Source organism: Petromyzon marinus, chromosome 63 (assembly GCF_048934315.1).
Source record: "Petromyzon marinus isolate PM22_M1 ecotype Great Lakes invasive population chromosome 63, UKy_Petmar_22M1.pri1.0, whole genome shotgun sequence".
Taxonomy (NCBI): domain Eukaryota; kingdom Metazoa; phylum Chordata; class Hyperoartia; order Petromyzontiformes; family Petromyzontidae; genus Petromyzon; species Petromyzon marinus.
The window spans coordinates 1,517,666-1,589,754 of NC_133729.1; the positions used below are offsets into that span (position 1 = coordinate 1,517,666).

The 72,089-nt window shown below is 52.5% G+C and overlaps 1 long non-coding RNA gene across 1 annotated transcript; it reads left to right on the plus strand.

Annotated features, from left to right (window-relative positions):
- The first annotated feature begins 11,635 nt into the window (after positions 1-11,635).
- Positions 11,636-46,094, plus strand: LOC142906299 (uncharacterized). The gene is made up of 2 exons (XR_012930138.1): positions 11,636-11,968; positions 45,072-46,094. It is a non-coding gene; the product is annotated as an uncharacterized LOC142906299 (long non-coding RNA).
- Positions 46,095-72,089: the final 25,995 nt, after the last annotated feature.

Below are 72,089 nucleotides of genomic sequence, written 5' to 3' on the forward strand. Positions count from 1 at the left end.
TGACCTAGCCCGTACCCCATATCACGTGTCCTGACCTAGCCCGTACCCTACACCACGTGTCCTGACCTAGCCCGTACCGTATACCACGTGTCCTGACCTAGCCCGTACCCTACACCACCACGTGTCCTGACCTAGCCCGTACCCTACACCACGTGTCCTGACCTAGCCCGTACCCTACACCACGTGTCCTGACCTAGCCCGTACCCTACACCACGTGTCCTGACCTAGCCCGTACCCTACACCACGTGTCCTGACCTAGCCCGTACCCTACACCACGTGTCCTGACCTAGCCCGTACCCTAGACCACGTGTCCTGACCTAGCACGTACCCTACACCACCACGTGTCCTGACCTAGCCCGTACCCTACACCACGTGTCCTGACCTAGCCCGTACCCTACACCACGTGTCCTGACCTAGCCCGTACCCTACACCACGTGTCCTGACCTAGCCCTTACCCTACACCACGTGTCCTGACCTAGCCCGTACCCTACACCACGTGTCCTGACCTACAGCCTGTACCCTACACCGTGTCCTGACCTAGCCCGTACCCTACACCACCACGTGTCCTGACCTAGCCTGTACCCTACACCACGTGTCCTGACCTACAGCCCGTACCCTACACCACGTGTCCTGACCTAGCCCGTACGCTACACCACGTGTCCTGACCTACAGCCCGTATCCTACACCACGTGTCCTGACCTACAGCCCGTACCCTACACCATGTGTCCTGACCTACAGCCCGTACCCTACACCACGTGTCCTGACCTAGCCCGTACCCTACACCACGTGTCCTGACCTAGCCCGTACCCTACACCACGTGTCCTGACCTAGCCCGTACCCTACACCACGTGTCCTGACCTAGCTCTTACCCTACACCACGTGTCCTGACCTCGCCCGTACCCTACACCACGTGTCCTGACCTAGCCCGTACCCTACACCACGTGTCCTGACCTAGCCCGTACACTACACCACGTGTCCTGACCTAGCCCTTACCCTACACCACGTGTCCTGACCTAGCCCGCACCCTACACCACGTGTCCTGACCTACAGCCTGTACCCTACACCGTGTCCTGACCTAGCCCGTACCCTACACCACCACGTGTCCTGACCGAGCCTGTACCCTACACCACGTGTCCTGACCTACAGCCCGTACCCTACACCACGTGTCCTGACCTAGCCCGTACGCTACACCACGTGTCCTGACCTAGCCCGTACCCTACACCACGTGTCCTGACCTAGCCCGTACCCTACACCACGTGTCCTGACCTAGCCCTTACCCTACACCACGTGTCCTGACCTAGCTCTTACCCTACACCACGTGTCCTGACCTCGCCCGTACCCTACACCACGTGTCCTGACCTAGCCCGTACCCTACACCACGTGTCCTGACCTAGCCCGTACCCTACACCACGTGTCCTGACCTAGCCCTTACCCTACACCACGTGTCCTGACCTAGCCCGTACCCTACACCACGTGTCCTGACCTACAGCCTGTACCCTACACCGTGTCCTGACCTAGCCCGTACCCTACACCACCACGTGTCCTGACCTAGCCTGTACCCTACACCACGTGTCCTGACCTACAGCCCGTACCCTACACCACGTGTCCTGAACTAGCCCGTACGCTACACCACGTGTCCTGACCTACAGCCCGTATCCTACACCACGTGTCCTGACCTACAGCCCGTACCCTACACCATGTGTCCTGACCTACAGCCTGTACCCTACACCACGTGTCCTGACCTAGCCCGTACCCTACACCACGTGTCCTGACCTAGCCCGTACCCTACACCACGTGTCCTGACCTAGCCCGTACCCTACACCACGTGTCCTGACCTAGCCCTTACCCTACACCACGTGTCCTGACCTAGCTCTTACCCTACACCACGTGTCCTGACCTAGCCCGTACCCTACACCACGTGCCCTGACCTACAGCCCGTACCCTACACCACGTGTCCTGACCTAGCCCGTACCCTACACCACGTGTCCTGACCTAGTCCGCACCCTACACCACGTGTCCTGACCTACAGCCCGTACCCTACACCACGTATCCTGACCTAGCCCGTACCCTACACGTGTCCTGACCTACAGCCCGTACCCTACTCCATGTGTCCTGACCGAGCCTTTATCACACAGCACTCTTTACCTCTTCTGGGTCAACATAGGATTCTGTCGAGTGCGGAGCGTGCCACTGAAGCCCACTGTCATTGGGATGTTATTGGTGTGTGTGTGTCAATGTCTTGGTCTTCGTATGCCATGCTGACCTTCATAGGTGCTCAATATCAGCACTTGCCCCAATAGACTGTTAAGGTTATACGGGTATTTTTTGTCTGTGTATTAGTGTTATCGCGTGTGATATGGTGTGCTATTGTGTGTGTAGCGTGTCATTGCTACAGACGCGTTCGTACGTGTCAGTATGTGTGTGCGTGTCAGTATGTGTGTGTGTCGTGTGTCTTTGTGCGTCTAGATATCATTGCATGTGATCGTGCGTTATTGCGTGTGTGAAAGTGTGCTGTCGTGTGTATTATGTGTATATCATTGTGTATGTGTTAGAGTGTTACTGTGAATGAAGTAAGTCTGTGTGTGTGTGTCATTGTGTGTGTCAGTGTGTGACTGTGTATGCTGTATGTCTGTGTGTGTGTCATTGTGTGTGTGTGTCAGTGTGTTAAAGTGTATGCTGTATATCTGTGTGTGTGTCATTGTGTGTGTGTGTGTGTCATTGTGTGTGTGTATGCTGTATGTGTGTGTGTGTCATTGTGTGTGTGTCAGTGTGTGACTGTGTATGCTGTATATGTGTATCATTGTGTGTGTGTCAGTGTGTTACTGTGTATGCTGTATATCTGTGTGTGTGTGTCATTGTGTGTGTTGGTCAGTGTGTGACTGTGTATGCTGTATGTCTGTGTGTGTGTTATTGTGTGTGTCAGTGTATTACTGTGTATGCTGTATGTCTGTGTGTGTGTCATTGTGTGTGTGTGTCAGTGTGTTACTGTGTATGCTGTACGTCTGTGTATGTGTCATTGTGTGTGTGTGGGTCAGTGTGTTACTGTGTATGCTGTGCGTGTGTCTGTGTGTGTCATTGTGCGTGTGGGTCAGTGTGTCACTGTACGTGTGTCTGTGTGTGTGTGGGTCAGGGTGTCACTGTACGTGTATCTGTGTGAGTCATTGTGTGTGTGGGTCAGTGTGTTGTTACTGTACGTGTGTCTGTGTGTGGGTAAGTGTGTGTGTGGGTCAGTGTGTCACTGTACGTCTATCTATCCGTGTGTGTCATTGTGTGTGTGGGTCAGTGTGTCACTGTACGTGTATCTGTGTGTGTGTGGGTCAGTGTGTCACTGTACGTGTGTCTGTGTGTGTGAGTCATTGTGTGTGTGGGTCAGGGTGTCACTGTACGTGTGTCTGTGTGTGTGTCATTGTGTGTGTGGGTCAGTGTGTCACTGTACGTGTGTGTGTGTCATTGTGTGTGTCAGTGTGTCACTGTACGTGTGTCATTGTGTGTGAGTCATTGTGTGTGTGGGTCAGTGTGTCACTGTACTTGTGTGTATGTCATTGTGTGTGTGGGTCAGTGTGTCACTGTACGTGTATCTGTGTGTGTGTGGGTCAGTGTGTCACTGTACGTGTGTCTGTGTGTGTGTATCATTGTGTGTGTGGGTCAGTGTGTCACTGTACATGTGTCTGTGTGTGTCATTGTGTGTGTGGGTCAGTGTGTCACTGTACGTGTGTGTATGTCATTGTGTGTGTGGATCAGTGTATCTGTGTGTGTGTCATTGTGTGTGTGGGTCAGTGTGTCACTGTACGTCTATCTGTGTGTGTCATTGTGTGTGTGGGTCAGTGTGTCACTGTACATGTGTCTGTGTGTGTGTCATTGTGTGTGTGGGTCAGTGTGTCACTGTACGTGTGTCTGTGTGTGTGTCATTGTGTGTGTGGGTCAGTGTGTCACTGTACGTGTATCTGTGTGTGTGTCATTGTGTGTGGGTCAGTGTGTCTGTGTGTGTCATTGTGTGTGTGGGTCAGTGTGTCACTGTACATGTGTCTGTGTGTGTGTCATTGTGTGTGGGTCAGTGTGTCTGTGTGTGTCATTGTGTGTGTGGGTCAGTGTGTCACTGTACATGTGTCTGTGTGTGTGTCATTGTGTGTGGGTCAGTGTGTCACTGTACGTGTGTCTGTGTGTGTGTGGGTCAGTGCGTCACTGTACATGTGTCTGTGTGTGTGTCATTGTGTGTGTGTGGGTCAGTGTGTCTGTGTGTGTGTCATTGTGTGTGTCAGTGTGTGGGTCAGTGTGTGTGTGGGTCAGTGCGTCACTGTACGTGTATCTGTGTGTGTCATTGTGCGTGTGGGTCAGTGTGTCACTGTACGTGTGTGTGTGTGTGTCATTGTGTGTGTCAGTGTGTCACTCTACGTGTGTGTGTGTGGGTCAGTGTGTCACTGTACGTGTGTCTGTGTGTGTGTCATTGTGTGTGTGGGTCAGTGGACCCCCCTAATGGAACATCTTCGCCGGTTAGAAACATTTAGGCTGGCCTGCCTACGATCCATCCTGGGTTTAACCAGACTGGATTGTGTGAGGAGCTCACAAATCCTTGAAAGATCTGGGCAAGGTCCCATCGGTGAGCTCCTCCGGCAGGCAAGGCTGCGATGGCTGGGTCATGTAGCCCGCATGCCCAGCCACCGCATGCCGAAACAGCTTTTGTTTGGCCGGATTGAGGGGGCTAAGCGGGCGCGGCACGGGCTAGAGAAGAGATGGAGTGATGTGGTACAGGAGGACGTGGAGCTGAGTGGACTTGCCGATGACTGGTACCAGCGGTGTCAAGATCGGCCTCTGTGGAGGAGGCTCGTGAAGGATGCTACTGGGCAGTTGGAGGCAGTCGCCCTCCAACAACAACGGAGGGCGGAGGAGCGACGCTCACAACAACGAGCGGAGCGCCGGGTGGCTAAAGCACAGCAGGTTGGCACAGTAGGGGGCACAGGTGGTGCATCAGCTAGTCATCTCAGTCATCTCAGTCAGTCGACCCGTGGCACTTGGGTCTGCCCCGTGACCTCCTGCCAGCGGGCGTTCGACACTCCACGTGGCCTCAGGGTGCACATAGCCTGGCACAAGCGTCGTGGTGACGTCACCGCCACTTAGTGGCGAATGGCGGTTGTTCTTGTTGTTGAGTGTGTGAGTGTGTGTGAGTACATGATCTCTCTGCATACACCATGTAGACACTGGGGGTATTCCGACCCACGTCATTGTTGTTATCGGCATCAACGATTTAAATTATCGCCGATCGCTCCCCATTAACCAACTCACTCGGCCACAACAAAGACAAAGATCCCCCGTGTAGCCTTCACAGACTCTCTGGGGCAAGTGCTGTTAGCGAGCACCACTCCCGCCCGGCCGCCTTTGTCTCCCCGGTGGCGATGCTCACTACACATCGCACCGGGTACACGTTTGAGGCTGAGTCGACCTAGGGGAGTGCACGCGACCGGTTTTAGATATTCCTCACTTGGCGGTGTTGGCCGTGAGCGGGAATCGAACTCGGGCCGCCGGGTTCGAAGCGCAGCGTAGCGCGCTAACCACTGCGCCACCGCTCCCCGCCAACACAGACACACACACAAGACAAAGATCCCCCGTGTAGCCTTCACAGACTGTTGGGGCAAGTGCTGTTAGCGAGCATCTTTGTGAAGGCCGACACTCTGGCACACGAGGGGGTGGGTGGCCAGCCAGACGACACCAACACCACCAACAACCACCCAGCCCATTCTCAATCCACTGCTGGACGTGGGTCGGGGTGGTGGGGAGAGGTAAGGTGGGGGGTGTTAGGGTGGCAGGTAGAGGGGGGTGGGCATAGACGTGGTCGCATAGAAGTACGGTACAACGGCTTTGGCGTCTGTTAAGGGGAGATGAAGAGGGGAGAATCTCAGGAACGGTTCGGATTAGGACTCTCTCGATGCTTGCCACTGATGTCATTGATGTGACCCGCAGGAGCAAACTCTGGATCGATCTACGCTATCGCCTTGGGGGGGGTAGGGGTGTTCCAAACGGAGCGCGCTAACCGCTGCGCCACCGCTCCTGTGTTTGTGTTTTTTTTAAACGTTACATTTTTTTAACGCAAATCCGCGAGGGTGATGAGTTTACGATGATAACCGCCTCTGCTGCAGTAGCAGCAGCAGCGTTTGTTATTTAGTTTCGCCCCTACACCTACACATATATACACACACACACAGACACTCTCCATAAGGCGCAATGCGATATCATTGCACGGAAAGACCTTTAGCGATGAACCAACCCTCCTCCTTCAGTCGTTACCAAAGGTCACGACGAACCTGTGCTGGACAGGTGTTGTGTGCACGTGTGTGGGTGTCTGGATGTGTCGTGTGTCGGCCTTCATAGGTGCTCGCTAACGCCACTTGCCCCAAAAGTCTGGTACAGGCTATACGGGGCATCTTTGTCTTTGTATGTGTTGTGTGTCGGCCTTCATAGGTGCTCGCTAACAGCACTTGCCCCTAAAGTCTATTACAGGCTATACGGGGGATCTTTGTCTTTGTATGTGTTGTGTGTCGGCCTTCATAGGTGCTCGCTAACAGCTCTTGCCCCTACAGTCTGTTTAGGTTGTACAAGGAAATATTTGTCTTTGTATGCGTAACAGGGATGCCACTATGTGTCTGTGTGTAATAGTGTAGAGTGTCTGTGTGTAATAGTGTAGAGTGTCTGTGTGTAATAGTGCAGTGTGTCTGTGTGTAATAGTGCAGTGTCTGTGTGTCTGTATGTAATAGTGTAGAGTGTCTGTGTGTAATAGTGCAGTGTGTCTGTGTGTAATAGTGCAGTGTGTCTGTGTGTAATAGTGTAGTTTGTCTGTATGTAATAGTGTAGAGTGTCTGTGTGTAATAGTGCAGTGTGTCTGTGTGTAATAGTGCAGTGTGTCTGTGTTTAATAGTGTAGCGTATCTGTGTGTAATAGTGCAGTGTGTCTGTGTGTAATAGTGCAGTGTGTGTGTATAAATGTGTAGTGTGTCTGTGTAATCGTGTAGTGTGCCTGTGTCTAATAGTGTAGTGTGTCTGTGTTTAATAGTGTAGCGTATCTGTGTGTAATAGTGTAGTGTGTGTAATGGTGTAGTGTGTCTGTGTGTAATAGTGTAGTGTGTCTGTGTGTAATAGTGTAGTGTGTCTGTGTTTAATAGTGTAGCGTATCTGTGTGTAATAGTGTAGTGTGTGTAATAGTGCAGTGTGTCTGTGTGTAATAGTGTAGTGTGTATGTGCGTAATAGTGTAGAGTGTCTGTGTGTAATAGTGCAGTGTGTCTGTGTGTAATAGTGTAGTGTGTCTGTATGTAATAGTGTAGTGTGTCTGTGTGTAATAGTGTAGTGTGCCTGTCTAATAGTGTAGCGTATCTGTGTGTAATAGTGTAGTGTGTGTAATAGTGCAGTGTGTCTGTGTGTAATAGTGTAGTGTGTATGTGTGTAATAGTGTAGTGTGTCTATATGTAATAGTGTAGAGTGTCTGTGTGTAGTAATAATAGTGTGTCTGTGTGTAATAGTACAGTGTGTCTGTATGTAATAGTGCAGTGTGTCTGTATGTAATAGTGTAGCGTGCTTGTGTGTAATAGTGTAGCGTGTCTGTGTGTAATAGTGCAGCGTGTCTGTGTGGAATAGTGCAGTGTGTCGGTGTGTAATAGTTCAGTGTGTCTGTGTGTAATAGTGCAGCGTGTCTGTGTGTAATAGTGTAGTGTGTATGTGTGTAATAGTGTAGTGTGTCTGTATGTTATAGTACAGTCTGTCTGTATGTAAGTGTAGAGTGTCTATATGTAATAGTGCGTTGTGTCTGTGTGTAATAGTGTAGAGTGTCTGTATGTAATAGTGCAGTGTGTCTGTGTGTTAGTGTAGTGTGTCTGTGTGTAATAGTGTAATGTGTCTGTGTGTAATAGTGTAGAGTGTCTGTGTGTAATAGTGTAGTGTGTGTAATAGTGTAGAGTGTCTGTATGTAAATGTAGAGTGTCTGTATGTAATAGTGTAGAATGTCTGTGTGTAATAGTGTAGTGTGTCTGTGTGTAATAGTGTAGCGTGTCTATATGTAATAGTGTAGAATGTCTGTGTGTAATAGTGTAGTGTGTCTCTGTGTGTTTGTGTGTATGTATGCGTGTGGTCATGTGTGCTCTTGTGTGTGTCGCTGTGTGTGTGTGCTATAACCAGGGATGCTTTTAGCAATATGCAAGTGAGTGCCTGTGTTGTGTCTGTGTGAAGGCATTCATGCTACAGTGTCAGCGATGTGTGTGTGGTGTGCTATTTGTGATATCTGTAATGTTGTATATGTGGTGTGATATATGTGCGGTGTGTGCATATGTGCGTATGTGTGAATGTGTGTGTGTGTTCTGCGCATACATGCATGCATGCGTGTGGCGTATGTGTGTGTGGTTAGTGTGATGTGTGTGTGCGTATGTCCGTGTGGTATGTGTGGTGAATGTGTGGTATGTGTGTGCGAGAGATTTATGTGTGTGCGTAATGCATGTCTTATGTGATGTATGTGTGTATGTATGTATGCGTGTGTCATTGTAGCGTGATAATTGTGTATATATGTGTGTACAGTACAGTGTGTGTGTGTGGCATCTGTATGTGTGTTGTGTATATCTGTATACATGTTGGTGATGTGTGGTTGTGTGTGTGACGTGACATGATGATGTGGTTGTCTTTGTATGTGGTCTATATTGTTGTGTTATTGGGTGTGTGTGTGTCCGTGTGTGTGATTTCTCTGTCTGTACGTGGTGTGATGTGTGTGCACGTGGTGGTTGTGTTGTGTGATGAGTGTGTATATGCACGTGTGACAATGGGTGTTCATGGTGTGAAATGTGTACGTGGTATGATGGGAGCACCTGGTGTGATGTGTGTACGTGGTGTGACAGTGTGCATGTGGTATGATGTGTGTACCTGGTGTGATGTGATGTGTGTACGTGGTGGTACAGTAGTGTGCGTGTAGTGTAATGTGTGTACGTGGTGTGATGGGAGTACCTGGTGTGATGTGTGTACGTGGTGTGACAGTGTGCATGTGGTGTGATGTGTATACCTGGTGTGATGTGATGTGTGTACGTGGTGGTACAGTAGTGTGCGTGTAGTGTAATGTGTGTACGTGGTGTAATGTAACGTGACGTGTGCACGTGGTGTGACGTTGGCCGGTGTGCACACGTGTTGTGACGTGTGCACACGTGGTGTGACGTTGGCCGGTGTGCACACGTGGTCACGTGGTGTGACGTGTGCACACCTGATGTGACGTTGCCCGGTGCGCACACCTGGTGTGACGTTAACCGGTGTGCACACGTGGTGTGTAGTGTGCACGTGGTGTGTTGTGACGTGTGCACGTGGTGTGACGTTGGTCGGTGTGTACACTTACTCGTGGGTGTGCACAGAGTGCAGCGTTGACTTCGCGTCTCATCATCGCACACCTCACTCACTGAGGGGTCATCTCCCTCGCGTGCACGCCCGCTATAGCCAACAACTACGTCCAGAAGCTGCCGGCTAACACAAAAAAAATTTGATATATACACCGATTCCTTAACTTCTTAAATAAAATAAAAAAATATATATTAAAAAAATGCACCACTCTCTTGTCGGAAGTTCAAACCTTAGCGTGCCAACAACAACAACAGTAGCAGCAGCAGCGACGACGCGCACACCGTGAGAGTCGCACACACGGGCCCACTCCACTATCTCAATATCCAAAACTATTGACCCTCAATGGGCTGAACACAATCCCCGAGAAGAGAAATTGTCGCATTGTTTTGGCCGCTCTCCCCTCCACGACTCTCCCCACTCCACTTCACTCCACACACACACACGCGCGCACATCTCCACCGTTTCGCCTCTACTGCCGCTTGTTCCCACGTGCTGCGTGTCTCCTGCGCAACTCAGGGATACTTACTTTATCTGCTAACTATAGATCCGTATTGATCGTGCGGGTGGAGTTACAGCTGTTAGCACGACACGTGCGAGCGGGGCTGCTGTGCGCCACGGAGACGACTGTCCCCTCCCCGCGCACGACGATTTCCACCACCTCGCCACAACTAACTAGCTAACCAGCTCCACGATCACTTCATTACCACCATCATCATCATTTTCGCAATGGCAGCAGCAGCTATGGCAATAAACAGCGACGGGAGGAGAGAAGCCCCGAACGTCCGACGCTAATATAATGCGCGTTACGCGTCGAGACGAGATACCTCGGTGGGCACGGACAAGCGGAAGAGGAGGAGGATGATGAGGATGATGATGAGGAGGAGGAGGAGGAGGAGGCGAAGGGGGTGCGAGACACTCGGAGCCTTCGCCCGAGTCATCGATTCACGCCGCGCGCGCTGCAAGCGCCACTGTTAGCGGGAGGACAGCGTTGGTGGTGGGGTGAGAACCGTGGTAGGTGAGAGGGGGGGGGGGGTGAATGGGGTTGGATGGGGGGGGGGGCACCGTGTGAGGATTCGAGTGTGTTAAATAGCAGGAGGAGAGAGACGGCGGTGGTCGCGGTGATGCGGTGTGGCTGTGTCAGAGAGGGTTAAACAAGGGACCCCCCCCCCCCCCCCGTGCGCCTCACACTCCCTCCATCATCCTCCACCACCACCACCACCACCTTCCCCTTCATCGCCTGTCCCCGCATCCGCAAGGGATTTCTCAAGGCCAAAAAATCCCGGCCGGCGCTACGCTCCGCGCTCCGACCGCCCCGCGGTACCCGCCTCCTCCTCCCCGAGACGCACTCAGCCACCCACCCACCCACCGCTCGCTCACTCACGCACCGCTCGCACGGAGCCGCACCGGCACTGGCGCACGGGGCTAGCGGGGCTAGGGAACGAGCGGCTCGGCTCGGCTTGGCGCGTCCACCACCCCCCCCCCCCCATCCTCGTTACGCCTCGCTACGAGCGACGCTTTAGCGGATTTGCGCGCTCGGCCTCCACCCCCCCCCCCACCACGCCCGCTCTGCCTCCCGCCCGCCCGCCCGCACCTGGGATCAAATTACGCGCAGGGAACTCAGCGGTACCTCGCGCGCCCCTGTTCTGTGCCGGTCAAAGTGTCCTCCTGTGCGCGCGTGCGTGCGTGAGTGAGTGAGCGAGAGCAAGAGAGCGGCAGTGGTCTGTGTGAGATTCTCTCTCTCTCGCTCTCTCTGACAAGAATAAGCGTTACACGCGTCTGACTGCCGTGCGTGTGTCTGTGCGCGATTGGATGCACCGCGCTGAGCGAGTCTGTGTGGAGTCTGCGCGCGCGTGAGTGTCTCTGTGCGCGTGAGTGTCTCTGTGTGCGCGTGAGTGTCTCTGTGCGCGTGAGTGTCTCTGTGCGCGTGAGTGTCTCTGTGTGCGCGTGAGTGTGTCTGCGTGAATGTGTCTCTGTGCGCGTGAGTGTCTCTGCTTGAGTGTCTCTGCGTGAATGTGGCTGTGTGCGCGTGAGCGTGTCTGTGCGCGTGAGTGTGTCTGCGTGAATGTGTTTGTGTGCGCGTGTCTGTGCGCGTGAGTGTGTCTGTGTGCGCGCGTGAGTGTGTCTGTGCGCGCGCGTGAGTGTGTCTGTGCGCGTGAGTGTGTCTGTGCGTGCGCGTGAGTGTATCTGTGCGCGTGAGTGTGTCTGTGTGTGCGCGTGAGTGTGTCTGTGCGCGTGAGTGTGTCTGTGTGTGCGCGTGAGTGTGTCTGTGCGCGTGAGTGTGTCCGTGTGTGCGCGTGAGTGTGTCCGTGTGTGCGCGTGAGTGTGTCTGTGCGTGCGCGAGTGCGCGCATCCACCGACTCGCTCCTTTGCACGCGCGGACTTGGCCGGCCGCTCTCGAAGCTCGAGACCCCGCGGACACAAATCGGAGCCTTCTACCCCGCCTCTCTCGTCTTTGCGGGCGAGCCACGGCGAGCGAGCGAACGAGCGGGGAAGTCTTCAACGGCGGAGGCTCAACCCCCCTACCCCCACGGGCTGACAGAGCGAGCCGGGGAGAGCAGAGGGGAGCGGGCCGAGAGGATGGCTTCGAAGCGTCAGAGGACGCAGCGAACAACAACGTGTACGTATTCTAAACACCCCCCTCCCCCCCTTCCTCTTCATCCTCATCATCGTCTTCATCTAGCCCCGGACGGCGGGCGCGAACGGACTGTGAACATCAACAACGTCGATTACGTAAAACGGGAGCGAGAGGTCAAGTTTAATCCCGAGCTTACGGACAATTTAAACATTTAAAAATAAAACCCCCGAATAAACCCACAAACCGACCAAACTAAAAAAAACGAATAAATCCTGCTCTTGTATCCGTACCCTCTTAATCAGACGGACAGGCGACAGAGACAGAGAGAGAGAGACGCAGAGACCGACGACGCACACACACACACAGAGAGAGAGAGAGCGAGCGAGAGATACGTAAATAGAGAGTAGCCGAATATAAAAAATAACTTACTCTCGTGTGCGCATGGATCTTCCGTCCTTCGGCGCTAGAGACGATGCCGACTCCGAGCTTTGCCCATGGTGCCCGCTCGCACGGGTCCGACGCCGGGTTACGGGGGGGGGGGGGGGGGGGAGCCCTCGGTGGTCTCTCTGCAAGACGCGTCCCAGAGCGCCACGGCCACGTGAACTGAGTGGGGGAAGATGTGAATCCTCTAACACGATTGGGCTTGATGATTTTTTTTCTTCCTCCCCTCTCTCTCTCTCTCTCTCGCTCGCTCCTGCGTGCAAAATGGCCGAGAGCAGTCAGTGCGCATGTGCTCATTACTGAGGCACGATGGGAAGGGCTAATTAGCTGAACAATCAATATTCAGCAGAAAAACCCTATAGCCTCTCCCCCCCCCCACCACCACCACCACCTCCTCCTCCTCTCTCCACTATCCCTCGCCCCAACCCATACCTCCCTTAAACCTTACCCCCACCCACACCACCCCACCCACCAGCCCTTCTCATCCTCATGCCTTAATACCAAACCTCTCTCACAATTACTACCCCCCCCCCCATTAAGTTAACTTGGCCCCCCCTTCACTCCTCCTCCGCCCCACCTCCCACCGCCGCGATCCTCTAACCCCCCCCCCCGTGTGCCCCCCCCCCACCTCTCCCCACCCCCTCGCCCAATCTCCTCCCCCCCTCCGCTCCCCATCAACGCGCCCCGCCCCTTGGAGAGAGAGAAATCTTTGATGTCGGACGAGTCTCGGAGTTCAGGGTCGTGCACGCGCTAACGCGCACGTATTTAGCGGGGGGGGGGGGGGGGGGCGCGCTGCCACGACGTTCAGGCAACGTCGTGGGGTGGTTAGCTCCACTCACTCGTGGGGTCTTACAGTGAGCGTGGGGAAAAGGTGGGGGGGGGCGGGATGTCCCGACACGAGTGTTTGTGCACAGGCACAATCACACACACACTCACATACAATCACACACACATACAATCACACACACACACTCACATACAATCACACACACTCACTCACATACAATCACACACACACATACAATCACACACACACATACAATCACACACACTCACATACAATCACACACACACACATACAATCACACACTCACATACAATCACACACACACACTCACATACAATCACACACACACATACAATCACACACTCACATACAATCACACACACACACTCACATACAATCACACACACTCACATACAATCACACACACATACAATCACACACACATACAATCACACACACACATACAATCACACACACACACATACAATCACACACACACACACATGGAATCACACACACTCACACACACACATACAATCACACACACACAATCACACACACACTCACATACAATCACACACACACACACATGGAATCACACACACACACGCATGGAATCACACACACTCACATACAATCACACACACGCATGGAATCACACACACACACGAGCATGGAATCACACACACTCACATAAAATCACACACACACGAGAATGGAATCACACACACACACGCGAGCATGGAATCACACACACTCACATACAATCACACACACGAGAATGGAATCACACACACACACGAGCATGAAATCATACACACTCACATACAATCACACACACACACACACACGAGAATGGAATCACACACACACGAGCATGGATTCACACACACTCACATACAATCACACACACGGGCATGGAATCACACACACACACGAGCATGGAATCACACACACTCACATACAATCACACACACACACGAGAATGGAATCACACACACACGAGCATGGAATCACACACACTCACATACAATCACACACACACGAGAATGGAATCACACACACGAGCATGGAATCACACACACACTCACATACAATCACACACGATAATGAAATCACACACACACTCACATACAATCACACACACACACGAGAATGGAATCACACATACACGAGCATGGAATCACACACACTCACATACAATCACACACACACGAGAATGGAATCACACACACACACGAGAATGGAATCACACACTCACACATACACACACGAGCATGGGATCACAGGCCAAAGACAATCACACGCTCGCAATCATATAATCACACACACAGACAATCACACACACGCGCGCAATGATAATACACTCCTACAATCACACTGACAATCACACAACCACGCGCATTTCGCAATCATTCACACCCACGGACGCAACTCCCCGCGACATTACGCACACCGTCACACACTCCGCACAATCGCACACCGCGACACACGATCACAAAACGACGCACGCAATCGCGCGCACACATACGCAGTTACACGATCACACGCAGTTACACGATCACACGCAGACACACACACACGCACACATTTTTTTTTGTTAACGCACAAATCGCGTTTCCGTGCCGCATAGCGCCAAGGTCGCGTTCGAGCGCAGCTTGCAACGCGGAGCGCAGCGATCGTTCCAACTCGCGACGACACTTCCTCGACAATCAGAGACACCACCGCATGTGACGGACGCGTGGTGTGTACAGGCACACACACACAAACACCACACGTGTGTGTGTGTGTGCGTTTTGTAGCGGTTGAGAGCCCTTCCGCTACGAATCTCGCCTCGCACCTCTCATCCCGGGTTCGATTTTCGCTCAGGGTCAACACCGGTGACGATTGTCTGAACCGGTCCTGGGCCTCCCCTAGGTCGACTCAGCCTCAGATGAGTACCTGGTGCGGTGTGTAAACATCGCCACTGGGGAGTCAAAGGCGACCGGGCGTGGTGCTGGCCACCCACCCCGTCGTGTGCCGTGCCGGCCTTCAAATGTGCTCGCTAACAGCACTTGCCCCTACAGTCTGTTAAGGCTATATGGGGGGGGGGGATATTTGTCTCTGTATTTGTACAGGCTTTCCACACGTGTGTGTGTGTGTGGGGTGTGTGTGCGTGTGGGGTGTGTGTGTGTGTCTGTCTGTCTGTACAAGTAACCCAGCCCCCTTATTCGGTAGACGTGCACGATATGTCGAGTGTCCATTCACAGGCAGTAATCCAGTGCAGACGCCCGTGCCTTCAACAGTTCGATTTACGTTGTGTTCACAATGTTTCCAGACGTCATACCAACGTTGCGAATCTAACGTTGCATTATTTGTTGGTAACATTTTATTGTTGGGGGCGATTACAAAATGTGGCGCACGCTGTGACGCCTTGAGATGAATACGCATTGGAATATATTCATTAGATTTCTAAATGTGTATACACATATATATATACACGCGCGCACGCGCGCGTGTATATGAATGAAAAGAGTCGGCATGAATATACATTGGCGATTTTTTTGTATTTTTTTTTTATAATAACAATCGGGTGATGCAGAGAAGTCGCTATGATAATAATTAAGAAATGAATCAAACAAAGCACGGGGATGTTCGTGAGACAAAGTTTTTTTTGTTTTCACGTCAGGATAAATAGCGTGCAGCGACATACAACACACGTGTAACAACAACGCACACACACACGTGTGTAACAACACTCAGTGTGTCTAACAACATGCAGTGTGTATAACAACACGCTGTGTGTATAACAACACGCATTGTGTATAACAATACGCAGCCTCACGTGCGAGAGGTGTGTCTGTGTGTGTCTATGTATGTGTGTGTCTGTGTTTGCGTGTGTGTCTGTGAGCGATAGTGTAGCGCTTAGCGCGCTGCGCTATGAACCTGGCGACCCGGGTTCGATTCCCGCTCACGGCCAACACCAGTGACGATTATCTGAACCGGTCCCGGGCCTCTTCTAGGTGGACTCAGCCTCAAATGAGTACCTGGTGCGGTGTGTAAACATCGCCACTAGGGAGACAAAGGCGGTCGGGCGTGGTGCTGGCCACCCACCCCCTCGTGTACCGTTCCGGCCTTCATAGGTGCTCGCTAACAGCACTTGCCCCTACAGTCTGTTAAGGCTAAATGGGGGATCTTTTATCTTTGTGTGTGTCTGTGTGTGTGTTACGTGAGCAGCACTTGGCTCCAACAGTCTGTTGAATGTCGTGGTGTCTGCGATGTACAGCTTGTATAGATGTACAGCTTGTATAGATGTACAGCTTGTATAGATGTACAGCTTGTATAGATGTACAGCTTGTATAGATGTACAGCTTGTATAGATGTACAGCTTGTATAGATGTACAGCTTGTATAGATGTACAGCTTGTATAGATGTACAGCTTGTATAGATGTACAGCTTGTATAGATGTACAGCTTGTATAGATGTACAGCTTGTATAGATGGAGAGCTTATCTAGATAGACAGATGCTGCGGTGAGCTATCTGCGGGCCCTAGCCGAGTGTGCGATTATAGTCGGCAGGGATCACTAACCTCGGGGTCGTTCGCCTTAACTCAGCAGAGACTTAACCAGGAACTTCCTATATACATTAAAAAAATATATATATTGTTGATTTGGTTGTTATTGTCTGTCTAAATCTGACTGTCGCGATACCAGAAGTGTTGGAAGTGCGAACCCGCGTGGCGTGCCAGATTATAATGGAACGGGTTTCGGCCCATGCGTGTTCGTTAATCACCACCATCATCATAATTATAATTGTCGTCGTCATTGTTGTCATCAATGTATGTAATTGAGACTAGTTAAATCACGATATAAATAGGGGCGATGTAATTGTAAGTCACATTCTGTGTCTCTCTCTCTGCGTGCCTCTGTTTATTCGTTAATTCACGTCGGACTTACAATTGGCGCCGACAATTTTCGTGCAAAGATTAGCGGGGCTGTTTGTTTTTGAACTCGAATTACTAATGACCTCAAATAATGTGGTAACTTTGTTGAGTTGATTTTTTGTATTCATATAATTTATTTTATTTATTTTTTTTTGGGGGGGGAGCTCAGATAGAGGGGAGGAATTTTTGGGGGAGCTTTTGTGGAAATGGGGGAGTTCCTTGTCTCGGCTCGTGTCGCGAACGCACGAACCCCCCCCACGGAATCCGAATTTTTATTTACGCCGGAGGAATCTTTTTTTTTCACGCACTAGTAACGATCGAATTCAATCAAGGCTCGCTCGCGCGCTCGCCTTCTAATTATCACCGCAAGTGAAAAGCAACACTTTTCTTGCGCGCACCTTGAAGTCCAGCCATATTCGTTTCTCTCTCTCTCTCTTTGTCTCTCTCGCCAAACAATACATTCTCACGATAGCGACGTCAATTAGCTCGCTGCACGCATTAGTACGTGATTATACTCGGTTGTTGTCAACCCCACACACACACCCCGTGGTCGCTCCGTGTGATCGTGATGAATACGTATAGTTTAAGCGCACGTGCGTTTTGTTAACGCGAGCATACGCGTTTTAAACTAAATACAAATAGGTGTGTGGCTACGCCCTGTGGCAGGGAGCGATGATCCTTCTGCGTTATCCGTAATCCGAGGTGTTTTTTTTTGGGGGGGGGCGCGGTGTTTGGGGGTTATATCGTGTAAATATAAATGTGTCGTGAAACCCGCCACCACCCAGCCAGCCGACACAGCCCGCTTAGTAAGGGTTTGTGTTACGTGACGAACCTTTAACAAATTGGCCGTGTGTCGCGTGGCGCTGGTGGTGTCCCGGTGTTAACGAACAACACGTTTATATTTACGCGACCTATAACCCCCCCAAAAACAACAATAAACCCACCCCCATCTATTATGGATGAATATTGGTCACGAAAGTCTTTGTGCGTCAGTTAAAGTCGCGATCGTCAGTGCCTCCAGCAACAGCAAAATACAGCAGCGGTAGCAGCGGTGGCTGTGATTTCAGCAAGTGAGGAGGAGGAGGTGGATCTTCATTTTTCCCAGGGTGAGCATCGCATCAAAGGTGCTGCTGCGTTACACTTCTCTCTGCGCGGGCAGCATACACAACACGCAATGCGGACTTATCCTCTTGAACACCGCCATCCGTCGTAGAATGTGTACCGTGGTCAATCCACTGGTACGAAGAGCTTTGCAGCTCATCGGATTCCTCCAGCGTAAACACATTTCGTGACTTACATTTTGATTTAAAGCTTTCGTGACTGCAGGGATTCATATTCTTGGTTCTTTCGGTAAAGTCGCGTAGAAGGGAAACAATAAAATAATACAAAATATAAAACAATAAAATTCTCACGACGTTTCGACTGCAACACAAGCAATCATCGTCAGGTGTGAAAACCACAGCAAAAATTTTTCTTGAAAAAAAGTCGTGAGAATTTTATTGTTTTATATTTTTTATTATTTTATTGTTTCCCTTCTATACGCGACTATACCGAAAGAACCAAGAATATACATTTCGCGATTGTCACGTTGCGAGAGCCCCCATTATGCACGCGAGGCGGCGACGGGGTGTGTTCGAACACCATTCGCGCTGCACAATACGTCGATTGTATCAATCAATGAATCCACTGCTGGACGAATGCCCCCCAAAAGCCCAGACTTTACCGCGTGCTTCGGTACGATGTCACACAGGACGCTGTAGCGACACCAAGAGAAATACCGCTCTCCTCCCTCCCTTGCCGTGTATAGTCTGTCACAGACTGTTGGGGACACTGTGCTCTGAGCGAGTAGCAAGCAGCAGCAGTAGCAGCAACCAGCACCACGCCCGCTTAAGTGGCGATGTTTCACTCGTTTCGCACGATGCCGAATCGACCTAGGGGAGATCTTGTTCGAGATAATCGCCAGCCGTGTTGGTGGCCGTGAGCGGGATTCGTTGCCGGGACCCGCAGCGCGCTCACCTGCTATGCACGACACAAAGACAGAGATTCCACCACTCCCGTATAGCCTTAACAGGCTGCTGGGACAGGTGCAGTTGTCGGTAGCGAGTAGCGGGCATCTCTGTGAAGGCCGCGCGCTGTGACCACACGAGCGGGGATGAGTTGGCTCAGCACCACGGCAGCCGCCGATGTCAACAAATTTGTTTGTGGCTGAGTTCACCCTCGATGTAGGCCCATTAACCGCAAGCGAGCGCGCCTATCTCGCGGGTGTGCGGGCCGATATCCCTCTCCCTTGTCGAGGGCCGGTCTCTCGTTGAGCCCGGGACCTCGAGAGGAGAGCAGAGGGCAGGGTAGGGGAATTCCTCCTCTCCGTCGTAGGGGGCGGGGGATGATGATGATGGTGGTGGTGGTGATGACATCGAACGGCGTTGGCCATGATGACCCCTTGACCTTGAACTTGCTCAGCACACGCACACACACACGCGCACACACGCACACACACGCGCACACACGCACACACACGCACACACACGCACACACACACACGCGCACACACGCACACACACACACGCGCACACACACACACACACGCACACACGCACACGCACACACGCACACACACACACGCGCACACACGCACACACGCCAACACACGCGCACGGTATATACAGAGAGCGTGACGCTGTCCCGTGTGTTTAAGGCAGTCGCACACGCAATAGGGCAAAACTCCGCTTTGGAGGTTAAGCTGTTACTCTTGTTACAACTCGGACGCACACTGATGCGCTCGCATGTACATGCGTAGCAGTGTGTGTGTGTGGGGGGGGGGGGGGGGGGCGATGGCGTAGTGGTTACTGCGCTGTGTGTGGCTGTGTGTTTCGTCTTTTATGTTTGCGTGGTGGAGTGAGTGGAGCGCTACGAACCCGGGCGAAGTTCAATTCCCGCACCGGGCCCTCATTTGAGGCTGAGCCGACCTAGGCAAGGTCCTGGACCGGTTCAGATAATCGCACACACACACAGACACACGCACACAGACACACACACAGACACACACACAGACACACACACAGACACACACACAGACACACACACACAGACACCACCCCCGCATATTGCCCGAGGAGGTCACGGTGCTCCTTGAATGAGTGGCGCCCCCTCGGTGCTCTTTGCGCGGGTCGAGCGCCATCATTCACCACGTGGCGGGGTGTCGCAACCCCCCACCCATCCACCCCCACCTCTACACCACACACACCACCACAACTACAACCACCACAACAACCACCACCACAACGCACCTCTAACACCCCCCCCCCTCTCAAACCCTCCTCTGTTGACTACGTTCCACTCATTCCCTATATTACTGTCCCTGTGTGCGTGTCCGTATGAGTGTCTGTCCGTTGTTGGTGTGTGTCTGTGTTTATCACTGTCCACGTGTGTGTATGTGTGTGTTCGTGTGTGTCCGTGTGTGCATATATTACTGTCCGTGTGTGTGTACGTCTGTCCGTGTGCGTCTCTCCGTGTCCCAGTGTGTACGTGTGTGTATGTTTTCCTGCCCGTGTGTGTGCGAGTCTGTCCGTGTGTGTCTCTCCGTGTCCCTGTGTATGTATCACTGACCGTGTGTGTGTGTAAGTCTGTTCGTATGTGTGTATCTGTCCGTGTATGTCCGTGTTTGTCTCCGTGCGTGCGTGTATTTGTCTGCGTATTTTTACGTGTCTGTGTCTAAGCGTGCATGGTGTGTGTGTGTGTGAACCTGTGTAAGCGTGCATGTGTATATCTGTGTGTGTGTCTGTCTGTATATGTGTGTATATGTGTGTCTGTATATAGGTGTGAGTGTATCGGTGTCTGGATATCTGCATGTGTATCTGTGTGTCTGTATATCTGTGTGTGTATCTGTGCCTGTATATCTGTGTGTGCATCTGTGTGTCTGTATATCTGTGTTTGTATCTGTGTGCCTGTGTATGTGTGTGCCTGTATATCTGTGTGTGTGTATCTGTATCTGTACATCTGTGTGTATCTGTGTGTCTGTATATCTGTGTGTATATGTGTGCCTGTATATCTGTGTGTGCATCTGTGTCTATATCTGTGTGTATCTGTGTGTCTGTGTATCTGTATATCTGTGTGTGTATCTGTGTGTCTGTGTATCTGTATATCTGTGTGTGTATCTGTCTGCCAGTGTATCTGTGTGCCTGTATATCTGTGTGTGTATCTGTGTGTCTGTGTATCTGTGTGTATCTGTGTGTCTGTATATCTGCGTGTGTATCTGTGTGTCTGTGTATCTGAGTGTCTGTATAGCTGTGTCTGTATATCTGTGTGTGTATCTGTGTCTGTATATCTGTGTTTGTATCTGTGTGTGTATCTGTGTGTCTATATATCTGTGTGTATCTGTGTGTCTGTATATCTGTGTATGTGTATCTGTGTGTCTGTATATCTGTGTGTGTATCTGTCTATCTCTATATCTGTGTTTCTGTATATCTCTCTGTGTGTCTGTATATCTGTGTGTGTGTGCATCTGTGTGTCTGTATATCTGGGTGTGTGTGTATGTGTGGGTGTATCTGTGTGTGTATATCTGCGTGTGTATATCTGTGTATGTGTATCTGTGTTTCTGTATATCTCTGTGTGTGTCTTTATATCTATATGTGTGCATCTGTGTGTCTGTAATTATATGTGCGTGTGTGTTTCTGTATATCTCTGTTGGGAGCGGTATTGTAGCGCGCTGCGCTGTGAACCTGGCGACCCGAGTTCGATTCCCGCTCACGACCAACACCAGTGACGATTATCCGAACCGGTCCTCGGCCTCCCCTAGGTCGACTCAGCCTCAAATTATTACCTGGTGTGGTAAGTAAATACTAGGGAGACAAAGGCGGCCGGGCCTGGTGCTGGCCACCCACCCCCTCGTGTGCCGTTCCGGCCTTCATAGGTGCTTGCTAACAGCACTTGCCCTAAAATTCTGTGAAGGCTACACGGGGGATCTTTGTCTTTGTGTAGCCCTGTCCGCGTGTGTCCGCCCGACATCTCGCCACGTCTGTCCGCGGTTCTTCAAATTGAGGAGGAGGAGGCACACCGAGAGTCCGGAATCACACACACACACACACGACGCGCTGTCTCTGCCGTCTTGAGCATTCAAACTAAAATCCATACACGGTTGATGTTCGGGCGAGGAGGTCGCCATCCAGCAGTGGATCGTCCATGACCGGTGACAATATTGACGACGACGACGATGTTGCAGATAACAGGAATAGCACTCGGGTGAGACTTCGCAGACGCATGCATGTATCGGAGGATACTCCTCGCGGGGTATTCGCATTGAGGTGCCAATTGTCATTTGAGCATTCGCGTATCCGTGTATCCGTGTAAGGTGTACACGCGCGTGTGTCTTTGTGTGTGTGTGTCTGTGTGTGTCGGTGCGCGTGTGTGCGTGTGTCTGTGTGCGTGTGTCAGTGTGTGTCCGTGCGCGTGTGTGCGTGTGTCTGTCTGTGTGCGTGTGTCTGTGTGTGTCGGTGCGCGTGTGTGCGTGTGTCTGTGTGCGTGTGTCTGTGTGTGTCCGTGCGCGTGTGTGCGTGTGTCTGTGTGCGTATGGGGCGGGGAGCGGTGGTGCAGCGGTTAGCGCGCTGGGCTACGAACCTGGCGACCGGAGTTCTATTCCCGCTCACCGGTGACGATTGTCTGAAACGGTACTGGGCCTCCCCTAGGTCGACTCGGCCTCAAATGAGTACCTGGTGCGGTGTGTGAACATTGCCACTGGGGAGACAAAGGCGGTCGGGCGTGGTGCTGGCCATCCAACCCCTCGTGTACCGTTCCGGCCTTCATAGATGCTAGCTAAGAGCACTTGCCCTTACAGTCTAAGGTTATACGGGGGATCTTTGTCTTTGTATATGGGGAGCGGTATTGTGGCAGTTAGCGCTACGCTACGCTACGAACCTAGCGACCCGGCTTCGATTCCCGCTGTGACGATTATCTAAACCGGTTCTGGGCCTTCCCTAGGTCGACCCAGCCTCAAATGAATACCAGAGAGATAAAGACGGCCGGGCGTGGGTGTTGGTCACCCACCCCCTCGTGTGCCACAGTGCCGGCCTTTATAGGTGCTCGCTAACAGCACTTGCCCCTACAGTCTGTTAAGGCTACACGGGGGATCTTTGTATGTGTATGTACGTCCGCGTGTAGAGAGGACGTGCAGTTATCGTGTGCAGGGATGATCACGTTCTAAGTCAGCGCTGGCGTTATATCGAGTATTCGCAGCAGTTGACAGCAGCGATGCAATCTGGTATTCTTACTCACATATGCACACACACACACACTCATATACTCACACTTGGGCGCGCGCGCACACACACACACAAAGACAATGTTCCCCCGTATAGCCTTAACAGAATGTTGGGGCAAGTGCTGTTAGCTAGCGAGCACCTGTGAAGGCACACGAGGGGGTGGGTGGCCAGCATCCACGCCCGGCCGCGTTGTATACACACACACACAGTCACGCCATGTACACACACGTGTATACACACACACAGTCACGCCATGTACACACACACACGTGTATGCACACACACAGTCACGCCATGTACACACACACACACACACGTGTATGCACACACACAGTCACGCCATGTACACACACACACGTGTATGCACACACACAGGCACGACATGTACACACACACGAGAATGCACACACGCACACGCAGTCACACACACAGCACAGGTACACACGTGTATCGTGTATGCACACACGCACACGCAGTCACACACACAGCACAGGTACACACGTGCATGCATACACGCACACACAGTCACGACATGTACACAGACGCACACGTGTATGCACGCACACACACAGTCACACACACACAGCACAGGTGTATGCACACACGCACACGCAGTCACACACACAGCACAGGTACACTTGTAGGTACGGGCCAAACACGCGAGCGAACTGAATCCTTCGAGAGAGTGAGAGAGGAATAGAAAATAGACAACAACAACCAGAGTGTAGCAGACACGCGAACTCACCAAATATCTTCACATCCGCTGCGATTCCATCGCAAGAAGTATAGGACGTTGTTGTGGTGGTGGTGGTCGCGGTGGCGGGGGGTGAACTAAATAAAAATTAACTCTACATTTATAGCAGAATCGCGATGAACTTACAGACGGTGCTCAACGCTGGGGTGTGAAGAGCTTCGCAGCGCATCGGATTCCTCCGCTATAAAAAAAAATATTCCGAAAGCAACCAACACGACAAAATGTTTTATATATATTGATATTCTGATTCCTGTTGTGTTGCAAGCGACGTGCAGACAACCCCTGCAGTCGCTAAGATTGGACCGGTCGCGTCCCGTACTCACAGGCGCAACATCTCCATCGCTTCGTCTCAGCATTACGGCTCGCACCAGCAGAGAACAATATTCAGTTCTCTGACTAGCGGGTCGATGGGGGAGGGGTGGGTGAAGCCGCTACGCCTAATGTGCAGAGAGTAAGAAATAAAAGTGCTTAGTTCAGTGGTTGGGTGGTGTTGCCGAGGAGAGAGAGAGGGGGGGGTGCTCGGTGAGATTGTGGAAGGCGTAGGAGGAGGAGGATGAGGTTAGGTGAGTGGCTGGGTGCTGCGGGATTGGGCTCGGTGTTGGTTAAGAAGGCTGTTTGAGCACAAGACTTTTCTCTTAGTCCCACCCCAACCTCAGCTCGTCGCGCCTCCCACCACGCACTCCAAAATGAAATGATGAAGGCCGCTCCTGATGGGTGCTCGGCTCCTCGAGCCGCTTTGGTCGCTGAGACGCGCGTTAAGTAGAACATCGTCTATCACCCCACCCACCCCTCCTCTCGCACCAAACTTATTTATTGTTGGGCTTTGTCCGTGTGTCCGTCTCTCTATCCGTGTGTCCGTCAGTCTATCCGTGTGTCCGTCTGTCAATCCGTGTGTCCGTCAGTCTATCCGTGTGTCCGTCTATCAATCCGTGTGTCCGTCAGTCTATCCGTGTGTCCGTCAGTCTATCCGTGTGTCCGTCTATCAATCCGTGTGTCCGTCAGTCTATCCGTGTGTCCGTCTCTCGATCCGTGTGTCCGTCTGTCAATCCGTGTGTGCGTCTGTCAATCCGTGTGTCCGTCTGTCAATCCGTGTGTCCGTCTCTCTATCCGTGTGTCCGTCAGTCTATCCGTGTGTCCGTCTCTCGATCCGTGTGTCCGTCTCTCGATCCGTGTGTCCGTCTGTCAATCCGTGTGTCCGTCTCTCTATCCGTGTGTCCGTCTATCCGCCTGTGTGACGAGAGACAAGAGTGAAGGCGGGGAGGGGTCAGACAACTCCAATTTTCTTCCCACGTTCCGCCCTTCGCCCCTTCGCCCTGCGGACGTCGGGAGGGAGACGAATCGCATTGCGTTCGCTCACGAATACAAGCGCGCTCCTTGTTTACTTATTGATCGAATGGCATTAATTTAAAAATAATATATACATATAGAAAACTACTTGTAGTTTCAAGACGCGAATCTTCACACGGAATATCTTGCGAGAGTGTTTGATCTGTAAATAGTGTACATCGCTTGCACGCGTACGCATAGACACACACGTGTCCACAACACGCGTGTGTCCTGTGTGTTGCTTGTGCATGAGCGGTGGTTAGCGCTACGCTGCGCTACGAGCCCGGCGACCCGCGTTCGATTCCCACTCACGGCCAACACCGGCGACGATTATCTGAACCGGTCCTGGGCCTCCCCCTAGGTCGACTCAGCCTTAAAACGAGTACCTGGTGCCGTAAACGTCGCCACTGGGGAGACAAAGGCGTCCGGGCGTGGTATTTTGTTGGCCACCCACCCCCTCGTGTGCCACAGTGCCGGCCTTCATAGGCGGTGCTGCTGCTACTCGCTACCTAACGGCACTTGCCCCAACATTCTGTCGAAGGCTACACGGGGGATCTTTTGTATTATTTGCGTACTCGCGAAGTTTTGAATCGTTCTATTTATTTATAACGTTGCACACCCTCGCATGCGCGTTATATACCATTGTACAATTATAATTGTGTAAGTGCCTTTGTCAATCCACCGCTGGACGAAGGCCTCCTTCTCCAGCAACACCGTCTCGGTGGTGGCGGTTTGTTTGACCATACTTCACCCCGCTGGTCACTGCGGGTAGGGTGAAGGTTGAAGGTGCTGGTGACGAGACAGAGAGGGGTGTGGGTTAGGGGGTGGATGGCGCGAGCCATTCGTTAGCTGTGACTCGCCACTGATGTTCGACTGCAGCCTGGGAATCGAACTGGGGGCTTCACGCCGAAGGGGCTTTATCGCTTAGTGCGCCAACCGCTGCGCCACCGCTCCCCCGTGTTCCACTTGCACGCGGACATACGACGCGCCCACTGCGAATATACATTTGAGACAATACGTACGAAAACCACAATATTGCCGCATTAAATAAATTACAAACGCTTCCGAAATTTGCTTTTTTTTACATTAATCGAACTTATAATATTTAAAATTATATATATATGTGTGTGCGCGCGCGTGTGTGTATTGATGTAAAGCACCCATTTCAATATCGAGACAGATGCTTTTGTAGCTCCGCAGCACCGCGTGATGCGATGATTCTAGGGCGTGGAATTTGGGTTTTGGTAAATCGGTGAATTCGGATGGATGGCAGTGGAAACAAAAGACAAAGAGCCCCCGTGTAGCCTTAACAGACTGTAGGGGCAAGTACTGTTAGCGAGCACCTCTGAACGTCAGCACGGCACACGAGGGGGTGGGGGTGCCAGCAACCACGCCCGGCCGCCTTTGTATCCCAAGTGGCAAAATTTACATACGGCACTACGTGCGTATTTGAGGCTGAGTCGACATAGGGGAGGCCCAAGACCGGTTCAGATAATCGTCACCGGTGTTCGCGGCCTTGAGCGGGAATCGAACTCGGGGTACCGGGTTCGTAGCGCAGCGTAGCGCTGACCACTACACCACCGTTCCCCATTGATAAGTGGGCACACAGGCACGCACACACACACACATATATATATAATCTCTTTCGCGCAATGAGCACAGCACTAAATTGACACGTTCGCATTAACACCGCGTTCCGAATTACATTTTATGAAAACATTTTATGGAAAGTAAAATGCAATTAGCAAAAAAAATAAAAGCTCTCTGTTGTTGTTGCTGTTGTTGCGTCTGATTGCGAGTGATGGTGTTGGTGATAGGAACACGGGTGCTCAACGCGATACGCGCATCCTCTGTTCACTCAGTGACGCCACGTGAATCGTTAATTGACACAATTGGTTACATTGGGGATAATTAAAGCTAATTATATATTTTAGTAATAAATACATACAAATTCGTGCGCAGTTGCAGGTAAATATATAGTGATTTAAATAATGTTTTGACAGAGTTTACGCACCCACAGTCTAATTATCTAATTAACACCAATTAAGATGTAATTAAATATAATACACGCTTTAAAGAACGGTCCGTTATTCGCGCACAGCTGTACATTAAGTTAACTTTGTCACAATTACACGTTGCTCTCAACCCATACACCTATCTTAAGTTTTAAAATGTATACGATTTACAAATGTGAAATCATTCGAAGATTTCTTCACGGGCATATTTGAAGACGTTCACTCAACACGATTTTAACATTTTAAAAGACATTGTTACTACACCTGTATTGATGATGATGATGACCATTTATCATTAACGTGACGAAGTGCAGAACAGCCTAAATGCACAACGAGACACGACTGTCAGCGATATTACTCAACATACAATATCATTTGTTCACGAATTTTTATCAACAATAACAACCTATTCCACGAACGACGCTCGTTTAGTCCACTGCTGGATGAAAGTCGGCCCAAATCGGAACACCGTCCCGATCGTCCCGAGGTGAGTGGCGTGTTTAGATGATCACTCGCCACTCGCTGGCGTTCGTGCAAGTCCGTGGCCCGGGAATCGAACTTAGGTGGGACAGGTTCACAGCACACGCATGGCGCTAATCGCTGCGCACACCACGCTAACCCTCACCTCTCCCCGATGTTATTACACAACAGACAATCTCTCTCTCTCATACTCAATATCATTTTCTGTTGTAGTTAATCCGCGACTCTAATTCAATGCCACCCATTTACAATTTATTCTGTTAATCCACTACTGGAGCAAGGTGTGTGTCTGTGTGTCTGTGTGTGTGTCTGTGTGTGTGTCTGTGTGTCTGCGTGTGTCTGTGTCTGTGTGTCTGCGTGTCTGTGTCTGTGTGTCTGTGTGTGTGTCTGTGTGTCTGTGTGTGTCTGTGTGTCTGTGTGTGAGTATGTGTGTCTGTGTGTTTGTCTGTGTGTCTGTGTGTGTCTGTGTGTGTGTCTGTGTGTGTGTCTCCTCGCGGTTAGCGCGCTGCGCTACGAACCTGGCGACCTGGGTTCGATTCCCGCTCACAGCCGTCAACACCAGTGACGATTATCTGAACCGGTCCTGGGCCTCCCCTAGGTCGACTTAGCGTAAAATGAGAACCTGGTACGTTGTGTAGTAAACATCGCCACTAGGGAGACAAAGGCGGTCGGGCGCGGTGCTGGTCAACCATCCCCTCGTGTGCCGCGTCGCACTTAACCCATCAGTCTGTTACGGCTATGCGGGGGATCTTTGTCTTTGTGGCGGTCGTTTGACCATACTTCACCATCAAATTGTCTACATTCATCTGCGTGTCTATATATAAATAATCGCATGACAGTCGTATTGGATATATATGTAGCCTATGTGTAAACAAGCAGTACCTTATGGACACGTGACTTCCTATGAACCTTAGCCCATCTAACATTACAAAAGAGACTTTGCGCTAAATCTGCGTTGCTTTGCAATGTCACGCTCTATAAACCTTGCGCACATATATTATACATAAGTATTTATATATACACACACACACACATACCGTGATGGGGAGCGGTGGCGCTGTTAGCGCACGGCGCAGACGATGACCCCGCCGCGACCGAGTTTGATTCCCGGCCACGGCTAACATCAGTGGCGAGCTGACATCTCAAACGCGTCCTAGACGCGGTCTCTTCACCATGGCACCCCCCATCCCTTATCAACAACAGGCGCGCACCGATACAGCCCGTGCTCGAAGTTTGGTCAAAGCACGAACGACTCCCATGAACCGAGGGGTGGTCAAAGCACGAACGACTCCCATGAACCGAGGGGTGGTCAAAGCACGAACGACGCCCATGAACCGATCAGGGCGTGCCAGGGGAGAAACCTTCACCCAGCCGTCGATTCACAAAGGTTTGTGTCGAGTATCATTATCATCATCATCATCATGAATGTGAATATTTTATAATCGCAATGTGAACGTTAGAACATGCCACGTGATAAACACAAACAGGAGTAGGTATCTATATATCGGCTGATATTTGTTCGTGATATTATATACATACGCGTGTCTACATATATATACGCGTATACATGTTCATATCTGTACAGGAAACAAAGACATAGACCCCCCCCCCCCCCCCCCCCATGTAGATTTATCAATCTGTGGGGGCAAGTGCCGCTAGCGAGCAGCGCCTCTGAAGGCCGGCACGGCACAACACGAGGGTGGTGCGGGTCCAGCACCACGCCCGGCCGCCTTTGTCTCCCCATCGCACCAGGTACTCATTTGAAGCCGAGTCAACCTAGGGGACGCCCAGGACCTGTATCAGATAATCGTCAACAAGTGGTTGTCGGTGGCCGTGAGCGGGAATGGAACTCGGGTCGCATCGCGTTCGTCGGCGCGACGCGATGCTGCCGAGCCACCAATTTGAGACGAACACGGCCATCGAGGGGGTCTCGTCTGGGCGGCCTAGAGCGGCCTAACCCGGCAGGGGTTTGTCTACCCGGCGCCGTGGACGCACGCGACCCGGGTTCGATTCCCGTTCACGGCCAACACCGGTGACGATTTTATCTGAACCGGTCCTGGGCCTCCACTAGGTCGACTCAGCCTCAAATGAGTACCTGATGCGGTGTGTAGTAAACATCGCCGCTGGGGAGACAAAGGCGGCCGGGCGCGGTGTTGGCCACGCACCCCCTCGGTGTGCCGTGCCGGCCTTTATAGGTGCTCGCTAACAGCACTTGCCCCCTAAAGTCTGTTAAGGCTATACGGGGGATCTTTGTCTTTATCTTTGTGTACTCTGGCATGGTGAACACCCGCCCGTTCACCAACCCCGCCCCCCCCCCCCCCACCTGCTGGGGAGATAATAGCGCTAATTAAGCTAATTAAGTACTGTATAATTGTGTATGTGCAATTGAATGAATGTGCGGTGACTTGAGCAGGAGTGACTCATAATTGTGTTTTATTTTATGTTGGGGTGGGGGAGTCAGATTGCGTGAGTAAAAAAAAAATCGTGTGTGTGTCGTAAGCCCTCTTCCACCCGACACATAGACAAATGAGTAAGTAAAAAACGTGGCCAATGAATCGACCGCTTCAGCAGCAGCAGCAGCAGCGAGAGAGAGCGATCCGCACAAAACGTCTGCGCACGCGACAACTTGATTCATTGTCTGTGTCGGGTGGAGGGTGGGTGCACGACACACATTATTTTTTTTTTACTTACGCCATGCGACACCCCCCTGCCACTCATGAATCGTAATATCGGTGGCGAAAGCCTACCGCAGTACGTGGGACAATGTGGTCTATTGACCAGCGTGGTGAAGTATGGTCAAATCCTCGTACAGCAGCAGCACGATGACCGACACGGCCTTCATCCAGCAGTGGATCTTAAGGGGCCGTCCATAAATGACGTCACGCACCTAGGAGGGGAGGGGGGGTCAGACATTTGTGACGATGTGTGGCGAAGGGGGGGGGGGGATTTGAGAAATGTGACGTCACATAAAATTCCGCAACTTTAAATAAATATAAACAACACGTTCTACTTAATTAAATAGACTTTTTAATAAATGTTTTCTCCTACAACATCAGAGTGCAGCGCCACATTAAATACGCACTACAATGACAATAGTTTAAAGCGATTTGAAGCATGTTTCATATATTTTTTTTTGGGGGGGGGGCAGAGCTTTGTGACGTCATATTTGAGGGGGGGGGGTCTGACTTTTTGTGACGCCGTCTGACAACGGGGGGGGGGGGGGTCAAGTTGTGGTCATTGCCATCTCGAGTAGCCACCGTGGGGATACGGGGAGTTTGCTGCGGTGGACAGCTGAGCTGGAGGGGTTCGGGCGGGGGGGGGGACGAGGGGTGGGGGTGACGGGGGATGGAAAGGAATGCGGCAATGGGGGGGGGAGGGAATGGGGGGGAGGGAATGGGGGGAAGGAATGGGGGGAAGGAATGGGGGGGAGGGAATGGGGTGGAAGGAATGGGGGGAGGACATCGGGGGGAGGGAATGGGGGTGGAGGGAATTGGGGGTGGAGGGAATGGGGGTGATGGGGGGTGGGGGGTCCCCCCCCCTCTTCACTGAATGACCTCCGAGCCCCCAGCGTGGCCACCCCCGCCGCTGGCCTCGCCCACGAGGCCCTGCCTGGGTCAGCGGCAACGCTGATGAGACACCGATTGTCGAGACCGGCCCCAGCGTGTCGCTTGGATTGAAGCAACGTCGACGATAAAGATTCGTGCTACGCAAAAAAAGGCGATGCTTGAGACGCGTTTATTGTTATCTTTATGATATTTTAAAAAATATTTTCAAAAAATTATATATATATAAAACAATTCGCGTTTCTCGAATGCCGCCTAAGACGTTGCGGAAAGCAAAGACGCTCGGCTGAACGTCCACTCCGATAGCAAATACCGTGAAAGCCAAGACATATACCCAGGCCTCTTCTCCACGAAGTGACGGTGACGTCTCCACGGCGCCCGTGCCAGGCTAGGTGCACTTTGAGGGCAGCACGTGACGTGCCGAAGGCGCGTGCTAGGGACCAGGGGGACAGGCGTCCACCACGACTCCAGGCCAAACTCCGTCTGGTCGATCCATGAAAACACCGTGATAGCTACACACACAAAGATCCCCCGTATAGCCTTAACAGACTGTAGGGGCAAGTGCTGTTAGCAAGCACCTATGAAGGCCGGCACGGCACACGAGGGGGTGGGTGACCAGCACCACGCCCGACCGCCTTTGTCTCCCCAGTGGAAATGTTTTACGCACCAGGTACTTATTTGAGGCTGAGTCGACCTAGGGGAGGCCCAGGACCGGTTCAGATAATCGTCACCGGTGTTGGCCGTGAGCGGGAATCAAACCCGGGTCGCCAGGTTCATAGCGCAGCGCGCTAACCGCTACACCACCGCTCCCTATACACACCACATATATACACACGCGCACAACACGTACACCACACACACACCAACACACCGACCCACACACCCACACACCTACACACACCCCCACATACCCACACAAACCCCCACACACACACAACCACACGGCCACACACACCCACACATTCACACCCACACGGCCACACACACCCCCACACACACACCCACACACCCACACGGCCACACACACACACCCCCACACGGCCACACACACGGCCAAACGCACGCACATACATCTCGGATACAAATCTGCTCATCTGCACATCTGTCGGATTTCAAAACGCCCACCCCTAACGTGTGCCTTAACACACGTGAGAGGTGTGTGCGTGTGGGAGTGTGCATCTTGCAAGCCGTACAACAACGGCATCTCTACGTCCACGTGAGTGTGGCTGGACACGTATGTGCTTGTTGGAGCGGTGGCGCAGCGGTTAGCGCAGTTAGACGAGCGGCCAGGGGTAACTTTTCACCGAAAGTGGCGACCTTCGCATCAGTCTCCCTTCGCCGTAGGTCCGACCGCGCCTGAACGTGAGCACCTGGTGAGATATATAACCGGCGTTACCGGGGGAGACAAAGGCGGCCGGGGTTTCGTCGTTCTAAGAGCCCCGCAATGACCCCGCTAGTGCGCCGTGACGGTCTTGCATGGTGCTTGCAACGAGCACTTGCCCCAAACAGTCCGCGTGGGCTTCAGGGGGATCTTTGTCTTTGTGTGTGTGTGTACGAGTGGTGGTGCAGCGGTTAGCGCGCTGCGCTGCGCTACGAACCCGGCGACCCGAGTTCGATTCCAGCTCACGGCCAACACCAGTGACGATTATCTGAACCGGTCATGGGCCTCCCCTAGGTCGACTCAGCCTCAAATGAGTATCTGGTGCGGTGCGTAGTAAACATCGCCACTGGGGAGACAAAGGCGGCCGGGCGTGGTGCTGGCCACCCACCCCCTCGAGTGCCGTGCCGGCCTTCATAGGTGCTCGCAAACAGCACTTGCCCCCACAGTCTGTTAAGGCTACACGGGGGATCTTTGTCTTTGTGGTGGTAGTTTAGTGGTTAGCGAACTGGCGAGTTCGTTTACAACATAGGAGGGGAATATTGGAACGGGTCCGTGACCTCCCCTAGGTCGATACAACCTTAAATGAGTACCTGCACGGTGCTGAGCGTAAAGGCTATCACAGGAGAGACAAAGGCGGCCGGGCGTGGTGTTGGCCACCCACCCCTTCGAGTGCCGTGCCGGCCTTCATAGGTGCTCGCTAACTTCACTTGCCCCGACACTCCGATTTATGTGTTATACATGTTCGTGAATTTAGCACAAGATTGGCAGGGCATGTCAGTCGATGTTGTTGTTGTTGTTGTTAACGGCTATCCTTAATTTTAAAACGTTACACTCGTGCACATGTCATGAATGGAACACGCGGCGTGTACAATGTTTTACATTATCGATGTGCGGATATTCGAGATCGCGTTTTAAAAACGCGTGTCTGTGTACAGAGATCCCCCGTGTAGCCTGCAACAGACTGTTGGGGCATGCGCTGTTAGCGAGCACCTATCAAGGCCGGCACGGCAAAACAGGTGGGTGGGTGGCCGCCACCACGCCCAGCCGCCTTTGTCTCCCGAGTAGCGATGTTTACACACCGCACAAAGGCAATCATTAGAGGCTGAGTCGACCTATCGGAGGCCCAGGAACGGTTCAGATAATCGTCACCGGTGTTGGCCGTAAGCGGGAATCGAACCCGGGTCGCCGGGTTCATTGCGCAGCACGCTACCCCCCACACTACCGCTACCCCCCACACTACCGCTACCCCCCACACTACCGCTACCCCCCACACTACCGCTACCCCCCACACTACCGCTACCCCCCACACTACCGCTACCCCCCACACTACCGCTACCCCCCACACTACCGCTACCCCCCACACTACCGCTACCCCCCACACTACCGCTACCCCCCACACTACCGCTACCCCCCACACTACCGCTACCCCCCACACTACCGCTACCCCCCACACTACCGCTACCCCCCACACTACCGCTACCCCCCACACTACCGCTACCCCCCACACTACCGCTACCCCCCACACTACCGCTACCCCCCACACTACCGCTACCCCCCACACTACCGCTACCCCCCACACTACCGCTACCCCCCACACTACCGCTCCTCCCCACACTACCGCTCCCCCCCACACTACCGCTACCCCCCACACTACCGCTACCCCCGACACTACCGCTACCCATCCCCCGTGTAGCCTTTCGCAGCGTGGTGGGCAAGGGCTGTTAGTTGGCGAGCACCTCTCGGACGCAGACAGCGTGGCCAGAGCCACGCCTGGCCGCCTTTGTCTCCCCGACATTAGCACACCGCACGATAGCCACACGTTGATGGCTGAGTCGGCCGATAGATGAGACATGGGAGCGGTTTACAGATCGCTCAGGTGGCCGAGTTTCGTCACGCAGCGAGATACATTTCCATGTTACCGGTTCCGACATATATACAAAGACAAAGTTCCCCCGTATAGCCTTTAACAGACTGCTGGGGCAAGTGCCGTTCGCGAGCAACTATGAAGGTCGCCAGTGCACACGAGGGGGTGAGTGGCCAGCACCGCGCACGACCGCCTTTGTCTCCCCCAGTGGCGATGTTCACACACAGCACCAGGTACTCCTTTGAGGCTGAGTCGACCTAGGGGAGGCCCAAGGACCGGTTAAAATGATCGTCACTGGTGTAGCACACACGTACATATACAGTACACAAACACAGCACCCCCGTGTAGCCTTGATAGACTGTTGGGGCAAGTGCTTTTAGCAGCGAGCAGCACCTGTGAAGGGCGAACACGACACGCGAGGGGGTGGGTGGCCAGCACCACGCCCGGCCGCCTTTGTCTCCCTCGTGTCGATGTCTTGTACATCCCACCAGGAACTCATTTAAGTTTGAGTCGACTTAGGGGAGAGGGGGGGGGGGGGGTGGGCGGGCGGGCGGCTTGGACCGGTTCACCGACTGTCCGTGAGCTGGACTCGAACTCTCGAGCGGCGATTCCACGACCGCAGTGCGCTAACCGCTGCGCCACCGCTCCCGGCATGCACGCACTCGCTCGGACACTACCGGGACTATGCTCAGCCTGGGCCCCGAGGCATCGCAGCTGCGCCTCACGCCACGCCACTCAAGGCTTTGGGTGCCCCACGTTGTTTGAATAAACGGCCGGGTCCATCCATGGCGTTGGCGTCGGTGCAAGGCCGACATTAATTCAAACAATATTCGCACGGTTGCACACACACACGTGTATATATATACGGAGAAGTTATAACTAAGCAGGGACGTTTCTCAGAAACGTCGCTTATCTCCATATCTATAAAAGGCAAATTTGTGATTTTGTGTGACTGTTCAAAATGTTTAGCGTACTTCCCGACATGCAACATACTTGAAATTTGCCACGTGGGTATTTTCCAGACTGTACACCATGCAAACATTATAAAAATATACTTTTTTTGGGGGGGGGGAGCTCAATAATGCATATATTTTTTGCGCGTCAAGTGAGCTGTGACGTCAAATCTGTCACGTGACCCGCGCATGTGGAAGCGTAACGCATTGTAGTGTAGTGGTTAGCGCGCTGTCTGTGTGTATCTGTGTGTGTGTCTGTGTGTGTCTGTCTGTGTGTCTGTCTGTGTGTGTGTGCAAGTGTAACGCATTGTAGTGTAGCGGTTAGCGCGCTGTCTGTGTGTATCTGTGTGTGTGTCTGTGTGTGTCTGTCTGTGTGTGTGTCTGTCTGTGTGTGTGTCTGTCTGTGTGTGTGTGCAAGTGTAACGCATTGTAGTGCAGCGGTTAGCGCTACGCCGCGCTACGAACCCGGCGACCCGAGTTCGATTCCCGCTCATGGCCACAACCGGTGACGATTATTTGAACTCGGTCCTGGGCCTCCCCTAGGTCGACTCAGTCTCAAACGAGTAACTGCTGTGGTGTGTGAACATCGCCACTGGGGAGACAAAGGCGGCCGGGCGTGGTAAATCCAAGTCCCGGGGAGTAAAGCTGGGGGGGGGTCTGACTTTTTGTGACGCCGTGTGACGAGGGGGGGGGGGTCAAAAATTGAGAGAGCCTTGACACTGAACGAGGATCTCCGGTTGAACGCAAATGGATGAACGGATGATGGATGGATGGACGGAGGTGACTAGACGTGGGGCGAGGGGGGAGGGCTAACACGAGGGGTGGAGGTTCATCCGTGTGGACACGGCTGGGTAAATAATAATAAGTGGGGAGCGGTGGTGTAGCGGTTAGCGCTACGCTGTGCTATGAACCCAGCGAGCCGGGTTCGATTCCCGCTCACGGCCAACACCAGTGACGATTATCTGAACCGGTCCTGGGCCTCCTCCCCTAGGTCGACTCAGCCTCAAATTAGTATCTGGTGCGGTGTGTAAACATCACCACTGGGGAGACAAAGGCGGTCGTGCGTGGTGCTGGCCACCCACCCCCTCGTTGGCCGTGCCGGCCTTCATTTATAGGTGCTCGATAACAGCGCTTGCCCCTACATTCTGATAAGGCTATACGGGGGATCTTTACATTCTCTTTGGTTCTTTCGGTAAAGTCACGTAGGTATAAATAAAATAAGTAAAATCACGACGTTTCGGGTGCAACACAAGCGTCCGTCATCAGGTGGGACGACCACAGCAAGACACAATTGCTGAAGTGGGCAAAAGGGCTGCTGTGGCAAGAGGCTTTATACTGTAGGTCAGAGAGGGGGGAGGAGCCTCTTGTCGGTAAGAGAGGGGGGAGGAGCCTCTTGTCGGTAAGAGAGGGGGGAGGAGCCTCTTGTCGGTAAGAGAGGGGGGAGGAGCCTCTTGTCGGTGAGAGAAGGGGGAGGAGCCTCTTGTCGGTAAGAGAGGGGGGAGGAGCCTCTTGTCGCTAAGAGAGGGGGGAGGAGCCTCTTGTCGGTAAGAGAGGGGGGAGGAGCCTCTTGTCGGTAAGAGAGGGGGGAGGAGCCTCTTGTCGGTAAGAGAGGGGGGAGGAGCCTCTTGTCGGTAAGAGAGGGGGGAGGAGCCTCTTATCGGTAAGAGAGGGGGGAGGAGCCTCTTGTAGGTAAGAGAGGGGGGAGGAGCCTCTTGTCGGTAAGAGAGGGGGGAGGAGCCTCTTGTAGGTAAGAGAGGGGGGAGGAGCCTCTTGTCGGTAAGAGAGGGGGAGGAGCCTCTTGTCGGTAAGAGAGGGGGGAGGAGCCTCTTGTCAGTAAGAGAGGGGGGGGGAGGAGCCTCTTGTCGGTAAGAGAGGGGGGAGGAGCCAGGGAGGAGAGATAGAGAGGGGGGTGTGGGGTAGGGGGAGTGGCAAGTGGGTGATGGAGAACAGAGCGAGGTTCGTGAGCCCACTGTGCCCTAAACCGTTGTGGGGGTGCATGAGTTCGATTCGGACATCGTCAAGAGGTGAGCGCGTGAATTCAGAAACGTTTCCGGTGTGTGCCAGTGAGGGAGGGAGGGGGTGCGGGGCCTGGGGCGAACCCCGCCCCCACGACGGACACCGTGACGTCGAACCGCGCCCCCCTCCACCCCCGTCGCCTCACTTTGTAGAACGTCGCCTCACTGTGTAGAACGTCTCCTCGCTTTGTAGAAAGTCGCCTCACTTTGTAGAACGTCGCCTCACTTTGTTAAACGTCGCCTCACTCTGTAGAACGTCGCCTCTCTTTGTAGAACGTCGCCTCGCTTTGTAGAACGTCGCCTCGCTTTGTAGAACGTCGTCTCACTTTGTAGAACGTCGCCTCACTTTGTAGAACGTCGCCTCACTTTGTAGAACGTCGTCTCACTTTGTAGAACGTCGCCTCACTTTGTAGAACGTCGCCTCACTTTGTAGAACGTCGCCTCACTTTGTAGAACGTCGCCGCACTTTGTGGAACGTCGCCTCACTTTGTGGAACGTCGCCTCACTGTGTAGAACGTCGCCTCACTTTGAAAAACGTCGCCTCACTCTGTAGACCGTCGCCTCACTTTGTGGAACGTCGCCTCACTGTGTAGAACGTCGCCTCACTTTGTAGAACGTCGCCTCACTCTGTAGAACGTCGCCTCACTTTGTAGAACGTCGCCTCACTTTGTAGAACGTCGCCTCACTTTGTAGAACGTCGCCTGACTTTGTAGAACGTCGCCTCGCTGTGTAGAACGTCGCCTCACTTTGTAGAACGTCGCCTGACTTTGTAGAACGTCGCCTCACTTTGTAGAACGTCGCCTCTCTTTGTAGAAGGTCGCCTCACTTTGTAGAACGTCGCCTCACTTTGTAGAACGTCGCCCCACTTTGTAGAACGTCGCCTCGCTTTGTAGAACGTCGCCTCACTTTGTAGAACGTCGTCTCACTTTGTAGAACGTCGCCTCACTTTGCAGAACGTCGCCTCTCTTTGTAGAACGTCGCCTCACTTTTTAGAACGTCGCTTCTCTTTGTAGAACGTCGTCTCACTTTGTAGAACGTCGCCTCTCTTTGTAGAACGTCGCGTCTCTTTGTAGAACGTCGCCTCGCTTTGTAGAACGTCGCCTCACTTTGTAGAACGTCGCCTGACTTTGTAGAACGTCGCCTCGCTGTGTAAAACGTCGCCTCGCTGTGTAGAACGTCGCCTCACTTTGTAGAACGTCGCTTCACTCTGTAGAACGTCGCCTCTCTTTGTAGAACGTCGCCTCACTTTGTAGAACGTCGCCTCGCTTTGTAGAACGTCGCCTCGCTTTGTAGAACGTCGCCTCACTTTGTAGAACGTCGCCTCACTTTGTAGAACGTCGCCTCACTTTGTAGAACGTCGCCGCACTTTGTGGAACGTCGCCTCACTTTGTGAAACGTCGCCTCACTGTGTAGAACGTCGCCTCACTTTGAAAAACGTCGCCTCACTCTGTAGAACGTCACCTCACTTTGTGGAACGTCATCTCAAAGTGTAGAACGTCGCCTCACTTTGTAGAACGTCGCCTCACTCTGTAGAACGTCGCCTCACTTTGTAGAACGTCGCCTGACTTTGTAGAACGTCGCCTGACTTTGTAGAACGTCGCCTCACTTTGTAGAACGTCGCCTCACTTTGTAGAACGTCGCCTCACTTTGTAGAACGTCGCCTAACTTTGTGGAACGTCGCCTCACTTTGTAGAACGTCGCCTCACTTTGCAGAACGTCGCCTGACTTTGTAGAACGTCGCCTCGCTGTGTAGAACGTCGCCTCACTTTGTAGAACGTCGCCTGACTTTGTAGAACGTCGCCTCACTTTGTAGAACGTCGCCTCTCTTTGTAGAAGGTCGCCTCACTTTGTAGAACGTCGCCTCACTTTGTAGAACGTCGCCCCACTTTGTAGAACGTCGCCTCGCTTTGTACAACGTCGCCTCACTTTGTAGAACGTCGTCTCACTTTGTAGAACGTCGCCTCACTTTGTAGAACGTCGCCTCTCTTTGTAGAACGTCGCCTCACTTTTTAGAACGTCGCTTCTCTTTGTAGAACGTCGTCTCACTTTGTAGAACGTCGCCTCTCTTTGTAGAACGTCGCGTCTCTTTGTAGAACGTCGCCTCGCTTTGTAGAACGTCGCCTCACTTTGTAGAACGTCGCCTGACTTTGTAGAACGTCGCCTCGCTGTGTAAAACGTCGCCTTGCTGTGTAGAACGTCGCCTCACTTTGTAGAACGTCGCCTCACTTTGTAAAACGTCGCCTCACTTTGTAGAACGTCGCCGCACTTTGTGGAACGTCGCCTCACTTTGTGGAACGTCGCCTCACTGTGTAGAACGTCGTCTCACTCTGTAAAACGTCGCCTCACTTTGTAGAACGTCGCCTCACTTTGTAGAACGTCGCCTCACTTTGTAGAACGTCGCCTGACTTTGTAGAACGTCGCCTCACTTTGTAGAACGTCGCCTCGCTTTGTAGAACGTCGCCTCGCTTTGTAGAACGTCGCCTCACTTTGTGGAACGTCGCCTCACTTTGTAGAACGTCGCCTCGCTTTGTAGAATGTCACCTCGCTTTGTAGAACGTCGCCTCGCTTTGTAGAACGTCGCCTCACTTTATAGAACGTCGCCTCGCTTTGTAGAACGTCGCCTCACTTTGTGGAACGTCGCCTCGCTTTGTAGAACGTCGCCTCACTTTGTAGAACGTCGCCTCACTTTGTAGAACGTCGCCTCACTTTGTGGAACGTCGCCTCGCTTTGTATAACGTCGCCTCGCTGTGTAGAACGTCGCCTCACTTTGTAGAACGTCGCCTCGCTTTGTAGAACGTCGCCTCGCTTTGTAGAACGTCGCCTCACTTTGTGGAACGTCGCCTCACTTTGTAGAACGTCGCCTCGCTTTGTAGAACGTCACCTCGCTTTGTAGAACGTCGCCTCACTTTGTAGAACGTCGCCTCGCTTTGTAGAACGTCGCCTCACTTTGTAGAACGTCGCCTCGCTTTGTAGAACGTCGCCTCACTTTGTGGAACGTCGCCTCGCTTTGTAGAACGTCGCCTCGCTTTCTTGAACGCCGTGGCAAAGTTTCAACTTCAGACGGCCTCCCGCCGTGGCGAGACACAAGCCAACGAGCACTTATTGCCAACGCCGAAGAGAGACAACACCGTGCCGACTACATCGCCATCAACCCCTTATCAGTGCCCGACATTATTAAAGACCAATTCCCACCTCATTGGTCATCCCGTGCCCCTTGTAAATCTCAACGTTCAACCCACAAAGTCGCATCACAAGGGGAGAAACACACAAACAAATAGATATTCTTTTTGCCCGTGTTGAAACGGCTGTAGTACGCCTTGCGGACCAGGTAACTCATTTTCCCTTCGCGAGAGTAATACGGGGGGCAAAACCGTGTTGGTTGACATCTGTGGGACTGCTCTGCTGGGCCATCACTCCGCTGGTGGCAAGCGGCGCATCAAAACAGCATCGATGTGCGGCGTTGGCGGCTTTAAGCAAACACGTCGACGAAATAAAATCATTGACGTCCACCGTGACTCGAATAGTTTCGTTCCATTTATGAAGCGGCTAACTCTGGCGCGCGCACACGTGGTCACGACGAATTCACTCGTGGGTTCGAGTCATTTGAAACAATGCTTGCGGCGCATTCATTAAAGCCGCGTCAAAAGTGCGGCAGGTGTTATACGCTGCACACACGCACACACGCGGCAAGTTGGTACAGAATACATTTTTCAATTTGATTTAAAAAAAATGACACTAATCACAAACCCCGCGATGACCAGCGTGGTAAAGTATGCCCAAAGCAACTCGCATGACCGATGCGTCGTTGGGAACCCCCCCCATCCCCATCCATCCATCCCTGTATTTACCATATCTGATGGTAACAATGAAGACTGATGGCTGAGTAACATCGTCACGAGCGTTATGGAAGAACTCTGCTGCTGTCGTAGCGAGCAGAGTGGAACAACGTGGACGGGTTTCCCCCTCCACATTTAGAAACGTGCATCGAGATTATTGAGATTCATTTCGGCTGCTGTGAGTTAATAGCTCCGTAGGCTTTGCCTGGTAGGATGGGGATGGTTTAGTTGTTGTGTTTGTTTGTATTTGGGTGATTTGTTTACCATTCTTGCGCTATTATCGTGTTTGTGTCACTGTTTGTTGTTGTAACGCTCTTACCCCGTGCCCCGACTGGACATTTGTTGATAAAAGAGCTTAGTAGCTCATCGGAATTCCTTCCGTAGTCTAAAGTACAACATTCTCATTCTGATCATCATCGCACACCTGTTGGTTTTGAGATTCCCCCTTCCGCGAAGACGCTGGTGGTGGAACCATCAACCGCATCACCAGGACATCAACACAAGGCCGCAAGCGCACGTCTCCTTTATGAACGGGACGATGGTTAAAGACTCGAGTCACAGTGGCGGGCGATCGTGACCATGCAACCAAAAACTATGGACCCACTTAGTAAAGCCATAGAGACACAAATGGATACGCAGAGACTCCATGGAGATGCACACTCATCGAGAAACAACAACAACCGCCATTCGCCACTAAGTGGCGCTGACGTCACCACGACGCTTGTGCCAGGCCATGTGCACCTTGAGGCTACGTGAAGTGTCGAACGCCCCCTGGCAGGAGGTCACGGGGCAGACCCAAGTGCCACGGGTCGACTGACTGAGATGACTGAGATGACTGGCTGGTGCACCACCTGTGCCCCCTACTGTGCCAACCTGCTGTGCTTTAGCCACCCGGCGCTCCGCTCGTTGTTCTGAGCGTCGCTCCTCCGCCCTCCGTTGTTGTTGGAGTGCGACTGCCTGCCAACTGCCCAGTAGCGTCCTTCACGAGCCTCCTCCACAGAGGCCGATCTTAACACCGAAGTTACCAGTCATCGGCAAGTCCACTCAGCTCCACGTCCTCCTGTACCACGTCACTCCATCTCTTCTCTAGCCCGTGCCGCGCCCGTTTAGCCCCCTCGATCCGGCCGAACAAAAGCTGTTTAGGCATGCGGCGACTGGGCATGAGGGGCTACATGGCCCAGCCAACGCATCGAGATACACAGAGGCACTCAGAGTGACACGGAGAGATACATTAAATACAGACAAGCAACAGTGGCGCGCGTTTGTGGTCATGGCAAGCAAAACTATGGACCCACGTAGTAAAGCCACTGTGGTCTCCGATGCTTTTGAACGAGGAAGCAGCAAAACGACACGAGTTGCACATTCTAAATGTTGTTGTGGGTTTACTCTCCAACAAACAAACAAACCGCTGTTTGCTGTACTAGTGACGAGGAATTGGCGCGTTTTGTTTACTTGGGCAAAACCTTACGAATTGGCTGTGTCGAGTGGTGGCTTGGTTTCACGACGCATTTATATTTTACGCGATATCACCCAAAACCCTCTACTGTGGACGAACTCTCTCTAACTCTCTCTCTGAAGCCTTCTCGTCGTGGTCAGCAGTAGCAGCAGTAGCAGCAGCAGCAGGAGACCTCAACGTTGGAATTCACTGCTGCTACTGTCACCAGGCGCAAGCACAGCAGCATTGTTGTGCGGTGGTTGGTGGGCGAGCCATCGCAAAACGGGCAGGTGAACACTCCCCGTGCCGCACACGGGGGCGAAGGGGCGCTGTCCATGGTGCTGAGCGGGCCCGGCACTAACGCGGCGCCCTGGACTCAATGGTCTCTCTCGCTGCCTCTCTCCTCCTCCTCCTCTCTCCTCCTCGTCTCTCCTCCTCTCTCGTCTCTCTTCTCCTCGCTCGTCTTTTTTCCTCCTCTGTCTCTCTCCTCCTCTGTCTCTCCTCCTCTCTCGTCTCTCTTCTCCTCGCTCGTCTTTTTTCCTCCTCTGTCTCTCTCCTCCTCTGTCTCTCCTCGTCTCTCCTCCTCCTCCTCTCTTTTTTTTTGCGATCAGAGGAAACAAGAAGATACTCGGTGTAGTCGGCACTTTGCTTCGTTCATCATTTCGTTTATTGCGCGTGTGGTTTTTTCAATGCTTTGCTTTATGTGCACCCCCCCCCGCCCCCCGCCTTTTGAAACGAAAGATTTCACAAAAGACTTCGCGCTCTGCTCTCCTCCTTATCCCTTCCCTCTCTCTCTCTACCCCCTCTCTCTACCCCCCCCCCCCCCACTCTCTCTCTCTACCCCCTCTCTCCCTACTCTATGTCTATGTTTCCCCTGTTTTCTATGCAATATTTTTTTCTATCTCTCTCCTCATCTTTCCTCCTCTCTCCTCTCTCGCCTCCTCTCTCCTCCTCTCTCGCTCCCCCTCTCTTCTGCTCATCATTCTCATCTACTGACAGCGCCTTAAGCGGCCCATCAGTGGCTCTCGTTTAAATCGCAGTGTGTAAATAAAGAGTTGAACATTTGCTGCCCCCCCCCTCCGCCCCCCCCTCAAATACCTACCCGTATTGCACCTTATTGCGATGGAAACCATGTCGGTATGTTGTGCGTGTGTGTGTATCAATTATACAGTGGGGAGCGGTAATGTAGCGGTTAGCGCTGAGCTGCGCTACGAACCCGGCGAACCGAGTTCGATTCCCGCTCACGGCCAGCACCCAGCGACGATTATCTGAACCCATCCTGTGCCTCCCCCTAGGTCGACTGAGCCTCAAACGAGTACCTGGTGCGGTGTGTAGTAAACAACGCCACTGGGGAGACAAAGGTGGTCGGTGCGTGGTGCTGGCCACCCACCCCCTCGTGTGCCGTTTCGGCCTTCGTAGGTGCTCGCTAACAGCACTTGCCCCAACAGTCTGTTGAGGCTACACTGGGGGGGGGGGGAATCTTCGTCTATTTTTTTGATGATCAAACTACAAATTGAACAAGCTGGGTCACGAGTTCGCCGGCTGGCTGCTGACGGGTCTACTCTCCGCCGCGGACAGCGACTTTTTGTCGTCAGCGGCCGCTGCTGCGACGTTGCTACCGTGAACTCGCCGGGTAACAGGCGGCGCGGGGGGATCTCCGTGCGAAGACGAAATCGTCGCGCTGATTTTAAACGGTGGAAGAAGTTCGTTTCGGCGTTTTGAACAAGGGGAGAATAAAAACGATTCTAATACAAGCTATCGAGACCCACGAGGTGCGGGTGACAAATACAAAAAGGCTGAGCACAACGAAGGCAGAATTTCTCTTTGACATTTGGGCTTCTATTAATGTGATCCTTTGACACGCGTGTTCTTTAAATCCTAAATCATATACTGGGTGATACCAAAAAAACAAAACCTCACCAAACATATTCCCCCCTGGCATTGTGTTACGTAAAATGAAAATGAGATAACTGTAGGGGCTGGGAGTAAAGGAGGATTTGTGTTTATAACATTACCGCGGACAGCCGAGCTTAAACTCTCCGTTGCTCGTTCACAACAACTACAACAACAATAATACAGTAATAAGTAATCATGCGATGTTGTTGTTGTTACTTTCAGGGAAGCCTCTGTGAGTCTCAAGACTTCCAGCTGTGATCAGGAGGGTCGTGCGCAGGCAATGGTTGGCTGATGTCTGGACGTGCGTGGTGCATGCTGTGGTGTTTGTGGTGCACGCTGTGGTGTTTGTGGTGCACGCTGTGGTGTTTGTGGTGCGCGCTGTGGTGTTTGTGGTGCGCGCTGTGGTGTTTGTGGTGCACGCTGTGGTGTTTGTGGTGCACGCTGTGGTGGTCGTGGTGCACGCTGTGGTGGTTGTGGTGCGCGCTGTGGTGTTCGTGGTGCACGCTGTGGTGTTCGTGGTGCACGCTGTGGTGGTTGTGGTGCACGCTGTGGTATTTGTGGTGCACGCTGTGGTGTTTGTGGTGCACGCTGTGGTATTTGTGGTGCACGCTGTGGTGTTTGTGGTGCACGCTGTGGTGTTTGTGGTGCACTCTGTGGGGTTTTTGGTATTCACGAAGTTTTCGGCCACGCGATGTTCACAGCCACTTTCGGTTTGTACTGCAACGTTAAATATTTTAGTGTGTATTTATGCATAACGTGTATATTGTTATTCAACATCGTTACATCGTGAAATACACGGAGAATCGAACGCGTTTAATGGTCTTGTGCGTCTTTATCGGTTGTATTTTTTTCATCATGGACTGAAATTGTGTGTAGGATGAACAGCTACGCATAAAAACATTACGATTTTTTTATAACAATAATTACGGGCTGTGGGGAGCGAACCCTTTGCAAAACGTCGTAACCGAATAACATTTTACGTGTTTTGTTTTAGGTGTGGAATTATCTCACTTATAGTATAAATAATATGCATATATATGTTACACACATATATACAAACATACACACGCGCGCTCATTAAGGGCCGGTAAGTATATGCTGCGTATATATTGGAGAGCGTGATATTGAACAGGTAAGAGACACACGTTGGATATATTCGGAAAAGTCCATCATCCTATACGAATGACGCGTGAGTAATTTGCCTGTATTTTTGTAAAATTAACACCGAATAAAATCAGAATTACATCACAGGTGTGTGCGTGTTTATTCACAAATTACAATTCCCGTTGCCCCGTACACTTTCGCCTCTTCTCTGTCGTGTCAACAACAACAACAACACCAACAACATAATAATATAATTATATCAGCGGGATGTCTTGTTCATTCATTCACCAAAACATCGAGTTACCAGCGTCGGCTAGCCAACTCACCGAATCAACGCGTGCGACGTGCGGACTGTCGGCTGGAACAACGTCAACGCAGACTGCCATTTCACGCGAGGACGCGCTGATCACATTTGCGAATTCGACGTTGCGATGCACATTGGGGCTTTGTGAGCCCGAGTGGTCGCGTCGTGTCAGTCGACGGGGGCTTTGTGGCGAACGATCTTCGTCGCGTCCTTTGCGAATGCCATTTTGCTACGGGGTGTAGCTACGTCTACCTGTCTCCCTCTCACTCTCTCTCCGCGCGCACTTTGTCATCAGTCCAACACCTGGCGTGAGCGGTGTGCACGTTCACGTGTCTGCGTAGCGACGGTTCGTATGTGCCGCGGGTTTGCACGCAAGGGGCAGTGTTAATGGATACGCGGGGGTTTGATGAAACAAAGTAACGTAGTTAGAAATGAATTAAATCACGACGTTTCGGGCGCAACACAAGCGCCCGTCATCAGGTGGGACAACCACAGCAGTTGTTTATTGCTGTGTTTGTCCCACCTGACGGCGGACGCTTGTGTTGTGCCCGAAACGTCGTGATTTATTTTTATTTCATTTTCTACCCACGTGGACTTTACCGAAAGAACCAAAGAGTATGGATTCCTGCAGTCACGAAAGCTTCAAATCAAGATTGAAACCAAGTAAGTTGTTACTTAGATTGCCCGTGCTCAATTTGTGTGTTCGATGATTTACCTTCTGAAAAAAATATATATAAATTGTGGCCGTGTCTCGCTACCCCCCTCCCCCTCCCCCCCCCCCCAGAAAGGGCATCTCGCAGCGTGCACCCCCAGGTTAAGAAGATGAAGCTCTGCTCTAAAGTATCACCGACCGCAACGCACTATGTACATGTTGTTGTTGTCGTCGTTGTTAAAGATTAGATTATTAAACCGTGAGTGATCTCATATTCTTGGTTCTTTCGGTAAAGTCACGTTGAAGGGAACACAATAAAATAATAAAATATATATAAAACAATAAAATTCTCACGACGTTTCGACTGCAACACAAGCAGTCATCATCAGGTGCTTGTGTTGCAGTCGAAACGTCGTGAGAATTTTATTGTTTCATATATATTTTTCATTATTTTTGTGTTTCCCTTCTACGTGACTTTGCCGAAAGAACCAAGAATGTGAATCACTGCAGTCACGAAAGCTTTAAATCACGTGAGTGATCTCGTCAAAGCGCGTTCATTCGGCGCATCGCAGATCACGCACACGCATGCATATGGTCAAAACACATAGCCGACGCACCGGTCGCGTGTGATTATAACAATTTCACATAACGTCAGCGGAAAGCTGCGTGTGTGTATGTGTTTGCAATATCGCGAACGGGGAGCGGTGGCGCAGTTGTTAGCGCACTTCGCCACGAACTCGCGGTTCCGGAGTTCGAGTCCCGATCACGGGCCAACCAAACAACCAGCAGTGACGGATTGTATCATTATCGGATTTGAAGCTTTCGTGACTGCACGAATCCATACTCTTTGGTTCTTTCGGTAAAGTCACGTGGGTAGAAAAATTAAATAAATCACGACGTTTCGGGCGCAACACGAGCGTCCGTCATCAGGTGGGTTCACTGACAAACGAGTGCCTGGTGTAGCGGTGTGCAGCAAACATCAGCACCGGGGAGACAAAGGCGGCTGGACGTGGTTGCTGGCCACCCACCCCCCTGGCGTGCCGTTCCGGCCTCAATAGGTGCTCGCTAACAGCACTTGCCCCAACAGCCTGCTACGTGCTATACGGGGGAACTTTTTTGCTTAGTTTGTCTCTGTAATATTGCGCGATACAGCAGGAGTTTGTGAACAATCAACGCGCGAGTTTATTTTCATAGACAGCAACAAGCCAAAGATCCCCCGTATAGCCTTGAACAGCCTATTGAGGCAAGTGCTGTTAGCGAGCACCAATTTATATATTTAGTGAATGCTCTATCACGCGACATCCCGTAATCAAAATAACGAGTACATCTACAAAATATATTGAGGCCGGCACAGCACACGAGGGGAGTAGGTACCCAGCAAACATCACGCCCGGCCGCCTTTGTCTCCCCAGTTCTGATGTGTTTTTTTTTTATTACACACCGCACCAGGTACTCATTCCTATTGGCAATGGTCCACTGCCCGAAACGTCGCCTATTAAACGCGTTATTCCTATCCCGGCCAGTGTGTTATCGGCGAATGTGTTGAGTTGTTGTTGTTGTTGTTCGTGTTGTTGTTGTTGTTGTTCGTGTTGTTGTTGTTGTTTGTGCTCCCCCACTTGCGCACCACGTGGTTTTCAGGTACTGCGTTTGCCGCGAATGATTGGCGTTACAAACGTTAATTGGATGTTAATTGAACGTTTTGTTTTTAACGATCCTCTTGTTGTACCGACCCGACTCCTTTGATTTTATGCGCTCCTTCATTGCGCTATAATCAGAGTGTCTATTTTCTTAATTAAGCATTATTTATTTATAAAAGATCGTGGGTTTTTTTCCCCACGTGCGAAGTCCCGCGAGTCTTATGCCACTGCCAGGTGGAAGTCCCCCAGATGTGACTCCACATCGCGCGTCCCTTACTCAGACTTTGCCGTTGTCACGTTCATACCCCGTAGGGGCCGGCCATAAATGACGTCACGTACCTAGGGGGGGGGGTCAGATTTTGTGACGATGTGTGACGACAGGAGGAGGGGGGGGTTGAGAAATGTGACGTCACATCAACATTCCGCAACTTTAAGTAAATACAGACAACACGTTCTACTTATCTTCTTTGGTTCTTTCGGTAAAGTCACGTAGAATGAGAATAAAATAATAAATTGATAAAATAAAATAACACAATAATATTCTCACGACGTTTCGGCCACAACACAAGCGGCCTTCATCAGGTGAAGGGACGAGACTGTCTGGAGGACAGCGCTGGAGTGATGATGAAGGCCGCTTGTGTTGTGGCCGAAACGTCGTGAGAATATTATTGCGTTATTTTATTTTATCAATTTATTATTTTAGTCTCATTCTACGTGACTTTACCGAAAGAACCAAAGAAGATGAATCCTTGCAGTCACGAAAGCTTTAAATCGAAACGTTCTACTTAATTAAATAGACCTTTTAATAAATGTTTTCTCCTACAACATCAGAGTGCAACGCCACATTAAATACGCACTACTACAATGACAATAGTTTAAAGCGATTTGAAGCATGTTTTATATTTTGTTGGTGGGGGGGGCAGAGCTTTGTGACGTCATATTTGAAGAGGGGTCTGACATTTTGTGACGCCGTGTGACGAAGGGGTGGGGGGAGTGGGGGGTAAAAAAATCGTCCAAAATCGCGTGACGTCATTTTTGGACGGCCCCCGGTATCCCTCCGGGACACCCTGTGCCAAAAGAGCTTCACGGCTCCTCGGATTCCTCCTGCCAGCCTACGAATACACAGATTGTCATTGTGATCCTGCCGACTGTAACCTCGCCGTGCGCGTGAATGCCCCAAACGCGAACGCCACCGACAACTTCGCTCCCCACTGCCCACCGCGGGTTCAATTTCCCCGCGCGAGAAGGGAACTCCCCGCAGACATCGCGGCGTTGTTCAAAGGGAATTTTTTTGCCGCGCGTAGCCTCGGCGGTGCACCAGGTAATGGATCACCGCAGCTGCGCGGGTGTCCATGCCTCACTTGACTGTCGGACTCTACACAAACACACACGTACGTACACACACACACATACATGTACACGTGTGTGTGTGTGTGTACGCACGTGTGTGTGTGTGTGTGTGCATCCACACAGGCGCACACAAAAGACAAAGAGCGATAGTGCAGCGGTTAGCGCTACGCTGCGCTGTGAACCTGGCGACCCGGGTTCAATTCCCGCTCACGGCCAACACCGGTGACGATTGTCTGTACAGGTCCTGGGCCTCCCCTAGGTCGACTCAGCCTCAAATGAGTACCTGGTGCGGTGGTGTGTAAACATCGCCACTGGGGAGACAAAGGCGGTCGGGCGTGGTTGCTGGCCACCCACCCCCTCGTGTGCCGTTCCGGCTTTCATAGGTTCTCGCTAACAGCACTTGCCCCAACAGTCTGTTAAGGCTACACGTGGGATCTTTGTCGTCAATAATCACTGGCAGGCCGGGCTTGCTAAACCGCATTGCAGTTGCCCGTACGACCGCCTGCAGCCCGCGACACGAACGTGCAGAGCGCCAGGCTGCTGCACGTCGCGTGCTCGGGCACGAGAGAAGTCAATCACGGAGACCCGGGGATGATCCTCGCGTCCCGCACGCTCGGCCAATGTGCAGAAGAGGGGACAAAGATCCCTCACAACAGACTCTTTGGTGCTTTCGGTGAAGTCACGTCGGTATAAAACAACAACAACAAGTTAAATCGCGACGTTTTTCGGGCGCAACACAAGCGTCCGTCATCAGGTGGGACAACCACAGCAAGAGATTAAATTTGCTAGATCATAACGGACCGTTTTGGGGCAAGTGCTGTGAGCGAGCAGCACCACGCCCGGCCGCCTTTGTCTCCCCAGTGGCGATGTTTTATACGCCGCGCCAGGGTACTCGTTTGAGACTGAGTCGACCTAGGGGAGGACCGGTTGCGAACCACGACACTACCGCTGCCCACTACACTCCTGCAATAGCACAGCCCACACAAAGATACCCCCTCCCCCACCCCCCCCCCCCCTTGCCCTATATCTATGGGACCGTAGATTTCTAACTTGCTCAATTTGAGATATGAATGCTTTGATATTTTGTGCCTTTGGGACCGGCCATAAATGACGTCACGAGATTTTGGACGATTATTGACCACCCCCTCCCCCCCTCGTCACACGGCGTTACAAAAAGTCAGACCCCCCTCAAATATGACGTCACAAAGCTCTGCCCCCCCCCTCCCCCCCAGAACCATATTTCCATTTTGAAACTAAAACATGCTTCAAATCGCTTTAAACTATTGTCATTGTAGTGCGTTGTTAATGTGGCGCTGCACTCTGATGTTGTAGGAGTGTTGTTATAACAATTCTATATTTATTTAAAGTTGCGCATTTTGATGTGACGTCACATTTATCAACCCCCCCCCCTCGTCACACATCGTCACAAATGTCTGACCCTCACCCTCCCTAGGTGCGTGACGTCATTTATGGACGGCCCCTTTGCGTGTTTCCCCACAAGACGATGTCTCCTAGCGACTGCTGCGTCTGGCCGGGCCTGTGGACAATCTCAGCACGTTGCCCGGACAGCCCTTGGGACGGACTCGAACGGTGGGCACGCCCACCGTGTGAATCCAGTGAGGGACGATCTCCCGGCGTGCCACTTGAAACAATGGGGGGGGGGAGGGGGGCTCGCTTCTTAAAGCCTCCGCCCACCCTCTCATCCCCCACCCACCCACCTCCGTCTCTGTCCACCCAGCAAGTAGGATACGCAGTAAGGGGTTCACCAGACCCCCGTGCGGTAGTGGTGTTGGTGGTGGTAGTGGTGGTGGTAGTGGTGGTGCTGGTGGTGGTAGTAGTGGTGGTAGTGGTGGTGCTGGTAGTGGTGGTGCTGGTGGTGGTAGTGGTGGTGGTAGTGGTGGTGGTAGTGGCAGCAGACTGCCAAACAACAGGGTGTGGCTCTTCTTTTGAACAAAAGTATGAAGGGGGCGTGGGAGCGTGGCGGTGAGGTGTGGGAAGCTGTAAGTCCCAGGCTACTTTGGGCTCGCCTTCCCATCAAGCGGAGGCGAGGAATGGTGGTCGTGGTTACTTATGCCCCCACCGAAGAAGAACATCCGTGGAGGGATGCAGGCAAAGCCGATGAGTCAGATGCCTTCTATGACCTCCTGTCACAGGTGCTGGCTAAAGTGGCCCCTCGGGATAGAGTCATCATGTTGGGTGACTTCAATGCCCGAGTTGGTCATGATGCTGGCACCTGGTCTGGAGTGATTGGAGGGCATGGGCCAGATCACTCAATAACAACGGTAGGAGGCTGCTAGATTTTTGTGCAGCCCATGGGCTTGTAATGACCAACACGCTGTTCCGGCATCGGCGCATCCACACAACATCATGGATGCATGCCGGGTCCAAGCAAGAACATCTGCTGGACTACATAGTGATGGACCAGCGGATGCGAGCCCATGTCCTTCACACCAGGACCTACCGTGGAGCTGATCTGCCCTCTGACCATCGACTAGTCATCTGTAAGATGCGCCTGCCATTCTTCCACTCCGGTGGTGGGTGTACACCCAGGACCCCATTCCAACCTAAAGTGGCCTGGTCTCAGTTATCTGATGAAAGTTGCAAGCGAGAATTTCATCATCGCTTGCGGCTGGGATTGGCATCGTCCCCGACTCCTCCTGATGTCGAGGGTAAATGGGCGAGGTTTAGGACTGTGACTCATGCAGCTGCAATGGCTGCTTTGGGTACGCGGTCCAGACCTCCCCAGAGACTCTGGCTGACAGAGGAGGTGTTCAGGATGGTTGAGAAAAAGCGACAGGCCCACTGTTATCGGCTACAGAATCCCACGTCAGAGAATGAGGAGGCTTACCGCAGCCTTTGCTCGGAGGTTCGGAGAGCCGTGAGGCGCTGCAAGGATGGGTGGTGGTCGCGGGTTGCTGAGGAGATGGAGTCTGCCTCAATGGCCCGTGATCACAAATCTCTATTTAACTCCATCAAAAAGTAATCTGCAGCGCCACACCTATTACCATCATTAGGGGAAAAAACGGTGACCCAATCTCCGATCCCCAGGAACAGGTTTGCAGATTTGCTGAGCATTTCTGTGAGGTCCTGGGGGAGGGAAAATCCATCAGCCAGGAAAACATCGTTGCACAAAGAGAGGATGACCCTGCTGAGGCTGCGGTGCCTCAAATATTGGAAGAAGTCACTCCCTGTGAGTGGCTGGCTGAGGTGCCATCTGTTGAGGAAGTACTGAAGGCGATCCGGAGTCGGAGACCAGGAAAGGCAGCGGGCAGAGATGATCTCCCAAGCGAAATGCTGAGGGAGGGCGGCGTTTGTGCACAGACTGCCCTATATGACATCATAACAACAGTCTGGACCACTGGACGGGTTCCGCAGGATTGGAAGGATGCCCTGGTGGTCCCCCTTTTTAAGAAGGGGGACCGCACAGACTGTAACAACTACAGGTGCATCTCACTCCTCAGTGTGCCGGGAAAGGTCCTGGCAAGGATTATTCAACATCGCCTTGCCAGGCACGCTGAGGAGAGGCTTGCGGAGCCCCAATGCGGTTTCAGGAAAGGGCGGTCCTGCACAGATGCCATATTTTCTGTCCGTCTGCTACAGCAGAGGTGTAGGGAATTCCAACAAGACCTACATCTGTGCTTTATTGACCTGGTCAAGGCCTATGATACCATCAGTAGGCCTGGGCTCTTGGTTGTTCTTCGTGCTTTTGGAGTACCTGACCCTCTGCTCACGATCATTAAGGACCTTCATGATGGTGAGCTGGCCCGGGTAAAACTACGTGGCCGGGAGTCAGAGCCATTCCCTGTTAACCTTGGGGTGCGACAGGGATGTCCTCTGGCTCCCACATTATTTAACATCTATTTTGACCACGTAGGTCGTGAAGCCTTCAATAGCTGTACCGGGGGAATCTCCATATGGTACAGATATAATGGGAGGCTGATCGACGCCCGGGTGCGGTCAAGGGATGGCTCCCTATTGCTCAACCACGTTATGTATGCTGATGATTTGGTAATAGCTGCACATTCGGAGGAGGAGTTGGAGACGCTGCTGCTGAGACTGGAGCGTGCCACTAAGAGGTGGGGCCTTACCATCAGCCCCACCAAAACTAAGCACCTGCCTGGGTATTTTGTACCATCAGACACTCCACCCCCACAACTCCCAATCGGTGATGGGGCAGTTGTGGAGAGAGTGGAGAGTTTACCATACCTGGGCAGTGTGCTTATGACTGGCTCCAGTTTAACAGCAGAGGTCTCACTCCGAATCAGTCGAGCGGCAATATCTTTTCATCGGTTGCGTAACGCTGTGTGGAAGCTACCTGGTCTGTCGCTCCGCACTAAGCTTCAGGTCTTCTCGGCCACGGTCATTCCCTCCCTTCTCTACGCTTGCGAAACGTGGACCCCCCTAATGGAACATCTTCGCCGGTTAGAAACATTTAGGCTGGCCTGCCTACGATCCATCCTGGGTTTAACCAGACTGGATTGTGTGAGGAGCTCAAAAATCCTTGAAAGATCTGGGCAAGGTCCCATCGGTGAGCTCCTCCGGCGGGGAAGGCTGCGATGGCTGGGTCATGTAGCCCGCATGCCCAGCCACCGCATGCCGAAACAGCTTTTGTTCGGCCGGATCGAAGGGGCTAAGCGGGCGCGGCACGGGCTAGAGAAGAGATGGAGTGATGTGGTACAGGAGGACGTGGAGCTGAGTGGACTTGCCGATGACTGGTACCAGCGGTGTCAAGATCGGCCTCTGTGGAGGAGGCTCGTGAAGGATGCTACTGGGCAGTTGGAGGTAGTCGCCCTCCAACAACAACGGAGGGCGGAGGAGCGACGCTCAGAACAATGAGCGGAACGCCGGGTGGCTAAAGCACAGCAGGTTGGCACAGTAGGGGGCACAGGTGGTGCATCAGCCAGTCATCTCAGTCAGTCGACCCGTGGCACCTGGGTCTGCCCCGTGACCTCCTGCCAGCGGGCGTTCGACATTTCACGTGGCCTCAGGGTGCACATAGCCTGGCACAAGCGTCGTGGTGACGTCACCGCCACTTAGTGGGGAATGGCGGTTGTTGTTGTTGTTGTGGTAGTGGTGGTACTGGTGGTGGTAGTAGTGGTGGTAGTAGTGGTGGTACTGGTGGTGCTGGTGGTGGTAGTGGTCGTAGTGGTGGTGGTATTGGTGGTGCTGGTGGTGGTCGTAGTGGTTGTAGTGGTGGTGCTGGTGGTGGTAGTGGTGGTGGTAGTGGTGGTGGTAGTGGTGGTGCTGGTGGTGGTAGTAGTGGTGGTAGTGGTGGTGGTGGTGGTATTGGTGGTGCTGGTGGTGGTAGTAGTGGTGGTAGTGGTGGTAGTGGTGGTAGTAGTGGTGGTAGTGGTGGTGCTGGTGGTGGTGGTGGTAGTAGTGGTAGAAGTGGTGGTAGTGGTGGTGCTAGTGGTGGTAGTGGTGGTGGTAGTGGTGGTAGTGGTGGTGGTAGTGGTGGTGCTGGTAGTAGTGGTGGTGGTGGTAGTGGTGGTGGTAGTGGTGGTGCTGGTGGTGGTTGTAGTGGTGGTAGTGGTGGTGCTGGTGGTGGTAGTAGTGGTGGTAGTGGTGGTGGTAGTGGTGGTGCTGGTGGTGGTAGCAGTGGTGGTAGTGGTGGTGCTAGTGGTGGTAGTGGTGGTGCTGGTGGTGGTAGTAGTGGTGCTCCTGGTGGTGGTGGTAGTGGTGGTGGTGGTAGTGGTGGTGGTAGTGGTGGTGCTGGTGGTGGTGGTAGTGGTGGTAGTGGTGGTGGTAGTGGTGGTGGTAGTGGTGGTGCTGGTGGTGGTAGTAGTGGTGGTAGTGGTGGTGGTAGTGGTGGTGCTGGTGGTGATAGTAGTGGTAGTAGTAGTAGTATTGGTGCTAGTGGTGGTAGTGGTGGTGGTGGGGTAACGTGTGGGGTAACGCGACCACATCCAAGACGCCGCGGTCACTATTGGAAGGAGATCGCAGCGAGACCAAATTTACACAGCGAAGTGGTTCGCTCGAGGGGTGGTGGGGGAGGTGATGGGGGGGGGGGAGAGGCAAGTGCGGGGCTGCGCCTTTGCTCCAACGAAAGCCAACAGCTGGGTGATGGTCTCTCTGGGTAATGGACTCACTGGGTGATAGACTCACTGGGACTTGGACTCTCTGAGTGATGGACTCACTGGGTGATGGACTCTCTGGGTGATGGACTCACTGGTTGATGGACTCTCTGGGTAATGGACTCACTGGGTGATGGGCTCACTGGGTGATGGACTCTCTGGGTGATGGACTCACTGGGTGATGGACTCACTGGGTGATGGACTCTCTGAGTGATGGACTCACTGGGTGATGGACTCTCTGGGTGATGGACTCACTGGGTGATGGACTCTCTGGGTGATGGACTCACTGGGTGATGGACTCTCTGGGTGATGGACTCTCTGGGTGATGGACTCTCTGGGTGATAGACTCATTGGGTGATGGACTCACTGGGTGATGGACTCACTGGGTGATGGATTCTCTGCATGATGGACGCTCTGGGTGATGGACTCACTGGGTGATGGACTCTCTGGGTGATGGACTCTCTGGGTGATGGACTCTCTGGGTGATGGACTCTCTGGATGATGGACTCTCTGGATGATGGACTCTCTGGCTTGGCTGAGATGGCGGAGGCGGCCCCGGTGGCTTCAAAGCGACTTCCCGGGCCGTGGCTCGCGTTGTCGCTCCACTGTTGGATGAGCAGCGTGCTCCCGTGCGAACTTCTTCCAAGGTGGTCCAAGCGTTGTAAACAGTGCGTCGTTCCGTCGGTCGCGTTATTCGTACTGTAGGATGATGATGGTTGTTGTTGTTGTTGTTGTTATGGCTTCAGTCGTTGTTGCTCTGTAACGGGAAACAAGAGGCAGCCCTTGTCACGCTGGTCACGTGCTCGTCAAGTTAAACATAAAATGCCAAAACTATGTGTGTTGAGATGGATATTTTATTTATTTATAGATATAGTAGTCTAGGATTTAATTAAATATATGTCGGCGAAAGAATGGCATTAACAAGGAGGAGGCATTGAACAATTGGGGCGATTTTAAATTAACGGTGCTCATGCATTCTGTATTCGCTATCTATTGTTCTTATTGTTGTTAAACGTCTTCCCAACGTCGTCTTCCGCCATTTAAATCCAACGCAGTCTTCATTTAGTTCTACGGAAGAAGATCAAGAAGAAGAATGAGAAGAAGAAGAAGAAGAATGAGAAGAAGAAGACGAAGAAGAAGACGAAAACGAAGAGGAAGAAGAATAATAATAACAAGAAGAAGAAGATGAAGAGGAAGAAGAAGAATGAGAAGAAGAATAAGAGGAAGAAGAAGAAGCATGAGAAGAAGAAGAGGAGGAAGAATAAGAAGAAGAATGAGAAGAAGAATAAGAGGAAGAAGAAGAGGAAGAAGAAGAAGAATGAGAAGAAGAATAAGAGGAAGAAGAAGAGGAAGAAGAAGAAGAATGAGAAGAAGAATAAGAGGAAGAAGAAGAAGAGGAAGAAGAAGAATGAGAAGAAGAATAAGAGGAAGAAGAAGAATGAGAAGAAGAAGAGGAGGAAGAAGAAGAATGAGAAGAAGAATAAGAGGAAGAAGAAGAGGAAGAAGATCAAGAAGAAGAAGAAGACGTAATCCCCGTGTCGCCAGTTACCCAGCTAGTTTTAGTGGCAACAACTAACAACAACAACAGAGACTACTCCTGCTGGCGTCGACAGGAGCCCAGTCAGCTGCCAGCCGGCAAACTCGGGCTGTAGATTTTTACTTATTTAAAAAAGTGCAGTAAAGTGTGATGGACATTACACGCAAGGCGTGGTCACACAAGAGGGTGGCCGTGTCTGGACGCAGCAGTCATCATGATGAGAGATAAAACCCCACAAACTTCCGTGGCAACGGTGTTAAGAAACGTGATGCGCGAGAGAGAGAGAGACAGACACGCGCCCGCAAAAGACAAAGGTCTCCTACCCCCCCCGTAGCCTTGAACAGATTGTTGGGGCGAGTGCTGAAGGCCGAGGGGAACGAGCGGGTTGGAACCACCGCGCCCGGCCGCCTTTGTCTCCCCCGGTGCTGACTGTGTTATCGCGCGCGCTGGGACAGGCGCTCGTTTGAGGTCCCCGTCGACCCTGCGGCGGCACGAGATCGGCTCACAATGTGTTCGCCGCTGTTATTGGTCGTCGTGGTCGGGGATCGAACTTGGCGTGGGAAGCTGCGGTGTAAGGCGGGCGTTGTGTGGAGGTGGAGGGGGGCGAGGCGAGGGATGCGGCGAGGCAGCAGTCGCTGTAGATGTCGGCCACGTGGAGGCGATGAGGCCCTGCAGAGCTCGCAGAAGCTGGCAGTGCGACAGTGGATTCCTGAATCCGTCTGTGCGGAACGTCGAGCGCATTAGACCCCCGTCACGCGGGCTTTCTCTGGTTAGCTTCGGGGGTTTTCCTCCGGCACGGCGACAAAATAAACTCCAGACGTGAACTGGGCCACACCCCCCACCCCCACCCCCCCCCCCCCCCACAATTGAGGCAACGACCCTCCGTGATATCGAGAGTGCCTGGGACTCGGTATGACTTTCCCTCCCCCCTGGGTCTTAGGAAGAAGAAAGCAACAGACGCATCTTCTCGCTGCTGCAGTGGCCTTGAGGGCCGCGTAGGTTCACGTCCGAGAGGCAGCTGGCTTGAATTTTAAGTTTTGGCAATTCTCTCGGCTGGTTGCTGTGCGTGCAGTGCGCGTGAGGAGGGCTGTGTGTGTGTGTGTGTGGGCCTCCCCTAGATCGACTCAGCCTAAAACCAGCACCTGGTTGCGGTGTTTAAACATCGCCAACTGGGGAGACAAAGGCGGCCGGGCGTGGTGCTGGCCACCCACCTCCTCGTGTGCCGTTTTGACCTTCATAGGTGCTGCTCGCTAACAGCACTTGCCCCAACGGTTTGTTCACGCTACACGGGGGATCTTTGTCTGTGTGGGGAGCGGTGGTGTAGCGGTCAGCGCGCTGCGCTACAAACCCGGCGACCCGAGTTCGATTCGCCGCTCACGACCAACAAACGGTGGCGGTGATTTGAACCGGTCCTGGGCCTCCCCTAGGTCGACTCAGCCTCAAACGAGTACCTGCTTGCGGTGTGTTGTAAACATCGCCAACTGGGGAGACAAAGGCGGCCGGGCGTGGTGCTGTCCACCCCACCCCCTCGTGTGCCACAGTCCCGGCCTTCATAGGTGCTGCTGCTCGCTACTAACAGCACTCGCTCCCGACAGTCTGTCACAGGCTACACGGGGGATAGTTTTGTCTTTGCAGAGGATGTGCGTTGTGGGTCGATGAATCGCTGGCGCACGTGGCGGCAGAGCCGATGGATGGGCGCGTCAGTCCGCTGATTCATCGCGAGCAGAGGCGATTGTTTGTTTGGGATACGAGCTGCGTCGTTCCGTAAAGTGTCGCTCGACATAGCGAGAGAGCGAGAGACTTTTTCACTTTTTAAACAAATTTTATTGCCGCCAGCAGCAACAGCACTGGAGGCGATTGCGATATGAAACACACAAAGTCACCAGCAACACAAATAACACAAAGTCACCAGCAACACAAATACACAAAGTCACCAGCAACACAAATACACAAAGTCACCAGCAACACAAATAATAACAAACGCCATAAATCCACGCGCTGCGGCGCTAAATGCACCGTGCACAACACGAAAGAAAAGTCACGTGGTGGTGGTGGTGGTGGTCATCGCGCACGCCACGGTGACGCACGAGCGCTTCAGAAGGTGAACACGTGGGGTGGTGCCGTCCACGCTGGTACAGAGAGGGGCTTGTCCGGCTCCCCAGCGTTCGAAGAAGACGCGCTGCACATCACCGACACGTGTGTGTGGTACGTGGCGTGCTCCAGCCGGAGCCGTGCCTTAAGCAGGCCCCTGAACACTGGAAGGTGCACAGAGCAGCCGTCAGTGTCACCTTGCAGCGTCTTGCTCCTCGTTCTGTACACCGCCAACTTCGCCTGACCACAGGCGAAGTTGGGGAGGTCATGGCGCTTGTTGAGACGCAGACTCCAAATGTACAGAAGCAGGCATCGCCAGGGTTGGGTTCAAACCCACGCCCTCCTGCGTACCAGGCGAGGTAGTCAACATCTCCCAGCCACCGTGATGCTGTTGGCTGGGCGCCTCAATCCCTGCAGCCCTTGAGTGCCCCCGAGATGCGCGTTACACCGCGTGAGAATGTAATTGGGCAGGTGAGCTGTAACTCTCGTCTCGTGCGATGATCGCTTAATTACCCGCAGCCACGATGCCACCCCGACTGAACATTGAGCGGCAATTAAATTAATTGCAGTGACAGCAGTAGGGGAGGAGAAGGAGGGGGGGGCCGACGGCTATTAAAGTAAGTGCCCACAGGTAAGTTCGTAATCAAGACTCGTACCTGTGGCTACTGCCCCGCCCCGCTACCCACGTGTACGAGACGGACAGATTTGCTGCATTCTCAAACTCACAGCTGCTGAACGGAATCGAGACGGGGAATTGGCAGCCAGAACCTGCGCCAACAATTCATTGTCTAAGCTCTGCCGACCTGTGTGTGTGTGTGTGTGTGTTGCAACTGCAATTGAGGAACGATCTTGATTTGAAGCTTTCGTGACTGCAGGAATCATAACTCTTTAGGTTCTTTCGGTAAAGTCCACGTGAGTAAAATAAATAAATAAAGATACATCACGACGTTTCGGGCGCAACACAAACTTTTCCACCTGATGAGGGACGCCTGTTTTGCCCCCGAAACGTCGTGATTTATTTTAATTTTATTTCATACCTACGTGACTTTACGGAAAGAACCCAAGAGAATTGAGGAACGGTGGCACTTTTACTTACCGGTTCGCTTGGTGGGGGATGAAGCAGTGTCCGATTGATCGGAATCAGACTATTGTATTTAAACTGCAGGAGGAATCCGATGAGCTATGAAGCTCTTTTATCAACAGATGTACAGTCAGACAGGGGGTAAGAACGTTACAACAACAAACAGCACAACATTGGAAAACCTCATTTGCCAGTAACAAAATATGATAATTGTTTTTTTACCCTTTCATCTGGCAACAAAACTGACACTTTTTGACAAGGAGTCATGTTTACATTGACCACAATACCTGCGGTCGGAACGCAAACAAAAACAACTCTGATAATGTATGTGGCACTGTCCTTGAAATTGATTGGTCCACACCCGAGACAGATTTCTTTAGAGCCTCGTAATATTTTGTTACTGGCAAATTAGGTTTCCAATGGTGTAAATGCTTAACCCGAGCTCTCATACTCTGATGGTGCATTGTCTTTGAGTTGTGCGCCTTTTGGCGTCTTCTGGTCCAACACCATGTGAGACGAGGCTCTAGAGAAAGCTGTCTCGGGTGTGGACCAATCAATTTCAAGGACAGTTCCACATACATTATCAGAGTTGTTGTTTTTTGTTTGCGTTCCGACCGCAGGTATTGTGGTCAATGTAAACACGACTCCTTGTAAAAAAAGGTGTCAGTTTTGTTGCCAGATAAAAGGGTAAAAAACCAATTATCAAACAGCACAACAACAACAACACGATGGTAGTGCAAAGTTCAAGAAAGTTAAACAAATCACCCAAACACAAACACACGCAACACTAACCCATCCCACACCTACCAGGCAGATCCCACTGAGGTAGTAACGAATTTCTCAGACGCGACCGTGGCCACAAGTGAGACAGCTCAACAAAGCGGCCCCCATCATTTGGGGCAATTCATAGCGACCCAAAATAAATCGAGAATAATCTCAGCGCAAAGACGATGACGACGACGATCGCGCGCCCCTCTCGCTCATGGCAGCTGTGAAGACGGACAGAGAGGGCTTCACGTTTCAACAAGGATTCAACAACAACAGCAGCAACAACAACAACAGCAACAACAACAACAACAGCGAAGATCCAAGCGAACGTCCTCTCAACACAACCCCCCCCAAAATCCACCCCAACAAGCCGCCACACCCCAACACGGCGTCCCCGTGGTCCACGTTGCCCTGCAACGTGAGCCCCAAGCCACTCGCGTTCCGTCAAAATTAACGAAATGATAAAAAAATTTTTATATATATCCATGGCGAAAACGCAAAGTTCGCGCAAAAAAAATGTCCCGACGCTGGGCGGCTGTCGAGGGACGCCACGTCGTGCCCGGATCATGCCGGCGGACCGGTGATGATTGCCCCACACGTACACTGAGCTCATTGGCTAAAGCGTCCTTGACATCATCATCATCATCGTCGTTATCATCAGTTGTACACGTAGGAGGCTTTTGCGAGCAATATCGTCCGTAATTTTGTTTTTGCGTTGGATCGCGTAAATATATAAATGTGTCGTTCAACCCGCCACCACCCGACACAGCCAACTCGTACGGTTGTGTCGCGTGAACAGAAGGCGCCAATTCGTTACTAGTACAGCAACACCGGTTGTGTGTTGGAGACCCATAGACTCATCACACAGATAGCCCTAGAATCATCATAGAGAGACCCATAGACTCATCACACAGAGACCCATAGACTAATCACACAGAGACCCATAGACTCATCACACAGATACCCATAGACTCATCACACAGAGACCCATAGACTCATCATACAAAGACCCATAGACTCATCACACAGAGACCCAAAGACTTATCACACAGAGACCCATAGACTCTTCACACAGAAACCCATAGACTCATCACACAGAGACCCATAGATTCGTCAGACAGAGACCCATAGATTCGTCACTCCGAGACCCATAGTCTCATCACACAGATACCCATAGACTCATCACACAGAGACCCATAGACTCATCATACAGAGACCCATAGACTCATCACACAGAGACCCATAGACTTATCACACAGAGACCCATAGACTCTTCACACAGAGACCCATAGACTCATCATACAGAGACCCATAGACTCATCATACAGAGACCCATAGACTCATCACACAGAGACCCATAGACCCATCACACAGAGACCCATAGACTCATCACACAGAAACCCATAGACTCATCACACAGAGACCCATAGACTCATCACACAGAGACCCATAGACTCATCACACAGATAGCCATAGACTCATCACACAGAGACCCATAGACTCATCACACAGAGACCCATAGACTAATCACACAGAGACCCATAGACTCATCACATAGAGACCCACAGACTCATCACACAGAGACCCATAGACTCATCACACAGAGACCCATAGACTCATCACACAGAAACCCATAGACTCATCACACAGAGACCCATAGACTCATCACACAGAGACCCATAGACCCATCACACAGAGACCCATAGACTCATCACACAGAAACCCATAGACTCATCACACAGAGACCCATAGACTCATCACACAGAGACCCATAGACTCATCATACAGAGACCCATAGACTCATCATACAGAGACCCATAGATTCGTCACACAGAGACCCATAGCCTCGTCACACAGAGACCCATAGACTCATCATACAGAGACCCATAGACTCGTCACACAGAGACCCATAGACCCATCACACAGAGACCCATAGACTCATCATATAGAGAGCACAGAGACCCATAGACTCATCACACAGAGACCCATAGACTCATCATTCAGAGACCCAGAGATCACACAGAGACCCATATATATAGAGACCTATAGAGACCAATAGACTCACACAGAGATTAGCACCGGTGGCTATGTACGGTGCAAAAGAAGTTCAACATACGGTAGGTACAAACCTGGCTCGAGCGGGGATCAGCGCGTGACAACAACAACAATCACAATCCAGGTATACAAGAGTCAGATGGAGAAAGGCAAAAGCAAGTCACTAAAATACTAAATGGGTACAAGAAAAATCATGGAAGTACAAATTGCACTCGTACAGAATAAACGTCCTGCAGATTTGTCAACAGCAAGTTCACGCTTGGGCAGGGAAACAACAACAACAACAACCCAAGAGCACAACAAGACCGTACCCTGTACAGTCCCTCGATTACATTACACTTTCGATGTATGGAAGGGTTCAGAAGACGTTCTACACCTGTACACACACACGTGTACACACACGTGTACACATACGTGTACACACACACATGTGTACACACACGTGTGTACAAAAACAAAGATCCCCCATATAGCCTTAACAGACTGTAGGGGCAAGTGCGGTTAGCGAGCACCTATGAAGGCCGGCACGGTACACGAGGGGGTGGGTGGCCAGCACCACGCCCGGTCGCCTTTGTCTCCCTAGCGGCGATGTTTACACACCACCGCACCAGGTACTCATTTGAGGCTGAGTCCACCTAGGGGAGGCCCGGGACCGGTTCAGATAATCGTCACTGGTGTTGGCCGTGAACCAAGGTCGCCAGGTTCATAGCGCAGCGCGCTAACCGCTACACTACCGCTCCCACACGTGTACACACAAAGACAAAGATAAAATACAAATATCCCCGGTGTAGCCTTAACAGACTTTGGGGGGCAAGTGCTGTTAGCGAGCACCTATGAAGGCCGGAACAGCACACGAGGGGGTGGGTGGCCAGCACCACGCCCGACCGCCTTTGTCCCCCCACAGTGGCGATGTTTACACACCGTACCAGGTACTCATTTGAGGCTGAGTCGACCTAAGGGAGGCCCAGGGGCAAGTGCTGTTAGCGAGCACCTACAGTGAGGGAAAAAAGTATTTGATCCCCTGCTGATTTTGTACGTTTGCCCACTGACAAATAAATGATCAGTCTATAATTTTAATGGTAGGTTTATTTGAATAGTGAGAGACAGAATAACAACAACAAAATCCAGAAAAACGCATGTCGAAAATGTTATAAATTGATTTGCATTTTAATTAGTGAAATAAGTATTTGACCCCTCTGCAAAACATGACTTAGTACTTGGTGGCAAAACCCTTGTGGGCAATCACAGAGGTCAGACGTTTCTTGCAGTTGGCCACCAGCTTTGCACATATCTCAGGAGGGATTTTGTCCCAATCCTCTTTGCAGATCTTCTCCAAGTCATTAAGGTTTCGAGGCTGACGTTTGGCAACTCGAACCTTCAGCTCCCTCCATAGATTTTCTATGGGATTAAGGTCTGGAGACTGGCTAGGCCACTCCAGGACCTTAATGTGCTTCTTCTTGAGCCACTCCTTTGTTGCCTTGGCCGTGTGTTTTGGGTTATTGTCATGTTGGAATACCCATCCACGACCCATTTTCAATGCCCTGGCTGAGGGAACGAGGTTCTCACCCAAGATTTGACGGTACATGGCCCCGTCCATCGTCCCTTTGATGCGGTGAAGTTGTCCTGTCCCCTTAGCAGAAAAACACCCCCAAAGCATAATGTTTCCACCTCCATGTTTGACGGTGGGGATGGTGTTCTTGGGGTCATAGGCAGCATTCCTCCCCCTCTAAACACGGCGAGTTGAGTTGATGCCAAAGAGCTCCATTTTGGTCTCATCTGACCACAACACTTTCACCCAGTTGTCCTCTGAATCATTCATATGTTCATTGGAAAACTTCAGACGGGCATTGTATATGTGCTTTCTTGAGCAGGAGGACCTTGCGGGCGCTGCAGGATTTCAGTCCTTCACGGCGTAGTGTGTTACCAATTGTTTTCTTGGTGACTATGGTCCCAGCTGCCTTGAGATCATTGACAAGATCCTCCCGTGTAGTTCTGGGGTGATTCCTCACCGTTCTCATGATCATTGCAACTCCACGAGGTGAGATCTTGCATGGAACCACAGGCCGAGGGAGATTGACAGTTCTTTTGTGTTTCTTCCATTTGCGAATAATCGCACCAACTCTTGTCACCTTCTCACCAAGCTGCTTGGCAGTGGTTTGTAGCCCATTCCAGCCTTGTGTAGGTCTACAATCTCGTCCCTGACATCCTTGGAGAGCTCTTTGATCGTAGCCATGGTGGAGAGTTTGGAATCTGATTGGTTGCTTCTGTGGACAGGTGTCTTTTATATAGGTAACAAGCTGAGATTAGGAGCATTCCCTTTAAGAGTGTGCTCCTAATCTCAGCTCGTTACCTGTATAAAAGACACCTGGGAGCCATACATCTTCCTGATTGAGAGGGGGTCAAATACTTATTTCCCTCATTAAAATGCAAATCAATTTATAACATTTTTGACATGCGTTTTTCTGGATTTTGATGTTGTTTTTCTGTCTCTCACTGTTCAAATAAACCTACCATTAAAATTATAGACTAATAATTTCTTTGTCAGTGGGCAAACGTACAAAATCAGCAGGGGATCAAATACTTGTTTCCCCCACTGTATAAAGGCCAGAACGGTACACGAGGGGATGGGTGGCCAGCACCACGCCCGACCGCCATTGTCTCCCCACTGGTGATGTTTGCTACACACCGCACCAGGTACTCATTTGAGGCTGAGTCGACCTAGGGGAGGCCCAGGACCGGTTCAGATAATCGTCACCGGTGTTGGCCGTGAGTGGGAATCGAACCCGGGTCGCCAGGTTCATAGCGCAGCGCGCTACCGCTCCGTGCACACACACACACACACGTGCACACACACACACGTGCACACACACACACGTGCACACACACACACGTGCACACACACACACGTGCACACACACACGTGCACACACACTGCACACACACACGTGCACACACACGTGCACACACAGACACGTGCACACACACACACACTGCACACACACACGTGCACACACACACACGTGCACACACACACACGTGCACACACACACACGTGCACACACACACGTGCACACACACACGTGCACACACACACGTGCACGCACACACGTGCACGCACACACGTGCACACACACACGTGCACACACACACACATGTACTTAATTTGAATTGTCTCCGTAAACGCAGACTCTTAATTTTTTAGCACGGCACGTCGTTCGTGTTTAACAATCATCGGGCGCGTACAGCGTGGAACGAGTTCATTTGAATGGGAGGAGGAGGGGGGGGGGGGGTGCGGTAAAAAGGTAGGCGGAAATCCGGAGCGTGGTGGCGGTGTTGGATCGCATGGACCTGGAGTGCGGACATCGGGGACTAGGACGATCCAGGCAAACCCGGAGATTAAAAAAAAAAAATCTCTACCCGGCACACCACATCCACTCGCTCATGGCCCACGACTATTAAACCCACGACTATTAAACCCACGACTACCGCAGGCGAGGTGCAGCAACACGGGCACGCCACCACACACCGCGTCACCCCCAGGAGGAGGTCACCGGAGAATAACGCAGCGACGGATCCTCCGCACGGAGAGAATCCCTGGGACCATGCAAAGCGGCCATCGTTTGGGGGCTTGGCCTGCATTCGATGGCCGTGGATTTTGTTTGTTAATCTGAAAAGAATATCCCCACCACTCCCCTCCCTCTCCCTCTCCCATCATCATCATCATCATCCCCTCCACGCGTTTTTTTCTTCTCTCTGTCTCTCTCTCATTCTGCCCCTGCAGGGGCTGCAACGGACCCGGGCAGCCATGGCCGCTGTGATCTATCCAGAGCCTCTGTGGATTTCCTTCTGAAATAATAATAACAACGCATGGGGAATGGGGGGAGATATTCTGAGAAGAGGAGGAGGAGGAGGAGAGAGGGGAGGGGTGTGGGGAGTCGGTGATGGTGGTGGTGGCTTGTGGAGGGAGGAGCAGGAGGAGAGAAGGGGGGCTGCTGAGAAGACTCGGTGGGTGGGTGGGTGAGTGGCTAGGGGGTGGGGGACGGTGGGATTGTGAGAAGCAGCAGAGCCGTGATTATTTTGTCATTTTTTATTACAGCACGCTGCAGCGATTTTACTGGCTGGCTGCTGCTGGCTGCTGCTGGCTGGCTGGCTGCTGCTGCTGCTGCTGCCGCCGCCGCCTTTTCCCCCCTAAATTATTTTTTGCTCCGCCATGCAGGCCCCCAATCTCTAACCTGCCCCCCCCTCCTCCTCCCGCACCACCACCCTACCCCCCCTCCCCCCCACCATCACCACCACCATCACCACAACCACCATCACCATCACCACCACCATCACAACCACCATCACCATCACAACCACCATCACAACCACCATCACCATCACAACCACCATCACCATCACAACCACCATCACCACAACCACCATCACCATCACAACCACCATCACCATCACAACCACCATCACCACAACCACCATCACCATCACAACCACCATCACCATCACCACCATCGTCGTCTGTCTTTTGGTACGTCACTCGGTCCAATCTCGTGTGGGGTCCCCCCCCCCCCACCCCCCCACCCCTCTCTCTTTCTACCTCCGCGCCTCTCCGTGCCGCCGTCATTTATTTATTTATTTAGTTTCCCTTCGCATTCGCATCTCTGCGCGCCGCGACCATCGTACCGACGAATTCGCCACCACCACCACCACCACCACCCACCCCCTCCCACTCAAATATCTCTTCTGCTTCAATACCCCAGCAGCCCATGCCGCCACCCTAACTACCCCCCACCACCAACACCAACACCCTAACTACCCCCCACCACCAACACCAACACCCTAACTACCCCCCACCACCAACACCAACACCACCCTAACTACCCCCCACCACCACCACCAACACCACCAACACCAACACCCTAACTACCCCCCACCACCGCCACCACCACCACCCTAACTACCCCCCACCACCACCACCAACACCACCACCACCCTAACTACCCCCCACCACCAACACCAACACCCTAACTACCCCCCACCACCACCACCAACACCAACACCACCCTAACTACCCCCCACCACCACCACCAACACCACCAACACCAACACCCTAACTACCCCCCACCACCGCCACCACCACCACCCTAACTACCCCCCACCACCACCACCAACACCACCACCACCCTAACTACCCCCCACCACCGCCACCACCACCACCCTAACTACCCCCCACCACCACCACCAACACCACCACCACCCTAACTACCCCCCACCACCGCCACCACCACCACCCTAACTACCCCCCACCACCACCACCAACACCACCACCACCCTAACTACCCCCCACCACCGCCACCACCAACACCACCACCACCCTAACTACCCCCCCCCACCACCACCACCAACACCACCACCACCACCCTAATTACCCCCCACCACCACCACCACCAACACCGCCACCCTAACTACCCCCCACCACCATCAACACCCTAACTACCCCCCACCACCACCACCACCACCGACACCAACACCATAACTACCCCCCACCACCACCAACACCACCACGCTCACACAACCCGCCTAAGCCTCCTCCAAAAACCCACCAACCCACCTCTTCCACCTCTTCCACCTCCTCCACGATCCTCAATGCTCATCTATCCCTCCTTGTCAGCCTATCTCCTCCTCCTCATCCTCCTCTTTCTCCTCCTCCTCTTTCTCCTCCTCCTGCTCCTCTTTCTTCTCCTCCTCCTCCTCCTCTTTCTCCTCCTCCTCCTCCACCCTCATCTCCTCTCATGCTGCTCTCTCCCTCTTACTCCACCCCCTCCCCTCCTCCTCCCTCTCCCTCCTCAACCCCCCCCCCATCTCCCTCCCGCCCCCCATCTCCCTCCCGCCCCCCCCATCTCCCTCCCGCCCCCCATCTCCCTCCCGCCCCCCCCCATCTCCCTCCCGCCCCCCCCCATCTCCCTCCCGCCCCCCCCATCTCCCACCCACCACTCCCCCATCTTCCCCCCCATCTCCCTCCCCCCCATCTCCCTCCCACCACTCCCCCATCCCTCCCCCCCCAACTCCCTCCCACCCTCCAGCCCTTCTTCTTTCTTCCTCCCCTGCACCACGACCCCCCGCTGTGATCCGACCTTGACAGCTTTCCATGGAGACGCCGACCGCGAGACGCCGACCGCCAGACGCGGCACATCCTGAGCCACTCGCGCTTGGGGTCTGCTCCTCCTCGTTCCTCCTCGTTCCTCCTCGTTCCCCTCCTCGCTCCTCCTCGTTCCTCCTCGTTCCTCCTCGCTCCTCCTCGTTCCTCCTCGCTCCTCCTCGTTCCTCCTCGCTCCTCCTCGCTCCTCCTCGCTCCTCCTCGTTCCCCTTCGCTCCTCCTCGCTCCTCCTCGTTCCTCCTCGTTCCCCTTCGCTCCTCCTCGCTCCTCCTCGTTCCTCCTCGTTCCTCCTCGCTCCTCCTCGTTCCCCTTCGCTCCTCCTCGCTCCTCCTCGTTCCTCCTCGTTCCTCCTCGCTCCTCCTCGTTCCCCTTCGCTCCTCCTCGCTCCTCCTCGTTCCTCCTCGTTCCTCTATCGCCCCTCCTCGTTCCTCCTCGCTCCTCCTCGTTCCTCCTCGCTCCTCCTCGCTCCTCCTCGCTCCTCCTCATTCCCCTTCGCTCCTTCTCGCTCCTCCTCGTTCCTCCTCGTTCCTCCTCGTTCCTCCTCGCTCCTCCTCGCTCCTCCTCGCTCCTCCTCGTTCCTCCTCGTTCCTCCTCGCTCCTCCTCGTTCCTCCTCGTTCCTCCTCGCTCCTCCTCGTTCCTCCTCGTTCCTCCTCGCTCCTCCTCGTTCCTCCTCGCTCCTCCTCGTTCCTCCTCGTTCCTCCTCGTTCCTCCTCGCTCCTCCTCGCTCCTCCTCGCTCCTCCTCGTTCCTCCTCGTTCCTCCTCGCTCCTCCTCGTTCCTCCTCGTTCCTCCTCGCTCCTCCTCGTTCCCCTTCGCTCCTCCTCGTTCCTCCTCGCTCCTCCTCGCTCCTCCTCGTTCCCCTTCGCTCCTCCTCGCTCCTCCTCGTTCCTCCTCGTTCCTCCTCGCTCCTCCTCGTTCCTCTTCGCTCCTCCTCGTTCCTCCTCGTTCCTCCTCGCTCCTCCTCGTTCCTCCTCGTTCCCCTTCGCTCCTCTATCGCCCCTCCTCGCTCCTCTATCGCCCGGCGCCAAACATTCCGCGTGTGTACAGTGCGACGATTAAAGCGTAACGGAGACAGAGTCGGAGGCAACAAAAAATAATAACAAAATGTTGAAAAAAATCAAAGTGAATTTTCGCCAGTAAATAAACGAATCTATTTATTTTGTGCGCGCGACACGGCCAAGACCGCTCCTGGGCCTCCTCCCCTAGGTCGGCTCAGCCTCAAACGGGTACCCGGTTGCGGTGTGGAGTAAACATCGCCGCTGGGGGAGACAAAGGCGGCCGGGCGTGGTGCTGGCCACTCACCCCATCGCTTGCCAAAAACTCTGTTAGGGCTACGCGGGGGGATCTCCGTCTGATTGTACTTGCTGGAGCGTTATCGTCAATTTGTTCGGAATCGTTGAGAAGAAATTCGAGGTTTGGTCCGAGGGGGTGGGGGTGGGGGAGTGGTGGCGCAGTGGTTGGCGTGCTGCACGATTAACCCCGCGTAAGGGGCCGTCCATAAATGACGTCACGCGATTTCGGACGATTTTTGACCCCTCCCCCCCCCCCCCTTCGTCACACGGCGTCACAAAAAGTCAGACCCCCCCTCCTCAAATATGACGTCACAAAGCTCTGCCCCCCCCCCAAAAAAAAACATTTTTCCATTTCTATATTTATTTAAAGTTGCGCATTTTGATGTGACGTCACATTTCTCAAACACCCCCCCCCCACCACTCGTCACACATCGTCACAAATGTCTGACCCCCCCTCCCCTAGGTGCGTGACGTCATTTATGGACGGCCCCTAAGCTTTGCTAACCGGTTTCCGCGAGGGGGAGGAGGGGGGGGTCGCTTCACGAAATCTACGGCGAATCTGTGCGACCGCCCCAGGCCCCGCGCTTTGGGGGGGGGGGGGAGGGTGGTGGGGGCCGCATCCCGCTATGTACGGCCCCCTGTGGTGAAGTATGGCCACTTGGCTGAGCTGATCGTTTGCGATGGCCAGGTCGCTCATGAGAAATCAGTTGGTAGCTCCAGTGGGTTTTACCTGGTAAGATAAAAAAACGAAAATGTAGTGTCGTTGAATTTGTGTATATATGTTTTTTTAATACGTAAAAAAAAATACGTATATAAACTTTGCACTCTCATGGTGTTTGTGTGTTTGTCACGGTAACGTTCTGAGGCCGTGCTCATTTTATACTGTACCGGACATCTACGAAGCATATCTTTATTATAATAAAAAGGGTTTTCCCCCTTTTTTCTGGCAACAAAACTGAAACCTTTTTTTCACGAGGATTCACGTCTGCATTAACCACAATACCTGCAGTCAAAATGCAAGCAACAAAAAACATACTATGATAATATATGATGCATTGTAAAAAGGTCTCAGTTTTGTTGCCAGAAAAAAGGTGAAAAACCCCATTATTACATTTTGGTACTGGCAAAGGAGGTCTAATGA